The sequence below is a fragment of the Quercus lobata genome, chromosome 7 (assembly GCF_001633185.2).
Source record: "Quercus lobata isolate SW786 chromosome 7, ValleyOak3.0 Primary Assembly, whole genome shotgun sequence".
In the NCBI taxonomy this organism is placed as follows: domain Eukaryota; kingdom Viridiplantae; phylum Streptophyta; class Magnoliopsida; order Fagales; family Fagaceae; genus Quercus; species Quercus lobata.
Window position 1 is genome coordinate 12,953,478 of NC_044910.1, and position 72,089 is coordinate 13,025,566.

Sequence of the window (72,089 nt, forward strand, 5' to 3'; positions counted from 1 at the left end):
CAAACCTACCTTGAAGGTTGTGAGCTGTTCCTTATCATCTGCCTCGTCTACCTTCAGCATTCCACGGGTGGAACGCGTCACATAAGACCTTAACGATTCCTTCTCTCCTTGTTTGATGGTGAGCAGATGGTCGACAGTCCTTTTTGGTCATTTCCCACCGACAAAATGACGGATAAAGAAACTGCTCAGCTGCTTGAAGTTGTCAATGGACGATGTTGGCAACTTATTGAACCACTCCCTGATTGCTCCCTTGAGGGTAGTGGGAAAGGAGCGGCATAAAATCTCGTCAGGGGGTTGTTGAAGACCCAGGGTCGTCCGGAAGGTATTCAAGTGATCCAGTGGGTCTTTTAGCCTGTCGAAGGGCTCTAGTTGTGGTAGATGGAACTTGGAAGGCATAGGACATTCTTGGACGGCCATGGTGAAAGGTGAGTCCGTCTTTCTGATTATTCTTTCCAAGCTTTGGTCCGTTTTTCCCTTGATGGCCTTTCTCAACTCATCCATCTCCTTTCTCATCTCCCTGAGGAGATCTGAGCTCACCTCTTTTGGGGTGCTGGTTCGTTTCTTGGTACTGTCTTCGTCATCATCCCTATTGACATCTGTGCGGTTATCTTCCTGCTGCAGCCGTTGCCTCATTTCTTGGTTTTGCCGAGTAAGTTCCTCCACAGTGGCTGCGAGTGACTGAATCTGTAGAGCCAATGCGGCAGGATCTGGGTTAGTGTTGGTTTCCATCTGGACTGGTGAGTTGATTGGGACAAGTCACGTGCTGAATAGTACTCGTCCCCATAGACGGCGCCAAATTGATGATGCCTGGATCGTCAGTTAAGGGATTCATCCAAAGTGGAACCATCCACGAGTTAACCTGATTACAAAACAATCCAATGAAAGAAAAATAAGGACATCAGTGTGGCGTCTGCCTATATGCCTCCGATGGCTAAGTCAGAATAGATTTTTAGAGACTATCTTTGTGTACCTCTTTTTTGGGTTTCATCAATGGGTATATATAAGATCCCTTCTTCTAGCCATTGGCCTTGCTTTGATGGTCGAATCATTGCAGGATTCGTAATGCCTATGTAAGATATTAAATGGACAGAATGATCATCCATCAGCGCTAAAGACCGTTGTTCGTTTGTGTAACGCTTCACCATAACTGCGGGACAATGGTGGAGTCTTTGTTAGCCAGTTCTCAGTATCGTCCTTTGTTATCGTCTTTCCACGATGGACGAATATCTATTCAGGACCATCAAATACTATTTAAAAGAATAATGCTAGAAATACAAACTATTTTACAAAAAATTTTACAAACTGCTAATGTGATGAGTGATTATTGATAAATGAAAATGTGATATTAATGGTGGGCTTAGATGAAAACTAATAAGAGTTTGACCACATCAACATTTTGTAAAATAATTTGTGACTGTAGCATTACTCTATTAAAAAATATCGTAATTATTACTGAACCAACCATTTGAAACTCTAAATTAATTGTTTTAATAGATATATGCATTGAGCAACTTGACATAATGAAAATATAAAATGATTAAAATAAATATTAATTTATTTTTAAAAATTTTAGTAATAAAGTTTTAATTGTAGTAGAATTTTGAATTTTTTAAAACTTAGTTAATAGAGTTTTACCTAAATTAACTTTCCTAGTAATTATTAAAATACATTATAATTTTAGGTGAGATAGAATTTTTAATTTCTTGAAGCTTTGGACGTGAGACAATTTTAGCTATATTAAATTATCCTAATAATTAATAAGATAAACTAATTTGATAATTAATGAGTGTGTAGTTACTTGTTGTAGAGATGAGATAACCACTTAATACAACCGCAACTTTTAGTATCTAATTTTTTTTATATAGTAAATATGTAGCACATGATATGAAGTGAGTAACTTGAAGATTGAATTAATCTGTTCTGTAATAATAATATCTCAACATAAGATTAAACTAACATACTTTAATTTTGTGCCGCAAAGTGTTCCAAATTAGATTTTAAAATTTAGAATAATTATATTTTGATAGCTTATTATAATAAACATTAAACTAATTCTAACAAAAATTGCTTTAAAAAATAAAACCAAAATATATAAATACGTCAACAACCTACTTTCATAAAAACAAAATTAAAAAAAAAAAAAAAACCCAGTAAAAATATAAACAATTTACACAATCTAAAAAATAATATCTTAACAAAATGAACATTAATAATAATAAACCTAGGTACAAATTTTTTATTTACCTAATCTAATTTATGATACTTTTTTATTGATTTACGATATTCTCTTAATAAATAAATATTTTATAATAATAGATGAATGTAAGAAAGTCTGATACATAGCATAAAAAAAAAATGTTTAACTTCAAATCAATTTGGAGCTATCTTTTCTAACCTAGTATATGACAAATTATACGTGATTACAAATTTTAAAAATCTAATGGTTGAATTGCATATTTCTTATGTTTTTCTTAACACAAATGTCAAATTTAATGTTAATCGAATGCAATTTTCTTTTCGATTTTTATGCATAATTTTATATTACAAAAACTTCAAATTTAAACATTTGATTAATAATATAACTATTGATATTTGATTTGGACCAAATTTACCTATAAGATTAGTTGTAGCATAAGGCTACAACATTACTCAATAAAATAAACATTACTATATATTTTGAAAATCTAACCGTTGAATTGCATATTTTTAATACACTTATCAAATTTTGTGTCAATTGAATATTATATACTATGTGATCTATAAACTTAAATTTTATGCATAATTTTAAACTATAAAAACTTGCAATTTAAACAGTTTATTGATGACATAGTTATTGATGTTTAATTTTCTAAAAATTTTACAAGCATGGAGGATATAAGAAAAAGATGTAATCCAATAGTGGATTTATCAAAATTCACCTTCAATAAAAAATATATATATTGAGTAAGGTTGTAACTTAAAGTTACAACCAATTTTGTAACGAAACTTTATCCATTTGATTTTCTGGATATTTTACAAGTATGAAGGATAAAAAAATTTAATTCAATAATAGATTTGCCAAACTTTACCCTTATTTAAATTAAACAAGCCACATAACTTATTAAGAAAATTACGTGACTAAAACTATACTAAATAATCTCTTCAATTATCACATTGGAGCAACTTCCAAATGAGTTTAGAAATCAAACTTTTTCTTACAATATATTACTTTTATATAAATAAATATATATATATATATATATATATATACACTCAAATATGAACCCTGTACATTTTTAGCATAGAATGTTTAATGATGATTATCCTTAAATGCACATGTGCTTCATTAAATATGAGACCCACTAATAAATCTTCAGATTACCTGGGAGAATGACAACACAAAACAAGCTGATTTGTGTAGCACCCTTGGATTGGATGAAGCAAAACAAGGCGTGGCAATATCAAATACCCCACTTCGAAAAAAACCTTTGTGCCAACAAACAAACAAGCAAACAAACAAAGGTGGACACAAACACAAACAGAAATGGTAGCGAAACTAAAGTGACAGATTAGACAGACGGCAACAAAAACAAGAGTGAGAAAAAAAAAATATATATATATATAGGTTTCGAGAAGAACAAGAAGAAGAAGAAGAAGAGGGGAAACATATTTTTCTTCTGCGGAGTATTTCATTTTCATTTCCTAGTTTCAGGGTTTTTTGTGGAGGACTTTTCAACGGTATAGACAGCTTTTGTTTCTGTCAAGTGAGTCCCTTTCACTATCAAAAACTTTTCCTTTTTGACTAAATGTATATGGGTTTATTGTTTTGTTTTTTTGTTTCTTTGATTTGCTTGTTTAACCCGTTGGGTAGATTTGTGTATTGTTGTTGATTGTTGGTTTTAGCTATTGATATCTCTTTGTTATGATGCTTGTAATGATTGCCTATTATTGATTGATTTGTTGGGTATGATTATAAGTCCATTTGCTAATGCCATTCCAAGCAAAGTTTTCCCATTTTATTCAATTCCTTTCTCTTTTTGGTTTCTTTTTCCGATATTGGAGAATATTTCCCTTTTTTGTGTTGGATCCTCATGGGGTTTGATATATCAAATCTACGGATGGATAGAATTTTTCTGTTTTGTGAATTTAGAATCTTATGAAATCTTATAGTGGGTTGCCATTGTCTGCTTATTGATGTTCATGTGTTTTGAGAAAAAACTCAAAACGCCATTTAAATATTTGCTGGAAATGAACTTTCTAAACTCTTTTAATGGTATATGTGAATGGTTTAGAATACCCATTTGAGTAAATGGAAAAAGGTATTGGGATGGGAAAAATAAAATTTTGTGGGTATCTTTGGTTTTGTTTGTAATAGTATTTATTTGTATGTTTTGATCAGAAAAATGGATGCTAAACCTAAGAGGAGGACTGTCACAGAAAATGGGGATACAGGAGATGACTTGGTCCTTGCAACTTTGATTGGGAATGGGGATGATGTGGGACCTCTTGTCAGGCATGCATTTGAGATGGGGCGGCCTGAAGTGCTCCTGCACCAGCTAAAGTCAGTTGTGAAGAAGAAAGAAGTTGAAATCGAGGAGCTCTGCAAGACCCATTATGAGGAATTCATTCTTGCTGTTGATGAACTTCGTGGTGTGCTGGTTGATGCCGAAGAGCTGAAAGGTGAGCTCTCGAATGATAATTTCAAATTGCAAGAGGTTGGCAGTGCTCTTTTGATCAAACTTGAGGAGCTTCTTGAATCTTATTCAATCAAAAAGAATGTGACTGGAGCTATCAAAATGGCTAAGATCTGTGTACAGTTGTTGGACCTTTGTGTCAAAAGTAACAATCATATTTCTGACGGCCAGTTTTACCCTGCATTAAAAACTGTGGATTTGATTGAAAAGAATTATTTGCAGAGTATCCCTGTCAAGGCACTAAGAATGGTGATAGAGAAAAGAATTCCAGTGATAAAATTGCACATTGAAAAAAAAGTTACTAGTCAATTTAATGAATGGTTGGTTCATGTAAGGAGTTCGGCAAAGGATATTGGACAGACAGCAATAGGTCATGCTGCATCAGCTCGCCAGAGGGATGAAGAAATGCTGGAACGCCAGAGGAAGGCAGAGGAACAGAGTGTTTCTGGTTTAGGAGATTTTGCATATACATTAGAGGTTGAAGAAATTGATGAAGATTCTGTTTTGAAGTTTGATTTGACACCTCTGTACCGAGCATATCACATCCACTCTTGCCTGGGACTCCAAGGGCAGTTTCATGACTATTACTACAAGAATCGATTCTTGCAGCTCAGTTCAGACTTGCAAATATCTACAGCACAACCTTTTGTTGAATCTTATCAGACATTTTTGGCTCAAATTGCTGGTTACTTTATAGTGGAGGATCGGGTCCTGAGGACTGCTGGGGGGCTATTGTCAGCTGATCAGGTTGAGACAATGTGGGAAACTGCTTTAGCGAAAATGACATCAGTTTTAGAGGAACAGTTCTCTCATATGGATTCTGCAACCCACCTTCTGCTTGTGAAGGATTATGTCACTCTTCTTGGCTCTACTCTTAGACAATATGGTTATCAAGTGGGTCCACTTCTTGAGGTGCTTGACAAGAGCCGGGACAAATTCCATGGGCTTCTTTTGGATGAGTGTCGACAACAAATTGTTGACGTTATTGCAAATGACACTTACGAGCAGATGGTAATGAAAAGGGATACTGACTATGAGAATAATGTCTTGTCATTTGGTCTGCAGATCTCAGACATAATGCCAGCTTTTCCATATATTGCACCATTCTCCTCCATGGTACCTGATGCGTGTCGCATTGTCAGATCATTTGTTAAAGGGTCTGTTGATTACCTGTCTCATGGTGTGCATTCTAATTTTTATGATGTTGTGAGAAAGTATTTGGACAAACTTCTGATTGATGTATTAAATGAAGCAATACTTAATACAATTAGTGGTGGCAACATTGGCGTGTCTCAAGCCATGCAGATTGCTGCAAACATATCTGTTCTTGAAAGAGCATGTGATTTTTTTCTTAGACATGCAGCCCAACTATGTGGGATCCCGGTCCGATCAGTTGAGAGGCCTCAAGCTAGTTTAACTGCCAAGGTGGTTCTGAAAACCTCAAGGGATGAAGCCTATCTTTCTCTGCTGAATCTGATGAACACCAAGTTAGATGAGTTCATGATGCTAACTGAAAATATTACTTGGAATTCAGAGGAAATACCTCAGAATGGGAATGAGAATATTAATGAAGTAATCATTTATATTGATACTCTTATGTCCACAGCACAGCAAATTTTACCCATGGATGCTCTGCATAAGGTTGGTAGTGGAGCTCTTGAACATATTTCCAACTCAATAGTGTCAGCTTTTCTGAGTGATAGTGTCAGGAGGTTCAATGCTAATGCTGTTATGAGTATTAACAATTATCTAAAGATGCTGGAGTCTTTTGCAGATGAGAGGTTTCTTAGCACTGGCTTGAGTGAAATATATAAGGATGGTAGTTTTAGAGGCTGTTTAATAGAAGCACGGCAATTGATAAACCTTTTGATGAGCAGCCAGCCTGAGAACTTCATGAATCCAGTGATAAGGGAGAAACACTACAATGCTCTGGATTATAAGAAGGTGGCCACTATCTGTGAGAAATTCAAAGATCCTTCTGATGGGATCTTTGGAAGCCTTTCAAGCAGAAATACAAAGCAAAGTGCTCGAAAGAGGTCAATGGACACGCTGAAGAAAAGACTGAAGGACTTCAACTGATAATGCTTGCATTACATATTTGCCTCAGAATTGGGAGTGTATTTTTTTTTTTTTTTTTTCCATTATCTGTGCTGAATATATAATTTTTTATTATCCTTGCTGATCTTCAGAATGGGTAGGATTCTTTATATTGCTTTGTGATTTATATTCATAAATAAAAAACTTCACATTTCTTTGCATTATCAATTTTACTTCTATTGCGTTTGGCATCAGCTTATTTAGTTTTTTGCTTAAACTATGCTAAAGTATATTTGTACTTTGAAAAAGTAAGGTTTTAAAAAGATGTACATAAAAGCTAAAAGCTAAAACTGATGCCAAACACACACTTCATGCATTAATCTTTTATCTTTGCTCTTTCCTGGGAAATAAGTTAGTCCATTTTTGTTGAGAAAGAACTTGCAAGAGCTTTGCTTTCAGTCTCACTTCTTTATCTATGAGGAAATAGCCATGTATGCTTTATCAAGGCTTCTAAGATGGATTTATTACAGCTCCATGTAGATGCTTCCGGACTATGCATTTGGTACTTCATTTCTTGCTTTGTAATACTTCATATTACTTTTCACACTTTATAACTAGAGATTTTGTCAAAGAACTACTGAAATTCAGCCAATGAGCTCCAGCTTAAAAGGGATGGTAAAGATCAGGTAGTGATTTCAAGACTCATTGGATGTGCTTGTAATTCAATAATCATACACAAATAATTACTGAATTTGGTTTTAGGATCCTTATTAATTTAGGCTAATGGAATGGGGTTTTATGCTGGAGGCAGCTGCTCAACAATCTGCTGCAGAGATGTCTGACATGGGCATGAGACTACCTTAGGGAAGGAGATGTAGGTCATGCTCCATCTTTTACCTAGCATTATCTTTATATTTCTGCTGATGTTAACAATCACAGCCAAAGGTATTCTTTCTTCAGCATTGCTTTTCATTTACTTTGCAATCACTGTTTTATACCTCTTTCCTTTGTTTCTTTCCTTCTTGACTTGCTTCTTAGTATCGTTTAGATGCTAGGTAACAGGGATAAATCTATTCTGAGGGAGGTAATAGATGAAGTGATGTTATTAATGTACCTCTGGCTTTCTAATGGCGAGCTACTTGATTGGGTTGTCGAGTGGCAACAAAAAGTTTCTATGTTCCTGAGAGTCCGAGATCAAATTAGATGTGTGAGGCTAATTTTGCCAAATAGCATAATTTTAGGAAAAATTTAGGAGAAATGCATCCTACCAAACTTATTTATGTAGCACTTTTTTGGAACTCGAGTTTATCATAATGCTTGGTACTTGAGCTTGGAGAACTCGAGTTTCACTTGGAACTCATCAAACTCGAGTTCCAAAAAAGTGCTACATAACCAAATAAATTTGGCCGGTTGTGTTTTTCCTAAATTTTTCCTAAAATTATGCCATTTGGCAAAAAAGGCCAGATGTGTGACCATCCTATCTGTTCTGGAATTTGTCTCTGAAGACCTTCATCTTTTCATTTTTTTTCCTCATAAATCAAATCATGGACCTGATTAATCTCTCTTTTTGGGTCACTGTATTGCAGATAGGCACCCTTTGTAGGTACACTTTCTTTCAAATGGTACAAGGTGGGAATCTGACTGATATAGGAATGCACAAATGCTGAGGATGCTCATCTGCTGACTATTGTAATAGCAAATTTTAGGGATAAACAATAATTTAATTCTTCTCTAGGAATAAAGACAGAGATACTAGGGGCCCGTTTGGTACTTGTGTTTAAAAATTGAAAATTGTTGTTTAAAAACATGTGTGGAAATACGTGTGAGTGAAAAAGTGGGTGAAAAGGTATATGAAAATATGTGTAATGTTGTTTAAAAATTGAAAATTGTTGTTTGAAAACACAAACCAAACACCCCCTAGATGCCAGTTTCTAACTATACATTAGGAATATTGCCTTCTTGTTTTGGGGGAAAATGATTTTAATCTTTAGTTAGACTTAAATTTTTCTTCATGGACTCTCTAATTGTTTTGGTTTTCATGTTTCAAATCTACTGAATTAAGAATGAACTTGGCTTTTTATGTGGAATGTATTGGTTGGATTTCACTTGTTATATCTACTTCAATCAGTAGAGAATATTTTCCTTGAAATTCTTCATCTAATATTTTTCCTAGGGAGCTGGACTTTTTTTTGGGGGGGGGGGGGGGGTGTGGAGATCTTGACTTGCGAGTTAATAGCCTCTCTTTCTTCTTGTGCCATATAAAAAAAGCATCAGCATGGTCAAATTTGCGTTGTTGATCAAGTAAAAATGAGAGATAAGATGGTAACATTCTAGATACTTTTCCTGGTTGAGATCAAGTGAAAGAAGTTACTCCATTTGTCAACTACTAATTAGAGGAAGCAACCTCCATCTTCCTTCAATGGGAGTTTATAATCAAAATAGATAAATACTCAGTTTCTGACATTTCTATTTATTTGACCATGGTTTTAATAACTTCTTTGTCCATCTCACTGCTTATTTTTTGCATGTTGAGATAAACTCGGTGGCAGCAAAGGAATTCACAAGAACTTGTTATCGTGTTCACAAAACCTCACCAAAGGGGGGAAAAGTGGAAAAGCCTCAACATGACACAGCAATGCTTCCGTCTCATTTTTCAAGTGTCTCCAGAAGAGGATATTATATTGTACTGATTTGCAATATCATTTGTAATCTTTGTCATGTCTGATGATCTAATCATTCTGAAATTATTGGGTTGAACATGTGTTCCGCGCGCCGCCCCCCCCCCCCCCCCCCCCCAAAAAAAAAAAAAAAGAACATGTGTTTTGATGTTTTTGGTCTCATCCTTTTACCATCAATTTGTTGGAAAATTTTAAAGGGAAAAATACAGCAACAAGCTATATTCTAATCTACTTCTTGAGGCTACTCCAAAATTTGGCAACTATGACAGCTATGTCATTTCTGGGAATTATTATAGAGTTTAGGGGATGATTATAATGCCCAGAGGGTCTTTCTCTAGTAATGAATTTGTTGAAAAAACAAAATGAAATGGATACTTCATACTGCTACGTTCCATGGTCTGGGATTTATGGTTAGATGTAGTAACAGGGGAGCTTCGGAGTCTTGTGTTGATTATTATGTTTAAGGCTACCTCTGTGAAGCACTATTGAAAATTAAATGAATGAATCCTTGAGAAAAAAGAATAGCATATAAATGGAGCGCCTTTTTTATCCATTAATTGTCCAAAAGTTGACAACATCCATACCTTATGTTTCTAATTTAATGTATTTTCAAGCGGTTCAAAGTGTGTTATTTGAAATTTAAAGGGGAGGAATGTACAATGCTTGGAGCCCTGATGTCAAGTGCGCAGTTGAGCTTCTATGCAAAGCTGTCTTGCTGAAAAATGTGCCTTGAATTGTAGTCCTCTTTTTGCATGTAAGTTTTATCACTTTAGTAAATGTGGCAACTGCGGCTTACTACCAAACTTTCAGAGAAGTCTATTAAATAGCATATTAGAATGTATAAGCTACTTGTAATTTACCTTTCTTCTGTCGGAATTTTTTCAAGTGGACCATTTGACTTTGTATTAGTCATTAGTTCTTGTCCTCAAAGTAGGTTACTAGGGATTGCATGGGACCTGGGCAGGTTCTTTGTGAGGATTGTGTACTAAGGTCTGCAAAACAATCTGTGCTCGATAAAACTAGCTCAGTTTATTTCAGCAGACGGTCCCAAGTCCTTTTTTCTTGTTAAAAAATTACTCATTTTTGTTTGACATGAATTATTTTTAGTCCCTTTTATCTTATTTGATCTTCTGGTGTGATCTCAATTGTTGAACTAATCGATTTTTCAGAATTGCAGGGGAAATATGAAGGACAGATTGTTCATTGGCAGCATATAAGTTGATGGTCCTTGCTACTTTGGACATAGAAATGAAGTGAGCACAGGAGGGGAAAGGTGTACGTCAGGCTAGAAGTCTCGGACTTGTTTATTCTTAGAGCAGTGTTTGTAATCCTTTGTCTTCTTTGTCCTTTATAGCTTCATTCAGATTAGTGCCCATTCGATACGGCTTACTTTTTCAGCTGGCCCGACAATGCTGTGAAATCAAGTATGCCAGCAACTCAGAACTCAGTAATTCAGGATTTGCTAGTGTTTTGGTAATGGTGGTCCAGTCTTGACAAGGAGATGCTTTGGTTGATGACAGTTGGGTTTTGCTGGGTTAATAAAAGTTTTTGTGGGTCTTTGAGAACTGAGTTGGGTCTTGGCTGATTTTGGATGGCCAATTGGGTTTTCTTTTTGTTGCAAAACTTGATAATTTTGGCTTTGCTTGCAATGTGCTACTATAAGCCACACTACAGCTCACTGATAGCAGAATCTCTCCATTTAGCGTGGCATACTGGAAGCTACTTGCAGATTCTTTAAACCTCCACTGGACTCGGATCTTGGCCTTCAATAACAAAGCCCCCTCAACACAATCCTCATCTATAATTAAATTAAGTTTTGGGATTTAAGACATGGGTTGGAGTTCAATTAATCATCTTTGTTTGTTGTGTTTGTATATTTATTATTTTATTTTAATAAATATTGCTGTGTACTAGTTTTTGTAAAGAGTTTTAGTACTAGTATTAAAATGAAACATTTTAAAGGATAAGGACCATTTTAAAACATGGGTAAAGATTAAAAACTAAATGTCTAATTAAACCAAAATTTGGGTAAAAATTAAATGTGTAACTAAACCAAAAATATTCTTTTTGGTGAACTAAGCCAATTGACATTATTGTAGAGATTTACATGTTGCTTCTCTCATTTTCATAATTGGTTTTTGATTTAACAGTAGCACCTTATTTTGCATACAAATTTCACCAATCTAGCTCTCAATCTAAATGAAGAACATGGATAAATCATAAACCGGGGTAGGGTGACTGGGAAAATAAACCAAAATTATATATAAATTTTAAAAAATTTATGATTTGTCTACCCTTAAAAAAAAAATTGTGAGTACCCTAAATTTATTTTAGGCCCAACAAAATTAAACCTTGGTCCCCTTAACAATATATTAGGTCATTTCAAACAAAAAGAAAAAACCCAATAAAATTTTTATTGAACTAAAATTTAAAAGAGATATAGTTTAAGCATTGATAATGAGACTATCACATAACAAGCATTGATAATGAGACTATCACATAACGATTTCAAAATATGAAAGGAAATTGTAAAACTCCATGTATTTGTATGTTTTATTATTATTATTTTTTTTGGTCAATATATTAAGTTCTTTTTTTTAATGAAATTTTGTATAATTTAAATTTCTTAATAACTACCATGAAAATTTTTCTAAAACCGCCACTGTCATAAACAAAACAAGTAATAAGATATTTCAAGAAATATGTGCTAGAAAACATTATCCTTACTTCCAATCCCACAAAATTTTTATAAACAACTATAGTTTTGCACATCAGAATAGTCAAATCATTTTTTTTTTTTTTGGATTCCCCATTAGTTCAAATAGTAATTTCTTGTCAATGGATATTGAACTTGGGTTCAAATATCGATCATCTATATATATATATATATATATATAATTTTTTTTTTTTTTTGATTCAACGATAATGTACAACTGTTATGGAATCATAAATTCAAATACTATGATATCTGAAAAAAAAAAAAAAAAAAAAAAAAAAAAAAAAAAAAAAAAAAAGTAACGGAATATATAATAACAAATAATATTGAAGCTTATGAATTTATTTTTAATAGATAGATAGTTGGGGAAAGTAAAAAAATCTTATCAATCTTGTCTCTTTCTTCCATTTAGAAGTATTTTCAAATGTAAAATATTTTAGGCTAATTATTTCACTCTCTCAGTTTCACATCCAATAACATTTGCTGTCTTCACATCATATGTAAAGAAATTATTTGAAACATTTCACATTTGAGGTGTGAAACAATAATAGCCTTCTATTATGTTCTTACTTAAAAAAATGAAAATTAATCTGGCAAAATAAAAGTATAAAACTATAAATATAAACTTGCTAGAAACTATTTATTTATTTATTATTTTCCCTAAATAATATCAGTTCAAGCTTCAAAGTTCAACCCTGTCCCATCCCCCATCCAAAAATCAGAAACAAATACAAAATGATCTTTAAATGCTCTATTCATGTTTCTCACAATACAAAAAAGCTCTACTCATTGTTTGCACGTGTCAAGGGCCTGTGCTTCGGCAACAAATTCATTCCAAATCTGTGTTAGCATGGCAAGCTTTGCAGGAGACATATTATCTTCATCATTTTCTATCTATAGAAAGAACAAAAATAAATAAATAACTTTTGATTTTCAACTTTGAATTTACACCCTTGAAATGAAATTGAAATGCTTAAATTTAAGAATATCTTTCATATAAAAAAAATATAAAAAAAAGGAATATTACTATATTAGTGAGAATTTTAATTTCAGACTCATAATACCACTTCTGCTACTTGGCATAACAAATGCCATGTACTTATTGGATGAAGCTTTTGTCTAAACAGTCCCAGACTCACATTCTATACCCAGAGACCATCTCTCTCTCTCTCTCTCTCTCTGGTTTTGCAAATTGTGTTTGGTACTGATCAAAAGGGGCACTAGCAAGACAAAGCTAGTAGGAAAAATTCAATCTTTTATTATTTATACTGTTTTTGTTCATTCTCTTGCATATATGTGTGTGTGAGATTTGTCTGAACTTCTGATGGGTATAATAAGAGACAAGTTCACAAGGCTTAGCTTTATGCTTTTTTTTTGAGAATAAGGCTTAGCTTTATACTTGAGTGTAATTTTGTTATTGTTAAGGTTGGGAAAGAAAAGGAAAAGTAAGGAAATTTTTTATTTGGGAATGTTTAGATTGTTTAGTTACTTGGAACCCAAGAAAGAAAAATCCTTTCATATTGGGGTTCTCAATATTTCGATCTGTTAATATGGGAAGTTTTTTTTTTTTTTTTTTTTTGGCCCCTTACAAATCCCAAAAGACATTAGACAACTTTAGCTTTTTGTGTGTCTTATAAATTTCTTTGCTCTTATCAAGTTTTGTCAGTTACCAAACCAGGCTAAATGATTTGATGAGAATGATACTTGTACAATCACCCTTTTTTTTTGTTGGTAATTTATAGTTTAGTGGATTGAAGTAAATATCTTTCATATTTAGTTAGAGCACTTACATGGTGTCAATAATGCAATACGGACTGTGCTTAATATAGATGCTGCTTTTTGAGTCATTGTCTTAACTAATACTTTGTTATTATAGGTTCACTTGAAACCACACAAGTTTCCAACAAAACTCTTAATTTTCACATTGAAAATATATTTGTATTTGATGGAATTAACAAAGGTTTTGTGTAACAAATTATGCTTACATTTTTTAATAGTGGACCATTATTTAGGGACAATCATAAAAGAAAATGTAAATATTATCATTTAGAGACAGGGAGTAGCATGTAGTTTTGTTCTCATTCCATTTAGATGTTTCTTTGATTGACATCATAAACTGATCATGTGCAAGATATGGGAGTGTTTAAGATGGCAGTGGTAGCATCATAAATTGTTCTTTAGTTTACAATAACAAAGAAACTTGCCATATTTTGTATCAGCCCTTGATTCTCCATCCTTGGATTCCAATTGCTATTCAGGGTTCTCTTTCTTTCTTGCTCTAAGGTCTCTCTTTTTTCTTTTTTTTTTGGCAGAGGAGTTTTAATCTATTTGATTACTAATTAAAAGATGTAGTTTAGTATGGAGACAAAGTGCAATATGCTGTGCTTACTTATTGTTTATTGTTTTTGACGCCATAATTTGTCTAAATGTGGTGAGTCTAGTGACAACAATAGTTATCCCAAGTCTTTGATTCACTCAGGTATTAGGTTGCTACAACACAAATTCTGATGCCAGCTTTAGTAAAATGAGTTTATTACGTTTCCTCTTGCAATCTTAAAAGGAGATGGACTCATAGCTAATATAATAAGATTGGAATTACATTGTCTTCAAAATATTAAACTTGATATCATTGGAATTGAAAAAACTTATGTTGTTTGAACTTTGAAGTACTAATCAAAGCATACTCATTAAACATTCTACATAGAACAAAGACTTGTTAAATCCCTTTTAAACAACTGAAGCACTTGTTGAAGCTAAGCATCTTAAGAATATTCCATCTTGTTTTTGCAGCTGGATCCGCGTCTAGTACTTTGCCATTGTTTGGCTTGAAAAAAAACTATTTTTAATAGCTACTATCTAGAGAGAAAGGGGCCTTTTACAGAAGGCTATCAACGTATACGTATATTGATATGGTGAGTGTGTGTGTGTGTAGGGTGTAGAGTGCTATACCACTGTAGGTAGTTCGTTAGTCCTTCCTTTGGTACCTCCGGGTCATTCTTCTTCATTTCATCAATATAATTATGGAATTACCTTTTACTTATATACTAATTTTCTTTTGTTGTAATGTTACTAGTCATCACTTGGAACAAATGAAGAAAAGCTCTAATGAAAAGTTTTTGGTAAATCCAAAAGTATCTAGGCCTGGAAAATGGATTTCTATCCCGTCTCGAAAAAGTGCACGTATACAGTCAAGAAATTGAGAACGTGAAAAGTCAAGAAATGTATTGAAGGTATCTAAGCCTGATAGGTTAAAAGTTGATCCTTCTTCTTCCAATGTCCTCCCTTTTTTTTTTTCATTTGATTTTGCTTACTATACCATCGGTTATAGCATTAAAAACGTTATTAATAGTTTTTTTTGAAAAAATATTTTTGGGAAATGCTCACAAATTCTTTTGTTTTGCCAATACAATAAGTTTAATCCAAATAATTAATAACAATAATAAAAAATAAAATGAGTTTACAAACAATTTGATAGAGTTATAGAGTCATATGAATGCTTTTTAAGGTTAATTTATACCACTTGGTGCAAAGCTTGGCACAAAACAACACTACAAAAAATAAGCTTATTTGCGATGGTCAAAGTTCGTCGCAAAAGCACAAAAAGCTGTCGCAAATTCGTATTACTGACAGCAAAAAGCCGTCGACGTCCGTCGGCAAAAGCCTTGTCGGTAATACTATATTGCCGACAAGGCCGTCGCTAACACTTATTTTCAACAGCAAAACTCCGTCATAAGTACTTAATAATTGCCGTCGCAAATTCAACTTCATACGAGGAAGTTGGACGACCAAATAGAGTTTGCGACGAACTAAAACTGTCGTTAATGTATTTTTTTCGACAACTAAAAGTCATCACAAATACTTGTCTTGTCGTCAAAAATAGAACTTCAAACGAGGAAGTTGGTCGACCAAATACTTTTTGCGATGAACAATGACCGTCGTTAATGTATTTTTTCGATGACTAAAGCCATCGTAAATACCTAGTTTTTCATCAAAAATATAACATTAATGCAACCAATTACTCTTTTTTTTTTTTTTTGACGAACTTTAGCTGTTATTAAAAACCATTTATCTCGTCACTCATACATTATTTGCAAAAAAAAATAGCTCCGTTGAAAAAAAATTTATGATATTTTTATTTTATTTGATAATATCAAATATTTTTGTATACGGAATAATTAATATATAAATTACAAACACAAGTCCATAATTGTTCATAAAAGTTTCTCCATTCAAATAACAAACACAAATCCATAATTGTTCAAAACTAATAAGTGCATTAAAAATGAAAATATTAAAAGGTCTACAAAATAGCATGTTGTTCAATAAAACATGAAGGCTATATCATATCCTTTACTAAACTTGAAAGTATAAATATTGGAAGATCAATTATCATCTGAGTTAGTGTCATCCTCCATCTAAAAGTCATCTTCCTCCTCATAGTCATCTTGTGTCATTATTTACATTGTGATCTCCTCCTTTCGCATTGGTCTGCAATATTTTAAATTAAACTGAATAAATATATAAGAACATTATAGTACTCCAGTTAATGAGAACTTAAAAGAATACATCTGCCACCAATAACCATATTAATAGTACATCTCCATCACCCTTAACAATATATCCATCACCACAACAAGTCACATGAAATCACATATGTACCAACAATAGCAATTAATTGAAAATTATAATGAGCAAATTTATCACTTATTTCGACAACCTAAATAAAATAGCAAAAAAATTTAATGTTGATTATACTGAGAAAATATATGTGTAGTAGTTGCTTGCATATAATTAAAGCCCATCTATTTCAAAACATTTTTTTTAATAAAAGCTATCATCTCGTTCAATTGACTAATTGTTCCCTCCAATAACCACTTATCATATCATAAGTTTATAGAAAATTTAGAAAAAAAAGTTTAGAACTTTAGTATTTTTCATTTTTAATATAAATATAAATAAAATAATATAACTCTAGAGATTGTTAAAGTTAATAAGCCTTTTATATATATATTTATGTCTGAACTACATGTATTCGTTAGTCGAATATGATCTATCAATATATATTGCATATAAATAATAAAAGAATAATATAATCACCAATCCTATTATATAACTATAAGCTACTTTTGTCTTTACTTGGAACTTTACTAACAAAGAAGAGGCAAACTCAAACAAGGCAAACTCTAAAAGGCTAAAACACAAATTGAACAAAGAACTATTATCAAGTGAAAAACGCTTCTCATGAATCAACAGATTGGTTGAGGCCACCAATACACACAAACATTACACTATGGGCTAGTACTGAACTATCAAGAACTTTGCTTATAATACTAGATGATATATTATGAAAGAGGTATATCTAAACCAAACCCAAAATTTAGATAAATGAAATAAACAAGCAAATACATTTACAAAACCACAATACATTATCAAAAAAAAAAAATTGAAAAAAAAAATCAAAAGATAAGGATCTAAGAAGACCAACCTTTTGGGTTTGATTATGATTGGGAGAAAGAGAGAAAATGAACAATAGATGGAGATAAGGGTTTTTTTTTTTTTTTTTTTTTTTGTGAAATATGAGTGTTAATAGTGAGGGGACAAGGGAGGGCGGAGGATTAAAAAAAAAAAAAAAAGGTGGGGGCGCTTGTTTTTTAGTAAAAGGGAGAAGGAAAGTGGTGGGAGCTAGGGTTTTGTCTTTTCCTCCATTTTTTTTTTTTTTTTAACTAAAAAGTGGGGGCGTTTGTTTTTTAGTGAAAGGGAGAAGGAAAGTGTGGGAGCTATGGTTTTTGTCTTTTCCTCCTTTTTCCTTTTTTTTTTTTTTTTACTAAAAGATAATAATGATATTTGGGGTTTTCTTTTTTATAAAAAAAATAATAATGATAATAAGGCATGGCTGGGTTTGTTTGAAATCAATGTAACCTTATTTGTTTATTTATTTTTACAACAAAACCATGTATTTCATTTATGACAACCACGCCACTTTTTTTCTTCTTCTTCTTTTTTTTTTTTTTTTTTTTTTTTTCATCACTTTGAAATATCAGTTTTTATTAATTATTATTAATAAAAGATAGAAACACTATGAAATCTCACTTCTTGCAATTTTTTTTTTTTTTTTCACATCAAGTTTTCTTTTTTGATAAAAGAAGATAGATGATTTATTTATTTAGTATCTCAATTTAAAATAGGAAATAGAGATGAGAGACATTCTTCACATCGACCAAAGCTTGAATGTGAATGTGACTTGTGGATTATTTAAGAAATGAAAATTTGGATGTAGTGAAGGGGATTACTTACTATGTACTCACAATTTTTCAGTTTTCCCAGGGGTCATAGACCCAACTTCAATATTGACCATGTGTGACCAAATTTTGACCAAATTTTGTAAATTTTGACTACTCATTTTTTACAATCCGACCGTCTGATTTTTGTCATACTTTACAAACACCAATATATCACCACATTCTTCCAATCCAACGGTTGAATTTTGGATTTAAGTCTAGAACATTATGGACATGTGTCATTGTACCAACATATCAAGAAATTTTGATTGGTCACGTTCTCATAATCCAACCGTTTGATTGAGCTCAAAGTTCATCAAAACAAATATTTTATCACACTCTTTCAATCCAATGGTCAAATTTTAAATTTGATTATGCCATAAGATGGAAGCATGTTGTTGTATCCACCTATCATGAAACTTCAATCACTAAAAATATTCAATACTCTTTCAAGAGAGTTATATACTATATAAACATTACTAAGAATTGATAAAATGATCTAAAAAACACAACCCAAAATCTACAAAATGACCATAATGGATTTGTATGTGACTTTTGACTACCTTGTTTTGCTATTTTAAAACTTGAAATTGATAAAAACATGAAAATCAAGAAAACCTTAAAACACTTACTAATACCCAAAACACAAATATTTCACCACATTCTTCCAATCGAACGGTCAGATTTTGGATCTCTATCTGGTTGCATGATGGACACATATTGTTGTACCCACCTAATGAGAAACTTTGATTAACCCTGTTGACACAATCTGACCATCCAAAATGGCTGAAATACGCCATCAAAGCTAGGAGATGACCGAAATACCCATAAACTTCTAAAATAACCAAAACGCAACCCAAAACCTACAAAATGACCAAAGTGCCCCTCAAATTTTTAAGATGATCAAAATACCTTTTAACTCTAAAATGACCAAAATAGCCCTTAAGTACTTAGAGGGTCTTGAAAGATGTTTTTGTGCAGCTTTTAAAATTAAAAAAATAAAAATAAAATTCTAGATCTTTGAGACAAAATTGAGGAAAATTCACCATTCAAAGAAAATAACCATTTTTTATGGCCATGTATGTTGGAAATCACCTTTACTAGGATGGATTTACCTTACCGTCACTAATACTTTCTTTCTTAAGAAAACTTTAACTATTAATGACAACCAACATGTTCGTCATAAATAACAAATGCAATATATAGTGATGGAAAAAAAAAAAAAAAGGTTAAAAAATTACCATTGTTGACGGCTTAGGTCCATCGCAAATCATATTTATTGCGAGGGATCCAAATCAATCACTAATACATTCTTTCTTTTAAAACAAATTAACTATTTATGACGGTCAACATGTTCGTCGCAAATACAAACTCAATTAGAAAAATAAAAAATAATAATTGCGATGGATAAATGTCATCACAAATATGAAAACTAAGGAGGGAATTTTCCCTCCAAAATATTTTACCACTTTCGATGGCTTTATGTCTATCGCTAATACTCTCTTTTATATTTACGATGGAAGAATGTTTGTCACGAATACTAACACCATAAAAAAAATATTTTTGGTATTTTCGACGCATGAAAGCCGTCACAAGTGTTAATAGTTCCGACGGTTTTTCTTCAGTCGTTGTAAATAATACTTTATTAGCGATAAATATTTTTATTCCGTCGCAAAAAATAAGGTGGGAACAATTCCCTCCAAAAAAAATCATATTTTCGACAAAAATAATAGGCATTTTCGACAGACTTATTTTGCCGTCACAAATGTTTTAATATTTGACGAGTAATTGTCGACGAAAGAGACTTACCGTCGAAAAAGCTAGTTTTTCCGACAGCTTTTTGTAGTCGTCGAAAAAGTTTCGTCGCAAATAGCAATATTTTTTATAGTGCAATTTCTTGGTTGAACAACCTCTTAAGATTCGACCATATCTTCTACATCTATGTTGGACGCACTTCTACACAAGGTTCAAAAATAACCTTCTAAAAATGTCTTTCTCTATTCTCATTCTTTTTTCTCTATCTTCTTTCTCTCTTCTCCCTTATTCTCTATTTAAAGGAGTTGTAGAGAGGTAGTTATGGCATTAGGATAGATGGGATCGCGCCACTTGGAAATGTGTGAGCTATTGATCTTGCCTAACTCACACAAACAGGATAAATAGGATTTAGCCATTTCGCCACATGATAGCCATGATTCCTACCTACTCTAGTGATGCCAAGCTAGAGAAACGCCACTTGTCATGGCAAGATTGACCCGCTTGGCAGCATGAGAGCCATTGGCTCTGCTTACCATTTAATTTCATAAAATTTTAAGTAGTACAATTATGGGATTAAATAGCAAGTGTTTGGAACACGCAGACCAATAACTTTTGCTACTGTTAGAATACAGGGAAGGTGACTTCACTGTATTCTTGACTAGAAATAGGATCTATCACTAAAATATCTTTTTTAGTACGGTAATATTTTTGGAAACCTAGGGAAATGGGGGGGGGGGGGGGGGGGTTTCAAACCTTTCTAGTAAAATATGAACAACCCCTACACGCAACAGTAGGGCTGTCCATCCAGAATCGGAACCCGATCCACCCGTCCTAATCATCCGATCCGGCCCGATAACCGGCCGACCCGATGCCGGTGACGGGTCGACGGCGGGTCTCTACTCCCAGAACCCGAAAACGGCGAGTCGGTTGGCGGGTTTGAGGCTGAGAAACTGATATTTAACCGACCCGACCGTATCTGACCGGAAATCGCACCTTTTCTATCCGATTTGTTGAGATTCAGCCTGAACTCGAAGGAAAATCGCCCATTTTCTATCCAACTTCGAAGGCTTAGGCGAGATCTCGTCGAGATTCGACCTGATCTCTTAGAGATATGCCGAGATCTCATCGAGATCCGGCCATATCTCGCCGAGATCGGCTTGATCTCTTCGAGATCTGCCGAGATCTCGTCAAGGTCCGATCAGGCTCGCCATATCCGGCGACTTTTGGCAAAATCCGGCAGATATTCACAGAACCCGAAACCGACCGAGGACCGATCTGAACCCAGCGAAAATCCGACCACCCGAACCGACTCCGTTCACGGTCAGCGGCGGGTCTAAGAATGAAAAACCCGAAATGATCGGGTCGGTTCCGGATTGGGCACAAACCCGACCCGAACTGACCCGTGGACAGCCCTATGCAACAACTACAATGCCATATAAATTCAAGAGAAGATCACAGCGAACCGTTTAACATTACAATAGGTGTCAAGTGGAAGTGCAACATGCTTGGAGAGCTCGTTGACAGTTTAGGTCATGTAGATACTTTCACAACATCTACCTTTTTGTTTTTAAAAAAAATCAGATTATATATAATTGGGACAAAATTATATTTATTAACTTTTTCACCTAATTTTTATAGAAGCATGTAGCTTTGGACAAATTGCATTTTGGTAATACATTTGATTGGAAAAGCCAAAATCCTAGTATTGGACAAATTAATTGGCCCTTAACTTGAAAGTCTATGATGTCTCTTTGCTGCTGGACCATTCTGCTCTTGGGTCAGAAACTCCAATAAAGACAAATTTGTATTTTGTGGATGAAACTATCACTAATTATGAAGCCTTCTGCTTGCTAAATGGTAGGTTTTAACTGTTAGCATATCATGGTAGAAGTTGCAAACTTTGGATGTGAGCATGATTTTTCAAAAATGAGTTGTTTATATTTAGGAATAGTTTAGAATTGCTCCTTCTCTCTCTCCAAAAAAAACCTTCTGTCCAAGGCCTGATTGTCTATTGCAGTATATGAATCATGAAAGACAAAAATTTGTCAATGGGATTGGGTTTTAGAAAAAATAAAAAAATTCCTATTTCCCCTCACTTTCCAATCTTTTCTTCTTGGGTTTTAACTCAGAACTGGAATGTCTTTCATCTGCAACCTTATAAGGCCCCAAGTTTAATTTAGAGCATCATTTAATTTGAAGGTTACTTCAACTTATTTTTACTCGACTCCTAAAAAGTCTCTTTACTTGTATACACATCTCTTTCTTCCCAAGAATTCTACTTGGGATGTATCTCACCCTATGCTAGACTATGTAGCTTGATTTGATTGTGTTTTGCCTTTTATTGGCATGCATCTCAAATAATAGCTTTTATTTCAAGTGAGATTGAGGGTTTGTTGGGATAGAACATATTTTGCTGAAATTGAAAACTGAAAACTAAAAACACTGTAGCAAAATAATTTTTAAATATGTAAATAGTACCGTGGGACACATTTTTAATGAAAAAGTTGATAAAAAGTGGAGTTTTTGGGACTCGTGAACAGTACATTTATGCACTGTTCACAAAAGACCGGTCAACAGTTGCGGCTGAAAAAAAAAAAAAAGAAAAAAAAAAAAGAGAAAACGCAGACGCAGCACTTAAATGTGCTATCCAAACATACATTGACTATATCATGAATTCATGATGATATGCCGAATTGCTATACTAACACCTTTTTCTGTTATTCTTTGCTTAAAATGTTTGGGTTTCTTTTTTTCTTTTGGATATTCTTGTGTGAAAAATTTATGGTAACATTTTTGTTATTACCTACATTGAACAAGATGCGAAATACAGGTTTTGTTACAAAGCACGGTTTAATACATCAAGTTTCTAATCAAAATTGCATTTTAGGGAACTTTGTGAGAGTGGATTCTATGATAGGTTACTTTTCCTATATTAGTATATTGTCTTAAAAGAAATCGAGTACATACCTCTAGGATCTTGTATATGGCTTTTTTTTTTCACATTGTAAACCATGCCTCTATAACCCAAACTGTAGTTGCTTATTGTGAAGCTTACTACTAGAGCAAGTTACACAACATCCATAGCAGTGGCAGAGCCACTGACAGGTACCTGTAATTGTAGCAATGCTAGGCAATGGGGTTTAGGCAGTTAGGCAGTTACGGTAGTTAGGAAATTGGGCTGGAGACAGCTAGACAATTGGGTTGGAGGCAATTAGGCAATTGGGCTAGGGATTGTATAAAAAGGGGTAAAGTTGTACTTGGACGGGTATGCCTAATAAGACTGAATTCATTACTCTCTCTCTCTCTCTTTCTCAATCTCTATCTCTGTCTTCTTCTTATGGAGGTTTGATCCCCTCAAAGTGATCGATAACATCCAATATCCTTACCCGTGACCTAGGTTCTTAACATCCACTTGAGAATAGAGGGGCCCCCAAAAATTTTGAAAAAAATTAAAAAGTTTTTTTTTTTTTAAGAAATATCTTAAATAATTTGAAAATTTTTAAATAACTTTATCATTGTGGCCCCATGCCTGATAATATACATATATATTTAAGAAAATCTAAAAATAAACATAATTTTCATTTAAATAAAATACAATCTATAAATACATATGTTAACAAATTACAATAATTAAACATTCAGCATCTTTAAAATGAATACATAGGTATTTTAACAATTACCTCAACAAATAAAAAGGAAAAAAAAAATCTAATTTTTATCCCTACACATCTAGGGCTTACTTGTACATAGCAGTAGAAAAATTGAAGAATCAATAACTTTGTTGATATGTCGCACCACCAAGTCCACCACACAGTTGCAGAAACATTTTGCCTCACACAGGTGATTCTCTCTCTCTCTCTGCCTCTGTTGGTGACTTGGCATTTGCCTTCTTCTTCTTCTTCTCTTTTTAGTTTTTTCCTTTTCCTCCCTCTCACTGTTGCTGTAGTTTGTTTAAAAGTAAAAGTTCTATACTGTGTGACTAAATTAGACAAGAAAGAGTGAAAGATTAAAATTTCCATGTCGTGGGCCCCTCATCCCTTGATTGTACAATGCTCTATGCCCCTAGTTGACTGGCTAATCCCTTGTTTTTAACCCTTTCCCATGTATTTTGCATTTGCTTTATTTTGATTATTTTTACTTTACTTTTCATTGCTTTCTTTTTTTTATATTCCTTTTAATTTTAATTAAATACACTTTTGTTTATAACACATATTGAGTTATGAAGTATTACATTACTATTTTACATTTCATACACAAAATATATATATATATGACCATCTAAAGATAAATTTCTAACTCCGCCACTGATCCATTGCCTAAGAACCTTGCTAGAAAAAAACCCAAAGAGTACAGGAGAAAGATGGAGAGAGAGATTTCTTCATATTCCATTAGTTACGCATACAAGGGAGGTTAGGATGGCATTTCCAAAAGTGAATGCACTTACACCCCTTTGTTACCCACGTCCTATAACCACTGTATACATTGGTATATACAATAAAGGTTGTAAGAGTAAATGTACTTGACATTAAAGAACATGGAGAAAATCGGAAAAAATGAAAAATCAAGAATGCCTACACAGCCGCCAATCGGCCTTCTAATGGTAAGGAATTTGATTGGGTGGTTGATGGCGAAATGAATTTTTAGATGTTTTGCCATCCGATCTGTTCTGGATTTTGTCTCTGAAAGACCATCTTTTTCCTATCTTCTTCTTCTTCCTTTTTTTTGTTTTTGTTTATGTATTTGTTTTTGTTTTTGTTTTTTTGTGTTTTTTCCTTTTAAACTCATAAATCAAATCATGGGCTTGAATAGCTGAGGCAATCTTTCTTTTTTGGTCACTAGATTGCTGATATGCAGCTTTTGTAGGTTCACTGTCTTTCAAATTGTACAAGATGGGGTCTGTCTTATTGATATAGGAATGCACAAATGCTGAGGTTGCTCATCTACTGATTGTTGTAATAGCAAATTTCGTGGATTTAGTTCTACTTTAGAAATAAAACCGTAGATGCTAAATGCCAGTTTCTAACTAGACGTTAGGAATATTGCCTTTTTGTTTTGGGGGAAAATGATTTTAATCTTTAGTTTGAATTAGTTTTTTCTTCATGGACTCTCTAATTGCTTTGGTTTACATGTTTCAAATTTATCTACTAGTTTTAAGCTACTGAATTAAGAATGAACTCGCTTCTTTTATGACGAATATATTGGTTTGATTTTACTTGTTATTTCTACTCAATAGAAGAATATTTTCTTTAAAATACTGATTAAATATTTTTCCATAATTTGGAGCCGGATCTTTTTTTTTTTCCTTTTTTGGGGTGTGATATTGGCTTGAGAGTTGATAAATTTTTTTTGTGTGTGTGTGTTGTTGAGCTAGTAAAATGAGATATAAGATGGTGACATTCTAGATACTTTTCCTCCATACAGGTTGCTTGAGATGAAGGGGAAGAAGTTACTCCATTTTTCAAATACTAAGAGCATTCACTTCAGCTCTTGTATAAATGTGTAAAATACATATTTTGGCCATTTTTACACATTTTGAACCAAAAAACACACTACATCAGTCCATTTAAAATCGTGTATAATCATCTAAAATTTTCAACGAGCTACAGTACCCGTGTAAATTTACACGGGCACTGTAGCATGTGTATTTAGTTTTTTATTAATTTCCGTTCGCACCAATTTTTCTCTCTCTTCTTCGTGCACAACGACCTCAACTCCTTATCTTATTTTCCTCAGATGCACACAAACACATCCTCACAGAAAAATCAACACAGAGATATACTTGCTAAAAAAAAAAAAAAAGATACACAAACACACCCACACACAAACATACCCAAACAGAAAAACAAAAAAGAGACAGATCGGTGCTTATCGGAACGATCGGAGCTCGTGGGTCTCGCTTGATCGGAGCTCGTGGATATGGGTCTTGCCTGATCGGAGCCTGATCGGAGCTAGGGAGATTGGTGCTTGTGGATCGAAGCTAGGGAGAACTGAGCTGTGGATCGGTGCTTGTGATCAGAGCTATGGATCGGAGCTGTGGATCGGTGTAGTTGTGGATTGATGCTTGTGATCGGAGTTGTGATCAGAGCTGTGGATCGATTTTGTGGATCGGAGTTGTGGATCGGTGCTGCTGTGGATCGATGCTTGTGATCGGAGCTGTGGATCGGTGCTGTGAATCGGAGCTGTGGATCGGTGCTGCTGTGGATCGATGCTTGTGATCGGAGCTGTGGATCGGTGATCGGAGCTGTGGATTGATGCTTGTGATCGGAGCTGTGATGATGTGGATTGGTTTGTGACCGAGAAGGAGAGAGATGAGTATAGAGAGATAAACCGAGAGGGAGAGACTAGGTATGGAGAGATAGAAGAGAGAGAGAAAGAAATCAGAAAATATGATAGAGAGAGAGAGAGAGAGAGCGTATAAAAACGAAAAAAATGGGTTAGGTGAGAGATATAATAAAATAATTAAAAAAATTGATTATTTAAATAAGAGAGGTGATAGAATAGATGAAGGGTGTTTTGTAAAAATGATGGTATAAAATAGAAAAAATAGGGTTTTAGTGTAAAACAGACGGAATCTTTTAGATGAGATTATGTGAATGCTTTTAGTGGAAGAAAACTCATCTTACTTCAATGCAAGTCTATGGTGAGAAAAATACTCAGTATCTAACCCTTTTTTTGTTTGACCATGGTTTTTAAAAGCGTCTTTCTGCTATTTTTTGTCCATCTCACTGCTTATGTTTTGGACGTTGGAGATAAATTTGGTGGCGCCATGGAAATCCACGTTTGAGTGAGTATACATTGGGTGTGGGTGTGGCCGTGGCCCGTGTGGTTGGGTTATTGGGTTAGTAGTGTGTAGGCAGTGTAGCCGTGTGGGTGGGGGCTAGCTAATAGCTATGTGCAGGGATCTCTTGCACTTCACTGTAGCTATGAAATTGTTTTCCACTTTTTTAGATTATAAAATATTATATACTCAAGAACAGTTGAGTCGAATCAGCCTATCATTCTATCAAGGATCAAGTTTTGTGCAGCGTGCACTGTCACCGTGGAGGGTGACAGTGAGCAGACTGCGCATTGTTTTTATCCTTCATAAATAATCTTCGGCAATTTCAATGGACATTTTTAATGCATTTTATTAATCTAACTAAATTGTTTTTACTTTTGTAATTAATATATATATATAAATAAATATATTATGGATCTGTTTATAATTAGTTTATTTTATTAAAATTGAAAATTTTTTGTTAAAAATATTATAGATAAAAATAATAGTTAGCTAAAAGAGTATAGTGAAACTTATGAATAGTATCAAAAAGTGTAGTGAATAAATTGAATAGTAAAATAAGCTAGTTTTTTAATTAGAGCCAAATGCACACTAATGTGTATGTTTGGCAAAAATTATTTTTGTCAACTTATTTTATTATTCAACTTATTTTTTGCTACGATTTATGAGCTCCACTGCATTTTTTGGTATTATTCATGAGTCTCACTGTACTTTTTCAGCTAACTTTTAACTTTATCTACAACACTTTCAACAAAAAATTTTTAATTTCAGCAAAATAAATGGATCTCAAACAGACATATATATATATATATATATAAATTTTTTATAAGTGAGGGTCTTCTTTTATCTGGAGCCTTAGACAATTACATCAATTGTATCCATGTTTAGCGGCCCTATCCACAACCACAAAGTCTCACAAAAAAATAAAAACAGCAATGCTTCAGTCTCATTTTTTAAGCTTCTCCAAAGACGATATTAATTTCTATTGATCTGCAATATTATTTGTAAGTTTTTGCATGTCTGATGATCTTGCCGTTAATAAAATATTGGGTTGAACATGTACTTTGATGTTTTTGGTCTCATCCTTTTACCATCATCAATTTGTTGGAAATTTGAAATGGGAAAGCTAAAGACTTTCAGAGAAGTCTGTTGAAAAGCATATTAGATTGTATAAGCTACTTGTAACCCTTCTGTTGGAATATTTTCAAGAGGGCCATTTGACTCTGTAAGAGTCATTGGTTCTTGTACTCAAAGTAGGTTACTTGGCATTGCATGGGACATGGGCAGTTTATTTGTGAGGATATATTGTGTACTAATTATAAGGTCTGCAAAACAATCTGGGCTCGCGATTAAACTAGTTCTGTCCATTTCGGCAAACAGCCCCACTTTCTTTTCTTCTTGGTAAGTGTTTCTATTTGCCACTTTAGCGTTTCCTTTCCACCTGTTGACAGTTGGCCAGGGGCCTTTTTTCTAAGTTTAGGTTGCTTTTGGCATTAGCTTAAGATTTTGAATGAGATCCGTTTATTTTGCTGAAACTAAAAATTTTTTATTAAAAGTACTATCAATAAAGGTAAAAATTAATTGAAATAGTATAGTGGGATCCTACCAAAAAATGCAGTGGAGTTCATAAATAGTAGTAAAAATAAGCTGAATAGTAAAATAAGCTGACTTTTTAATTTTTGCCAAACACACTAAAAAACCAGCTTTTATTACTATTTAGTTTATTTTTGCTACTATTCATGAGTCCCATTGAATTTTTTGGTACTATTCATGAGTCCTTCTATACTATTTTAACTACTTTTTAGCTTTATCTACAATACTTTTAACAAAAAGTTTTCAGTTTCAGCTAAATAAGCTGTTCCTAAATGGGCTCTAAGTATGAAAATGAAACATTTTGATTAGGTTTCCCTATACTATTTCAGCTACTTTTTTACTTTATCTACAATATTTTTAGTAAAAAATTTTCAGTTTTAGCTAAATAAGTTTTTTCCAAATGGACTCTTAAGTATGAAAATGAAACACTTTGATGGTTTTGAAACATAATCACTCTTTTTAATCTTGCAATTTTTTTTTAACTAATATAGATTTGCATGTCAGAATAGTAAAATCTTTTTTCAATGGGTTTCCATTAGTTCAAATAAATCTAGTAAATAAAGAACTAGGGTTTAAATTTAAGGTTCGTTTGAGATCTACTTATTTTGCTGAAGTTGAAAACCTTTTGCTGAAAGTACTATAGTTAAAGGTAAAAGTTAGCTGAAATAGTAAAGTAGGACTTATAAATAATACTACAAAGTGCAGTGAGACTCATGAATAGTAGCAAAAATAAACTGAATAGTAAAATAAGTTTGCAAAAGTAATCCATCCCAAATGGAGCTTTAATCTAAATAATATATGTGGGGGGACGAGGATCCAAGAATATAGACAGATAGATTAAGGAAATTGCTAGGAGTATGAACCTCGGAAAGCACCAATAGAATTTCCTCGGAAAAATACAAGTGACCTTATGCAAGTGCAAAAAAACTACAATGCCCGAGGACTTCGAGGATGCCAACATGCCCTCGGGAAACTGAGAACCAAGGCTAAAGGCCGTCGGATGCAAACCGAGGGCGACGAGGAAGATTTGTCCCCAAGTTAGGAAGAAAGGAAAGATGACAGATAAAGCATCCGTCACCTCCGTATTCGATACTTTGCACCCACTTAGTTGGTCGCAATAATGAGGAAATGACTTATGAACAGCATCAACCCAGCTCATATCTCAGTGTGGAAGCCTTCTAGTAAAGACTTGATGGGACAAGTATCAGAGAAATCTAACCTTGACCTTCCAAATGTAGGGCTTAGATACATCTTGACTGATTATATAAAGCCAAGAAGCCCCTGGAGGAAAGGAGGGGACTTCTAGAGACTTGAAAACCATTTGAAATCACTATTTCGAACTAAACCCGAGGAACTCAATATAAGCCTTTCAAGGCTACTTCTTATCTTTGACCATTAACTTACACTTAGAATTAATTCAAACACATCCATTTAAATCGTTTCATCTTGTTAAGGGTATTTAAGGTTGATTGAGCATCCCATCTCTTAAAAAATTAATTGAGTAAAAATAGCAAGTTTGTACTTGACATAAACCTGACTTAACTTTTTGCCCGCCACAATTAGCGTGTCTGTGGGGATTTCTCCTCAGTACCCTTGGAATTCTTCTTAGTATGACTAGTCCCAGGTGAAGTGGATCATTGGAATCCGTGGGGTCCCAGCGTAGGGACCAATTTGTAAACCTAATGAGGGACCGTCATATGGCCCATACCCACAACAAAAGGGCACTATCTGTGCATTCTGAGCAAACTAGTCAGCATCAAGCTAGTCATAACTCACATGATGAGGAGGTGTATAACCTCAAGAAGAAAGTTGACCGGTTACGCCAACGACTTCATCGTAAGAATCGAATAAGGAAGGAGAGGACTCCCACCCCAGGCCAAAGTTCTAGCTCTGAGAGTGGTGGAAGTTACTGACCTTGGAGCAGAACTCCGCCCAGTGAATCTTTTACGTCGTCATCTCATCATACTTTAGGAGGAAAACATTATCGTAAGAGGTCTAGGACCCCAACAAGGAGAAGCCAGGGAAATGACGCCATGGAAAAGGCTTTCCTCCAAATATCTCGCTCACCCTTTTCTAGGCATATTGAGCAAGCCGAGCTCCCTTGTCGCTTCAATCAAACCACCTTTACCATATATAATGGCAAGATAGATCCTATTGAACACGTGAGCCATTTTAATTAAAGGATAACCATCCATTCTAAGAATAAGGCTTTGATGTGTAAAGTTTTCCCCTCGAGCCTCGGCCCTATCACTATGAGATGGTTTGATGGTCTTGAGGAGGGATCCATAAACTCTTTTAAGGAACTAACAAGGGCATTTGGAGCAAGATTTGTGACATGCAGCCGAGTTCCAAGGCCGCTAGATTCTTTACTCTCGATGTCTATGAAGGAAGTAGAGATCCTAAAAAGCTATTTGGACAGATATTGGGAGCTTTATAATGAGATTAATGGGGACTTTGAGGATGTCGTTGTTAGAACCTTCAAGGTGGGCTTCCCTACACATTTCGACCTCTGGAAGTCGCTTACCATGAAACCTCCTCGACGCATGCATCAGTTAATGGATCAAATTGAGGAGCACAAAAGGGTCAAAGATAATCAGAATCAGGGCAAGGGAAAGGTAAAGGCTTTTACCCCTGACCGAAAAGATAACTCAGTTGGCCGATTTACGCTGTCCTGACTGAGGATAGAGTTTTTCAATTAGGTGCCTCCTAACACCGTTGGACCCCAACGGGTAAGCTCAGTATTTAAAGAACCGATCTACTGAGTGCTAGAAAAAAATCAAGGACGAGCCTTATTTTAAATGGCCAAACAGAATGGGAGGAGATCCTACCAAAAGAAATCAAAATTTATATTGTTAATACCACCAGGACCGAGGTCATACCACAAAGGATTGTAGGACCTTACAAGTCTTTCTTGATTTGCTAGATTTTCCGAGGCTGACGAGGAGGGAACCATTCAGCCACACGATGATGCATTGGTGGTAACCTTGCAAATTGCGGTGTTTGATGTCAAGAGGGTAATGATCGATCAAGGAAGCGGGGCTAAGATCATGTACCCAGATTTGTTTAAAGGCCTGAGGCTTAAGTTGGATGACCTAAGCAAGTATGATGTCCCTTTGGTTGGATTTGATGGGAATACTATTATCCCTAAGGGGATGATCAGGCTACCTGTGCAGACAGGAAGAAAGGTAACATGGATTTCATTATTGTGGAGGCTTATTTACCCCATATGGCCATCCTAGCTAGGTTGTGGCTACACATGAGGGCTATATCTTCAACTCTACATGTAAAATTGAAGTATCCCACCAAATAAGGAGTTGGAGAATTATTAGGATGCCAAGTAGTGGTCAAGCAGTGCATGGTAGCAGCGATCAGACACCAAGTATTTGAAGTAGGCTCTTCAGAGTCGAGCCCAGCCTTATAGCAATCACAGACTGAGCCAGTAACCTCCTCAGATTCCTCAGTATAATGTGAAGGGCTAGATAAGATCATTATTGGAGAGGATGAGGAGAGATACTTTCACAATGGAATTAGAAATAATAATTAGCTTTATACTTTGCTCTTACCTATAAAATTAAAAATTAGTCTAGAAAAATAAAAGTATATATATATAAACTTGCTGGAAATTAATGCATTATTTATTTATTATTTTCCTCAAATAACAGCAGTTCAAACTTCAATGATCACAAAAAAAAAAAAAAAAAAAAAAGCTAAACCCTCCACCATGCAAAAACTAGAGACAAATACAAAAGACCCTTAAAATCTCTGCTTTTTCTTTCCACGTGTCAAGGGCGTCCTTTCAGCAGAAAATTCATTCCAAACTGTGCTGGCATGGCAAGCTTTGTAGGAGATGACTGTCTTCATGAACTTCTATCTATAGAAAGAACAAAAAAAAAAAAAAAAAAAAAAAAAAAAAAAAAAAAAAAAAAAAATGGTTTTCATTTTCAAAATTTTTTTTTTGGGGAGAATTCAGTAATTTCATATAACAAATAGGCAATGAGTCTACACACTCTGATAAAAACAGTGAGATAAAATTGAAATGCTTAACGTTAAGAATAGCTTCATTAAAAAAAAATCAGTTAAGAATCAAAATCTCAGACTCAAAGAGAGAGAGAGAGTACCCCTTGTGCTACTTGGCATAACAAATGCCCTGTACTCATTGGCTGTTATTTCCTCATTCAAACCACATGAGGAGCTTTTTTCTGAGACCCAAATAAAAAAGAAGTCCCACACACAGAATTCACACATTCTAAACCAAAGAGACAAACTTTCTTCTCTTGTAAAACTACTCCGTCACACTCACTCTCTCTGGATTAGCAAACCGTGTATGGTATTGGTCAAAGGGGACACTAGGAAGACAAAGCCAGTAAGAGAAAAAAATTCAATCTTTTCTTGTTTCACTTCTGTTTCCACTGTTTCTGTTCATTCTCTTGCATATACATGTGTGTGTGTGTGTGTGTGTGTGATGTGTGATGTGTATGAACTTCTGATGGTTTGGGTTGCTTTAAAATTTTGGAAAAGGAAAGGAAAAGGAAGGAAATCTTTTAGTTGGGTATATCTAGATTGTTTTGTTACTTGAAACCCAAGAAAGGAAAAACCCTTTCATACTGGGGTTCTAAATATTTCGGATCTGTTGATATGGGAAATTTTTTTTGCCCCTTATAAATCCCAGAAGACATAAGACAACTTTAAATTTTATGTCTTGTAACTTTCTTTGTTCTTACTGAGGTTTCTCAGTCACCAAACATAGCTAAATGAATTGATGTGAATGTGGCATGTGTACGATTACCTTTCTTCTTCTTCTTTTTTTTTTTTTTTTTTTGGGTTGGTAATTTACAGTTTTGAGGACTAACGTAATTATCTCTCATACTTGCATTATTGAGGCCATGTAAACTATTCATTATTTTGAGCATTTACATGGTGTCGATGATGCAATATGTACTGTGCTTAATATAGGTTCACTTGAAAATACACAAGTTTCAAAGAAAATAAAATAAAAGCTTCCACCTTTCTCAAGTTTTTAATTTTCCAACAAAACACTATTTATTTTCACTTTGAAATATTTTTGTAATAGATAGGATTAACAAAGGTTATGTGTAAAAAATTATGCTAACCTTGTTTACTAATGGACCATTATTAAGAGGCAATCAAAAAAGAAAATGTAAAATATTATTTAGAGATAGAGGAGTGGCATTTAGCTAGGTTCATCAAAATGTTCTCTAGACTCAAGGCTAGACCTGCAGTAAAGTAGTAAACACAAACCATTTACTGAAAGTCCCCATTGCAGCATCCTAGCTTTGGTTGGAAGATTATTAAGAATAGCCATCCATCCAGCAAAGGAGTGTCTAGGAATGGCTTAAGTTAAACCACACTAACTGCCACCACTATGCTTTATTTGCCAGCAAAATCAAATTTGTTGGAATTGGCCCATAGTGCTCTATCATCTTCCTTCAAAACAACCAGGTGGTGCAGCTTCCTTTGAATGCTCCCCAAGTGATCTGATCTGATAGGATTCCAGGACCATAGTTTATTTTTAAGGACTGTGCTAACTCTAGCTTCATAATTGCTGGCAGCATCGTATATGACCCTGTACAGCTTACCCATATTTCTGTAAGTAGTACTCCATCAGGATGTCATGAATCATGCCAAAGAATAAATTTGCTGCCATCACCAATTTCTTAGCTCAAAGGCTTCCTTGCCTCCTCTTGAAGTTTAAGAATAGCTCTCCAAGACTCCAACCCCAAGAACTATCTTGAGGAATGAAAGAGTGTTTAAGATGGAAGTGGTGAAATCATAAACTGTTCTTTAATTTACAATAACAGAAAAACTTTCTATTATTCTATTGCATCTTTTTATTTTCCATCCCTTAATTTCGGTTGCTATTCAGGGATTTTTTTTTTTTTTTTTTCCTTTCTTGCTCCAGATCTTTTTTTTGGCTGAGTATTTTTAAGCTATTTGGTTAATGATTAATAGATATTGTCATTATAGGGAAGGGATATGGGGAGGGTGAGGAGTAACCCCCATTGTGTGGCTTAGTATGATGACAGAGTATAATATACTGTGCTTACTTGTTTTTTGTTGTTTTTAGGCCATAGTTTGTCTAAATGTAGTTACAGCAACAGATACTCCAAATCTCGGATTTACTCAGATATCAGGTTGCTGCAATGCGCTATTAAGCTGCATAATGCCCAATCAATATCATTTCACAGAAATGCATTGCTCTGTTGGTTGTGTTTCCTCCTGCAATTTTAAAGGAGATGGGACTTTTAGCTAATGTAATAATATTGGAAGGACATTTTCTTCAAAATATTAAACGATATCATTGGAATTAAAAAAATTTATCTTGTTTGAAGCACAATTCAAAGCATACTCATTAAGCATTCTATTTATATCAAACACTTGCCAAATCCCTTTGAAAGAACTGATGCACTTATTGAAGGTAAGCATCTTAGAGTATTCCATCTTGTTATACCTTGCCATTGCTTGGCTTGAAAAACATTGTATTTAGTAGATAGAGAGAGAGGGGATTTTTGCGATAGGCTATCAACACATATGTATTTTAATATAGTAAGTGTCCGTGCAGGGTGTAGGTATACCACTGTAATTAGTTCATTAGTCCTTCCTCTAACACCTCCTATTCATTCTTATTATGGAATTTCCTTTTACTTATATTCTTTCTTTTTTGTTGTTGTTGTTGTTGTTGTTGTTTTATTGTTCCCAGTCATCACCTGCAACAAATGCTGGAAAGCTCTGATGAAGAGTATATGATAAGTCCAAAAGTATCTAAGTGTGCAAACTGGAGTTCTATCCCATCCCGGAGAAGTGCACGTATACAATCAATAAATCGTAAACAAGAAAAATCAAACAATATATGGAAGGACAGTGAGGCAGATTCAGGTTATCCTTCTTCCTCCAATTTTCTCCTTTTTCTTTTCAAATGGTTTTGCTTTTATACCATCTGTTGTAGCATTATAAATGTTATTGTTACTTTTGTCACGTTCCCTTTTGGAAGCCAACATCTTTCTTAGTAACGGGATCTTTGGAAAGAACAGGAAAGGTGACTTTACTATATTCCTGACTAGGAATAGTACCTATCAATAGAATATCTTTTTCAGTAGAGCAATATTTCTGGAAGCCTATCTTTTCTTTAATCTTGGTCAAAATTTGTTTCCCGGGGGCGGTAGTGTTATTTCCAAACTTTTTGGTAAAAATATTAACAGCCCCTACACTCAAAGCTCTCTTTTTACCATTAGCAAGAACTTGTTTTAATTGCATATTAGACAGAAGTCAAACAAATGCTTCAAATGCTTTTATCCGGAACTACCATTTAGTTTATTTGTTTGCAACAACTACAGATCCATAAATTTTCCTTAAAAAAAAATCAGACAATCCATAATTGGGACAAAATTATATATCGTAACTCTGTCATCACTTTTTAATGAAGTATGTAGCTCTACGCAAATTGCATTTTAGGAATATCATTTTATTGGAAAAGAAAAATCTGATAAAATTAACTGGCCCTCAAATCTTTGTTACTGAACCATTCTGCACTTGGGTCTGAAACTCCAATAAAGACAAAATTTGTATTTTGTTGGATGAAACTATCATTAATTATGGAGTCTTCTGCTTGTTTGAATGATAGTTTTTACCGTTAAGCATATCAGGTTAGAAGTTTCAACTTTGGATGTGAGCATAATAATAATAATAATAATAATATTTCAAAATGAGTTATTTGTAATTCAGTATATTTAACAATCGCTCCCTCTGTCACTCAAAAATAAAAAATAAAAAATTACCCACTGTCCAAGGCCTGATTAGTCTCTTGCTGTATATGGATAGCTAAGACACAAAATTGTTAACGGGATTGTGTTGTAGAATAAATAATAAATTTCCAGGAAAATTTTAACTATTTCCCCTCACTTTCCCATCTTTTCGTCTTGGGTTTTAACTTATAACTGGAACGTTTTTCATCTGCAATCTTAGAATTTGGTAATAACTATAAACCTTAAATGATTAGGCCCCAAGTTCAATTTTGTGCATCCTTTGAAGGTTACTTCAACTTACATATACTTGTCTCTTAAACAAATCTTTTTACTCGTGTACATATCTCTTTCTTTCCTAGAATTCTACTTGGAAAGTATCTCACCCTAAGCTAGACGCTTTGCCTTAGACCATGTAACTTGACTTGTTTGTGTTTTTCTTTCCAAGGATCCTACTTGTTTGACTATTTAAATTTGGAAAAATATAGACAACCAGGCAGAAGTGAAGGGGCTGAAGATCAAATTGCCAATGCGTAAAGGAAGTGAAACCAGTTTGACCCCAAAGGTGTTGGGTAAGCGGAAGAGAAGAAATATGCATGGCAACAATTCCCTAACATTCCTTGGGGAGAGAGCTGTTTCACCAAGGGGTTCAAATGCTGCCACATTGAATCAAGGTAATGTGTCTTGCTTTTTTCTTTCTTGTTTCTTTTCTTTTCTTTTCCTTTTCTTTTTTCTCCCTTTTTGGAGTGTGTTTTTGCTCTACTTAAACATGAGCTATCTTTGCTTCTTTATTTGAATTATTTCTTCGAACGGAATTTCTGTGATGCAGAAACTGTTTCTCCTGACAATGAAATTCGAGGAAATAAAGAAGCAGAAGGTGCAATAGACGATGAACAAGCAGGTGTCACCAGAAAAGATATTGAAGTGCAAACTTCTAGGAACACTGCTACAGAAGCTTGTGAGAATTCTCCTGCCATGTTTACATCAATGGCTTCTGAGCAAAATGTCCATGGTGCAGAAATTGTATCCCCCGATAATGATCCTCAAGGATATAATGATGGACAGGGTGATTATTTTAGCTGCAATGGCATTAATGCATCACTTTTTGAAAATTCAAGTACCTCTTTTGAATCCTCGAGCTCAGATGACATCTGTGTAGATGTTGCAGGAGAAAAAAGTATAATATTGGCAAATCAAGAGCTTAAAGGTACCCCGGAAAAATCGTTTGAGACACACATTCCTGAGGGAACTGCTGATGGTGCCGGTGCTGGTGCCAATGCTGCTGCCATTTTAACCATCATGCCTTCAGAACAAGATGTCCGAGATGCAGCTGTTGTTTCCCTGGACACTGCTCTTGAAGGAGATAATGAAGGAATGGGTACATACAGCCCAGATCGTGTGAGCTGTAAGAGTTTGGCTCCATCACTTTTTCACATGACAAGCACCTTCTATGACATTAGCTCTGATGCAACAAGCTTGGCAAATAACACACTTGAACAAGTGGGTTCGTATTGTGTGAGTGCTGAGTGTGCTCCGACTCTTCTTGCCATAATTCAGAAGTATGGTGATATTGCTAGAAATTGTAGGCTCGAGTCTCCTAAGATGATTAATTACTTACTGGAGAGAGTTTGCACAGCTGTTCACGATCTGCAGGAAATACCATTTATTAATCTCAAGAAGCATCATCTAGCTTCTGTTAATGATGTTATAGTTTTGGCTGATGCCGCAAAGCTGGATGTAGAATGGCTTCGTGACCATAATGATGAAATTAGGGAGATTATTGTGGATAACATTCCTTACTACAAAAATCTGAAAACTGATTTAGCAAATTCCACTGAATTGCTCAAATCAAAGAAGTCATCTCTTGATAATAAGAATCTTGAAAGGTTGAAGTTGCAAGCTGAATTAAAAATGCTGGAGTGTGAGATTGAAAATGAGGAGTGTCAGTTGCAACGCATTACAAAAACAGTGGAGGAACTAAAGAAGGAGAAACGTGAAGTTCAATCCAAATTGCAACAATACCATTGCAGGTCTGCTGGACACGGGTTGCTGAAGAAGTAGCAAGGAACTTCGATTTCTAATTGAAGTTGGAGCTCTAAGGTTGATCATGGAAAACTTAAGTTTATTTTTATTTTTTAAAGAAAAGATGAAGTTGATACTTGAAAGAATGCTCATATGGCCTTGTTCTGAACTTTTGAATACTTGGCTAGTTTCTATTATTTCAAACTAGCTGCAAACTTTATGCAATCTATGTATTAAATCTGTCACCTTTTTTGTATTACTAGTCGCTAACCTGTGCGATATACGGGGAAACTACTGAGTATATAATATGTACCACAATATATGATATTATATGATACATTAGGAAGAAATACAATTCATTGAACAAACCTCCAAAAAAAAAATCTATAATTAATACAAAACTATTCACTCACAATTCATTGTCAAAACCCAAGCCGCCTTCTGATAGAAAACACCATACAAACATAAAAAGAAAATTTGAACAATGGTTTTAATGAATTTAATTAAAAAAATTTTATTTGTTGAAAGTTGACAGAAGTACAGTTGTAAGTGAAAGTTTTAAAAATTGTTCAAAGTTGTACATAAGCAAATAACCAAATAAGCTAACGGTCATTAACTGCTAATTATTAAATGTTTGTCAGTGACAAATTTTTTGGGAATCAAATAATTTGTAAACACCACATTTATGAATGTAAAAAGAATTAAGAATAAAATACTAATGATGGAATGAGTAGCCATAGGTTTTTTATAAATTCAAATCATAGATATTATAATCTTTTTTTTTTTTTTTTTTTTTTTTGTGCTAAATAACATAGATATCGCAATCTTTTTCTTCAAAAAATATCAATTGCTATATAAGTTCCATCATCGATGACATGGGAATTTCTCTCTGTTTATATCTTTTCAAAAAGTTATTTCCCCACAACAAGCATATCTAGGGACCACACGGAGAACACGCCCAAATGGAAGAGACTAGTGCACCAAATGGACTCTCCCATGAAGGTTACCAATACTGCTCCTAATAACTTGGGGGCAAAGAGAGGGCAACCAAAAAGGGACCAAGATGATGAAGTAGAGGAGAGGAAAAAAAGGAAGAATGGAGAGGAAGGCCATGAACAACTTTGTCCAATGGTGGAGGCTGTGGTGTAGCCCCGCCGAGAACAATGAAAATCCTAAACTGGAACTGTCGGGCGCTTGGGAACCAACAAGCAATGGATGTCCTTTCTCACCTTGTGAGGGAAAAAGCCCCCAAAATTTTGTTTCTTATGGAAACAAAACAATCAATTAACGAGATGAGAAATTCAAGCGGACTTACCATACTGATGTATGCTTGCGGTTCCAAGTATTTGAAGAAATGGTGGGTTGGCCCTGTTTTGGATGGAGGAGATAGACTTGCATATCTAAACTTTCACTCTGCACCACATTGATGCTCTCATATTCAATGGCTCAAATACTTCATGGAGATTGACAGGTTTTTATGGTTGGCCGGATGGACAAAGTAAACACAAGTCACGGCAATTGCTGAAGCATCTTCACACTAGAATTTCGGCTCCTTGGATTTGTGTTGGGGATTACAATGAGATCCTGGCATCAAAAGAAAAGCAAGGTAGTTTACCAAAACCATTGAACCGAATGTAGGAATTTCGAGCTACACTCCTACATTGCGGACTAGTGGACTTAGGCTTTCAAGGTAATATTTTTACTTGGAATAACGGTAGACCTGGAGATGCATTTGTGCAAGAAAGGCTTGATAGAGCATGTGCCACAGTAGAGTGGAAGGAAATCTTTCCAACAGCTCGAGTGACTCACCTCCAATCAACATATTGTGACCATGTGCTGATCCTTATCACCACACATGATCCAAACCAGCCGAATAGGAGAAGAAGGATACCAAAAAGATTTGAAGAAAAGTGGGCCACCAAACCTGACTCTGAGAGAGTAATTCAAGAAGCATGGATGACTGAAGTGGGGTAGGGCAGCCCTATTTCAATTCTTTTTGAAAAGATCAAAAAAACAAGATTTGCTTTGGTGACTTGGAGCCGTGTAGCCTTTGACAATTCAAAAATAATAATTCAGGGAAAAAAAAACAACTGGAGGCCTTATGCTCCCTCAATAGTGCTGATCAACTACAAGCTATTAAGGGACTAAAATTCGAGATAAATGATCTATTGCATCAGGAGGAATTGGCATGGCGTCAAAGATCTTGATCCATTTGGCTACCAGCAGGTGACAAAAATACAAAGTTTTTTCATCAACGGGCCAGCCATTGAAGATGCAAAAACCAAATCTTAGGGATTTTTGACAAGGAAGGTAACTGGAATAATATAGAGGGAAGTATAGCCCAAACCACGGAACACTACTTTCAGCACCTCTTCACATCTTCCAACCCAAACGAAAATTGAAGGAGTACTGAATTCAGTGGACAAGCGGGTCACCCCAAGTATGAATGCCTCTCCTTCAACAGTATATTCCTAAGGAGGTTAAAAAGGCCATATTCCAAATGCACTCATCCAAATCACCAGGTCTCGATGGTATGTCCCCATCCTTTTTTCAGAAGTTTTGGCATATTGTAGGGCATGATGTCACAACAACTGTACTATCAGTTTTAAACTCTGGCCATGTGTTGAGAAAAATGAACCATACACATATAGTGTTAATTCTAAAGAAAAATGACCCTACACACATGGGGGACTATAGACCCATTAGCTTAGCCAATGTAATATCCCGAATCGTGTCAAAGGTTATTGCTAATTGCTTGAAATTTATTTTGCCTAATGTGATTTTTGATGCCCAAAGTGCTTTTGTCCCAAACTGCTTAATCACTGACAATACTACTATAGCATATAAGTTGCTTCATAGGCTGTGAAATAGGAGGAAGGGAAAGAAAGGGCAGATGGTGGTGAAACTAGACATTAGCAAAGCCTACGATAAGATGGAGTGGATCTTCCTACAACAAATGATGGTGAAATTGGGCTTTGATCCTACTTGGATCCAATTGGCAATGGAGACGGTGACCACAACCTCGTACTCAATTCTAATAAATGGAAAGCCAAAGGGATTTATCACTCCTATTAGGGGGATACGGCAAGGTGATCCTCTCTCACCATATCTGTTCCTCATGTGTGTGGAAGGCCTTTTAGCCCTAGTGAGAAAAGCAGGGGAGACAGGAGTGTTAAAAGGAATCAAATCTAGCCAAAATGGAATATGGGTATCTCACCTCATTTTCGCCAATGATAGCCTTTTATTTTGTCAAGCAACAATGGAGGAAAGCCAAAAACTATTACAAGTATTGGCACAATATGAGGCTGCATCCGGTCAAGCAATCAATAGACGAAAGACTTCCCTATTTTTTTAGCAAGAACACTGTAAGCGACTAAATTTCTTGTTTCGAAATAAGTCAAACAAGTAAAATAGTTTCACAAATGCGAATTTGTATTGATGATTGTGTGGTACAATTCTCTGAAATTACAAAAGAGTGATCCTCTAATTCGATCTCCTTGAAAGATTTGTTGATTGGATTTGTAGTAATATGATTTTGACTTGAACACAAAATATTCTTCAATTTGGTTGAGGGATGGATCGAAGATTGTTGAAACGGAATTACAATGAATCTCTGGCGATGAGATTGTTAGAAATCCTTTGTTCTTCATGTTCTTCGTGTTCTTCGTGTGTTCTTCGTCTTCGAAGGTTTGTGGTGGAAGTTCTTCCGGGCTTTAGAGGCTTGAATCCATTGAGCTTCACTGATTTGTGATTTCTTGAGGTTTCTGGAGGCTTTTGAGCTTGATTCCAGTGAACTTTGAGATCTAAGAAGATGATTTGGATGATTCCTCTTTGAATGTTCTTTGTATTTAAAGGTTTGTGGCGGAAGTTCTTTGGGGCTTTGGAAGCTTGAATCCGTAGAGCTTCATTGATTTGTGATTTGTTGATATTTTCGGACCTTTGAGCTTGATTCTCACAAACGTTTGGATCTAGGCAGATGTTTTGGATGATTCTGCTTCGAATATTCTCCGATTTCGGGATTGAAGTTCTTGATGCTCTTGAAGGCTTTGAGGCTTGATTCTTGCAAAGCTTTTTCACTTCTGAATCCTGGTCCCCCTAAATGTCTTAGGAAGACTTCTATTTATAGGAGTTTGGGGGTGGGTGAATGACACGTGGCGAGTCTGATTGGTGACACATGTCACAGCCTGATTGGTCCGCTTATATCATCGTTTACACGTGCTGGACTGCTTGTGTCATCGCTTACACGTGTGAGGCTGCTTGTGTCATCATTTACACGTGCGAGGCTGCTTGTGTCATTGCTTACATGTGCGCTGATGCGTGATTGGTTTTTGCATGACACTTGGCAAATTTCTGTTGGCTTCTGAATAGTGATAACAAAACCTAGTAGCAGTACGTGGTGCTTTATAATTGGCTGTATTTTGTGGACTTGGTAATGTGACGTGTCAGCTTGTGATAGGTCAGAAATTTTTCCTCTCTACAAACACAACGCCGGAGGTAAAAGAGCAAATCAAACAACTATTTGGGGCAAGAGTTATGACGGAATGTGAAAGATATCTTGGGCTGCCTATTGCCACGGGTAAATCAAAGGTTAACACCTTTAAAGATTTACAAGAAAAAATCACCAAGAGAGTCATGGGATGGAAGGAAAAAACTATTTCAAAGGCAGGAAGAGAGGTTCTTATCAAAACGGTGGCCCAAGCGATACCTATGTATTCCATGAGTCTATTCAAGCTACCAACTTCCATTTGCGACAACATAAATTCCATGATGGCCAAATACTGGTGGGGTCAAAACAAAGAAGAGCGTAGGATACATTGGATTAATTGGACAAAATTGTGCACTGCAAAGAAGGAAGTAGGGCTGGGTTTTTGTGATCTTCATGCTTTTAACCTAGCTATGCTGGCTAAGCAAGCTTGGAGATTAATTGATGATAATCATTCTCTGTTCTACAGAGTATACAAGGCACGGTATTTTCCAAATTCATCTTTCATGATGGCTGAGCTAGGGAATAACCCCTCCTATGTGTGGCGTAGTCTATTATCAGCAAGGGATGTCATTAAGGCAGGCACTCGGTGGAAAGTGGGAGATGGCCGTAGCATTGGAGTATTCACACACTCATGGCTGTCACACACCCTGTAACACGGATTGAAGTACCACCAGATATGAAGGTTTGTGAGCTAATAGACCAAGACTCAAGACAATGGGACTGGGGAAAAGTATTTGCCACATTCACTGCCCAAACCAGGGATGAAATCCTCTCCTTGTCACTCAATAACATAAATGGCCATGACTCTTATTTGGATGGAAAACAGGGCAAAAAAAATTACAGTGTAATCAACATACAAACTGGCCTATAGAATGTGACATCAGCACAAAGCAGAGCACTCAGCGGCCAAAATGCACAGGTCCACTTGGAATATGGTCTGGTCACTAAATGTGCCGCCGAAAGTGTGCACCTTTATATGGGGAGCTTGCACAAATTGCCTGCCTACACGGGACAATTTACACCGCCGTAGGGTGAGGGTAGACCCGACTTGCGAGATGTGTAAACAAGAACCCGAGACCGCCTCCCATGTGCTATGGACTTGCCCCTTTGCAAGGAACGTATGGGCTCTGGTCTGAGGAAGAATTCAGAAGAGCAGCAATGGTGTAGACGAATTTTTCCTCCTATTGAGACAGATGCAATCAAAAGTAACCAAGCAAGAGCTGGAGTTATGGGCGACCACTGCCTGGGCAATATGGAATGCACAAAACAAGATGATCTTTGAACAATTTCAGACCTACCCGAAGATAATACTGGAAGGAGCGACGGGCTTGCTAGAGGAATACCAATGTCTGATGGAAACACAAAGAATAGCATGAGTTTTTAATTGTTTTCCCATATAGTGTATATTGCTTCACTGCATGGACTCAGCATAACTACGTAGCTGGGGCCCCTCATGCCTGTGGCTTTGTCCCCGGGTTTGTGTACTTTTTATATATCAATACAATTTCAGCCATTAATCTCCCAAAAAAAAAAAAAAAAAAGTAGATTAAAATAAAATGCAATATAGAAATAAAAAGTTATATCCAGGCTCCATAACCTAAAACAAATTCTAGGATAAAGCAATAAAGATTCCGGAAGTCATGTATATATTGATGCATTTAGAAAAGGCAAAAGTAAACTAAGTTTTGACCAAAAAACATACAAAAAACTCAATAGATTAAATAATCAATGTATAAGCTCTATTGTTTGTGTGATTCCACATAATTAAAAAGAACAGGTTGAGAGAATTTCAATGTGAGTCCAATAGCAATCAAAGCTAGACTTTATTACTTGGAAGTTATTAGCTTTGCCAAGATGGACTATTTATGGTAAACAATTGTAAGCTTCATTGGCAAAATTAATTCTTAGTTTCCATAACACTTGAAAAGGAAAATAAATAGATGTTACAATCAACAACCATAATATCTTCATTTCATCGTTGCTCACCTGAGTTAATCACAATAATACACAACAAAGGCTTTAAATTGGAAAGGATATGATATCATCTTTTATCTCCACTGATCTGTATCTATAAGATATATTCAAAACATAGATATCAGATGTTCAACTTATATAATCAAATGGGATAGCAGTCAAAAAAGAAGCAGCATGTTCTAGGTATTAAACAATCACAGCAAAACAGCAAAATAAAAGTATGGTTCAATATCAATAATTTGAATTATATTTAAGCTTCATGGTGGGCTAACGAACAAAAAGAAAAATAAAAAAAAACCAAAGAGAATCCGCATATTAAATGGCACATACCCATGCTTTGTGAAATCTAAAGGTGTAGTCCCCTCTGTAACGGCTCTAATTTTGGTTTCGCAGACTCGCTTGCCATTCTACCAACCTATAAAAATAACTACCATTCAAAAATTTAAAATGCAAATCCAACATTCAGTCAAGAAATCAAACTTTTTTCCAAAAACTTAGATTTAATTCACAAGAACTGCAATAGAAGTTTCAATTTTTAGGAACCTTGAGATGTGCTTTATCGGCTACAAAATCATAGTAAGGAATTACATTAAAAAATTAATGAGTAAATGAACTAACAAACCTAGTCAATTTAAAAAATTCTTAGGTTTATAATAGACTTTTATCATCCAAATTTGCTTTTGAAACCAACAATACTCAAACTAAAAGCAATTCACACATTCACGAATTAGTAAAACTAAATAAAAGTTAAAACGGTTTACAGATATCTGATGCCATTCATACTAAAATGGATTTAGTTGAAGAGAGAGAGAGAGAGAGAGAGAGTGACCATCTTGAAGGAGTTGGTGTTTTGAGCAATATCGTTGTCGAGGAAGAGATTGGAGTGGAGATTGAGGACTTCGAAGTTCAGAAAGAATGGAAACTTCGACTTTGACTGTTTGTTTTCCTCGTCAACTGCTTACTCTCCCATATCCTTCACATGCGAGTAAGATGAATTAGGAAAACCTATTGCGTCATTCAAAGAATCAAAAGGGTAAGAAGGCTAAAAGCAGTTCTATCCATTCATTGTATCTATTGGTTTGGGTTTAAGATAGGTAAAATTAGATTACTAAATTATAGAATGAGAGAAGGGATCCGACCTTTGGTTTTGGGGCTTACTTTGACAATTTGCTTTATTCTGAGGATTTTTGCAAAATGAGCAAAACTTTTATGAAGTTAAAGTCTCAAAATTATTATTGTAGGAAATAAAGTACAGTGGGAGGCGGAGAAAAGGAGAAGTACATACAAAGATAGGGAGGAGAGAAGTGTTTGTGATTTTTTTTTTTTTTTTGGAAAGAAGAACTGCTATGAAACTTGTAAAAATTAAAACTATCTAGAGCCAAGCAAAATGTTGCGTTAGTTTGCATTTTGTTTTTTTAGTAGTGTGATATTATTTGTAGAATTTAGAAATCAAAACGTTTCACATCAACAACCAAACGAAAAGGCACCTGTTTATAGTTAATTCTTAAAAGGTGTATTTAAAAGGTATTGAATTAAATGGTTAGTTAAAAACGTAAAATCCTGAAAAGTCACAATGTTTGGTGTTTTTAAATGTTATCGTGGCTGAAATTTATGTAGCCACTTGGCTGAAATTTGTGTATGCGTGTGTGTGTGTATATATATATATATAGAATTGTCATATCATACCCAGTAAATGGAAAGAAGTTACAACAAATAAAGGATGTGAGGAGGTTCTAACCTATTGGTAATTGTCAAAATTTCATATAATAGCGACATTTGAAGAGTCTTGGTTAATGGAGGGACACATGATAAAGTTGAAGAAAAGAGTAACATTCAAATTTAAAGAGATGCTCAATAAATGTCAACCAGCAAATCTAAAAATAAAAAATAAAATTAGAAAATAAATGATGACATGGCGTTAATGTGACTTAACTAGAGCGTAGCAATAATAAATGCTACACTTCAACTTTTAGTAATATATAAATTAGTCCCAGACCCATGCGATGCATGGGAATAGATAATTTTATTTTAGTTATGATATAATATATAATTTGTTTTATAAATTCTGTGGAAAATAATTTCTAAAATAATTTTTCATTTATCTATCTCAAAAAATATATCATCATTTTATTATTTGGATTTATTATATTGAAATTATTCATTTTTTAGGCAATCCATATTTTGATAAATTATGTTATCGTGTTTTATATTTTCCTAATTTGTTTTTCTTGTACAACTTTCAAATATATTATTCAAAATTTTCATTCTCTTAAAAAGAAATTATTATATTTATAATTTTCCTTATCATAAGAGTAGTTTCGAACTATTGATTGAGTTTTATTTACTAATATAGATACATGAGATAGGGATTGCATATTTCTTAGACTTTCCTAAGAGACTATACCATATTATAAATTTAATATTTAAAATAATATGTAGGAAAAAAGTTGACTTTATGTCTAAAATTGAGCACTTCACCTATTGAAATGAAAGAAAATAATATGTATAAAAACAGGAAGAGAACATGATTAAAATTATTTTTTTGACTACATACACTTTTATTTATTATTGTTACTACAATGCTGTTGAACCTTCTCATCCGTCACATCATTTGCCACATCATTATTCTTTTATTATTTATTATTTATTTTTAAAATTTTGACAATATTAAATATATAAATATATTGGTTTTACAAATTCATCTTAGGCATTTTTAACTTTACATATTCATTTACTTTAATTTTGATGTTATAACTAAATAATAAATCAATGAAAAATTAAAATTAAAATATGGGAAAATTACAGTAAACCCACCTGTGGTTCGGCTTATTTTCACTTTGCCTACCCGTGGTTTTAAAAACTTAACACTTTGCCCACTTAAACTTCAATCCGTTTGCTCTCCGTTACCCACCTCACCCTTAGACGTTAGAAAAACACCCTTTTATTAAAAATCAGAACATAACATGGATCAAAAACATGAACCATTAAATCTTTTCCTCACGAGTCTTAGAAACACGGAAAACCCCATTTTGCATCTAATATTGAAATCATGCTGCAAGTATAAATCTAGACGAGCAACGGGTTGTTTGAGGGACTAAAATCCTGGTAAGAAATTAGTCACTATTTGGGTTTTTAATTTGGGCTTGTGGTTGTTTTATATTTTTTTGAGTAATCAGTCAATGGTTAATGGTACATGTAACATAATGAAAATATTGGTTGTATTTGTTGATGTTTATGAAATATGTGACCACCTGTTGTTTGGATTTGTGTTTGTTTATGGCCATTTTGTCTGTCGTGGTCATTGTATCTCACAGTGGACCCAAGCTTCTGTTGGGTTTAAATTTTAGTGTTTGCATGTGCTTATTAGTAAAACAGAAACAAAAGCAAAGCAGAAAATGTGATCCTCTAATGTGTGTGTTGTATCCCAAAAGTAAAACAAAAACATACAAGTGTTTACTCTTTATGTGTTTATTGTTTACAATTCTTTAATTGTTAATTGTGTACGTGTCAAATGGTAATTTGTTAATGCAGATGGATGATAAGGAAGTGAAATTTGAGGTTCATTATGGGGGTAATTTTCCATGGAACCCAAGTTTAGAATACTTTGGTGGGAAAGTTGAAATAGTGTATAGGGATCTTGATAGGCTTAGTTATTTTGAAATAGAAGGTATATGTGAGAATTGGGGATTGATGAACCGTCTAGGGCTCTTGGGGGAAACTTGGAGCAAGACTTGAGGCTCATAGAAGATGATAAAGATGTGGTATCTATGTGTAAGTTTAATAAGGGAGGGCCAAGAGACACCATCATACTATACATGGAGAGTGGTCATGCTCCACTTGCAGTTGAAGTTCCTGATGGTGTTGGTCAAAGGGTTGATGCGGGGGGTGGTGCAGGTGCTGCTACAGGGGGTGTTGGGGTTGGTGCAGGGGTTAGTGCAGGAGGTGGTGCAAGAGCTGCTCCAAGGGGTGCAAGGGTTGGTGCAGGGGGTGGTGCAGGAGCTGCTACAAGGGCTGCTATAGGGGGTGATGCTAGTGTGGGGGTAGAGGAGGAGTTTAATTGGTTGTATGAAGGTCTGGAAGGAGAAGACTTTGCTGATGATATTTTTGGCGAGTCTTCTCCACCTCACAGAGTTCCATCTGAGCCTAACACTGTTCCACCTCAAGCAACCACTGATACACCTCAGCCAAGCACAGATACACCTCAGCCAAGAATGTTCCACCTCCAAACATAGATTTAGATGAAGAGTAGGCTAAACCAGCTTTAGAGGATGATATTGCAAGTATGGATGGTTCCAATGATGAGCAGAGGCTTGACAACCCAGAATTGAATGAGAGGACTGATATGACAAATGTTCAGTTGGTAAAAGGGATGAAGTTTCCACACTCCAAGGTTTTTAGGAAGGCTTTGAGGGAGTATGTGATTCAGCATCACATTGCTATCAAGTGGAAGTTGAGTGAGAAGAAGAAGATTTTTGTACTTTATAAGAACAACTGTGGATGGAGGTGTTATGCCTCAATGGTGACTAGAGAGTGCATATTTGAGATGAAGACACTTAATCCTAAGTGTACCTGCCCCTTCAAAATGGGCAAACTACATTAGTCTATGTGGTAAACAGGTATTTGGAGGATTTTATTAAGAATCCTAACTGGGAGGTCTCAAGTGTTAAGCACCATGTGATGCAGCAGATTTCAGTTAATTTAAGCTTTAGTCGATGTATAGATCAAGGAAGGTAGCTGGGGGTTTAATCACTGGGAATGAAGAGGCTCAATATGGCTTACTTAGAGATTATGCAGAAATGATAAGGAGGATAGATGTAGGAAGCAAGGTGATACTGCAAACAAAGATAGAAAATGAGAATGCAAAACCCAAGTTTAAAAGGATGTACAATAGGTACAATGCTCAGAAAGTTGACTTTCTAGGTGGTTGCATACCCTTTATTGGGCTAGATGGATGCCACTTGAAGGGTAGGTTTGGTGGGCAATTATTGTCTGCTACTACTAAGGATGAAAATGACAATATATTCCCAGTGGCAATGACTGTGGTTAAGCAAGAGAACAAGGACAGCTGGATCTGGTTCTTAGATCAATTTGCAGATGACATTGGCAGGCCAGAGGATCTCAATTGGGTATTCATCAGTGACAGGCAGAAGGTATTATCATCTAACTCATGATTATGACTTCATTACTTACTTACTTGAATGCTTACTTGCATAGTTGCTTACTTGAATGCTTACTTGCGTAGTTGCTTACTTGAATGCTTACATATTTACTTGCTGATATTGAATGCTTACTTGCTTACTTGCTTGCAATACTTAGGGTCTTCTACTTGCAATGGAGACTCTATTCCCAACTGTAGAGCACATGTATTGTGTGAAGTACATATACAACAACTTCAAGGTTAACCACAAGGGCATGGAGTTGAAGAGTGTACTGTGGAGGTGTGTTAGCACAACATCAATCAGAGAATTTGATAGGGGGATGAAGCATCTTAAGAGTTTGGATGAAGGAGCTTGGAAGTACCTTGCAGATATAAAGCCTGCATAGTGGACCAGATCCCACTTTTCTCCAAGGGCTTTGACAGATTGTCTAGTAAACAATCTGAGTGAGAGTTTTAACTCTATGATTGTGAAGGCTAGAGACAAGCCAATATTATCAATGTTGGAGTGGATTGGAGTTAGGCTTATGAGCAAGATGTATATAAAGAAGATTGACATAGAAAAGTATGGTGGCAAGTTGTGTCCAAGCATACAGGACAAGTTGAAGAAGTTGAAATTAGAGTTTAAGAACTTCTGCCCAATGCCATTTGGGAGGTTTGTGTATGAAGTTGACAATGAGAGGGAAAGGCATGTGATGGACTTGGTAAGGAAGACATGCAGTTGTAGAGTATGGGAATTGATAGGAATCCTTTACAAGCATGGAGTTGAAACCATTTTTGTGAATCATGAGAAACCAGAGGATTACACCCATCAATGCTACTACAAGGATGCTTTTGTGGAGACATATAAGACACCCATACCTCCTATGCTTGGCCAGTCTGAGTGGATCTCAAGTGGCCAACCCAAGCCTGTTGCACCTACTATCTATAAGCCACTAGGCAGGCCACCTATAAAGAGGAAGAGAGATATTGATGAGCCAAGGAACCCTTATAGGGTGTCTAGAGCAAACAAGTCAATGAGGTGTGGAAGGTGTCAAAAGGAAGGGAATAATGCAAGGGGATGCAAGACCAATGTCATTGGTGAGACACCATGGGAGAGGAGGAAGAGATTACAGAAAGAGAAATCTGTAAGTTTGTACAAAAATTTTTGTGTGACATTATGCATGACATCATGTATGACTTAATGTTGTAATTAATAAAGTTGCTTTATTATTATCTAAAATAATGGTAACATGAATATTTGGACATTATCATATAGTCCATGAAATGCATAGTATGTGACTTATATGATTTAGTCACAAAAGATATAAGTCACAAGTTCTTTGTAAACTTAGAATTTTAATTCATAGTCAGTGATGAAATTGAACATTTTATCTACGAAGACTATAACATATTGTATGATGCTATGTATAGCATTATGTGTGACATTATGTATGACATCATGTATGACTTAATGTTATAATTAATAATTTTTTTTTTATTATTATTTAAAATAATGGTAACATAAATATTTGGACATTATCATATAGTCCATTAAATGCATAGTATGTGACTTATGTGATTCAGCCACAGAAGATATTAGTTACAAGTTCTTTGTAAACTCAGAATTTTAGTTCGTAGTCAGTGATGAAATTTGGCATTTTATTTGCGAAGACTATAACATATCAACTAAGATAATTTGTTTTGATTATGAAAGTGGAGACTTCTAGTTGATATGTTGATATGTTTTAAGAGTTAAGACATATTAAACTAGACCGCTGTGAGATTTATTATTCTCCTAACGACTGTCAAATGAATAATAAATCTCACGACTTCTATTTACATGAACTCTTAATTCTGAGAGAATAAGGGACCTGATCATGAAATGTAAATTGTTTTGATATATCATGAGTGAGATCTAAAGTAACGATCAAAATCTCAGTATGTTGGATAGTCACATTTAGTGTTGATAGAACGTATATTCTCCAAATGGAATTTATAATCTCTTAACGGAAATATAAAATATTCCCTTGAGATAAGTTTAATGGGTTCGGTTATTTAGAGTGTTAGGCCTAACCACTTTAGTAAGGAGTTACTAAAGTATATATTTATGAAATTGGATTTCATAAATATATGATGAATAACTTAAAAGGATTAAATCGGGTACTCAAGAATTAAGATGTAGTAATTTTCAAAGTGGCAGTCAACCTACATGACTTTGTATTACTGCGAATATTTTATAAAGGGGTTGTATGTATGATAAGTCTAGGGATATAATTTATTAATAAGGCCTAGAGTGCAATTATATTTATATGGTGGTATTAAATATAATTAATGGTAACTTTAGAATGGCCCAAGGCCCATTAGAGCTAGAGTCTTATTTGTTTCCTTTTGATCCCACTACAAGCCACATACCAAAGCCCGATTGGAATGGCCCAAAAGTTTAGTCCAATTAGATAATCAGTTATAAGGAAAGAAACATACAGAATTTTGTAAGAGAATGAATTGGTTTGTATGTGAGTATTGGACACTCTCTAATTCTCCCTTGAACATACATGTATAAACTAATTGAGAGACCACACTTCTTGGGCACAAGTAGAATTGGAATGAAGATTAAAAGTGTTCTCAAGAACTTCTGATCTTTGGTTTTGAATTTCAACGCACCAAGGTACACTCTCTTGTTCTTGTATTCTGAAACTAACATAGTATATGTTATCAATTGCGAATGAAGTAAATCTGTTAATTTTCCACTGTGTATGTTTTGTATGCGATACAAACATGTCTTTTTCCAACAATTGGTATCAGAGCAGTCTTCAATTTCAAATCTATATAACATGTTTTGTGAGTTTTGGAAGTAGAGATAATAGTTTCATGTTGTTAGAAGATTATATATTTAATTTTCTGCATGGTTATTGAAATTATTGTTTGGTAAAAACTAATATTAATGTTATGATGTTGTTTAAGTTTAATATTAAGTATGTTAAATTGAACTTTAAGGCTATAGCATCAATGGAATTCAATTTTGATATCAATCTCTGTTTATTATGTTCATATGATGGTTGTTTGTTCATGAAAACTGTCGAAAACTGCTTAAGAAAAATTCCAAAAAATTCAAGTTTCACGAGATTCAATCAATCAAAAATTGCTTTCGATTGATTAAGTGAAATAGTGACCAATCTGTTTGATTCAATTGATATTCGATTGCTAGTCGATCGATCGAGTGTTCTTTTTTGATCAATAGAGAAGCGATTGAGTACCAATCGAGCCAAGCAGATTGTCAAGTTTGATTTGATTGATATTCGATTACTAGTCGATCAATCGAATGTTCTTTTTCGATTGATCGAGCAGCGATCGAGTACCAATCAAGCCAGGTAGATTGTTTTGTGACAATTTTCTAATTTTTTTTTCGATCGATCGAAAATTGAGAATTTTGAATTTTTCTAAGTGTTTTCACATGGATAAAGTGCAAGACTGTGTATAATTAGATTACACATGTTTTATAATTAAAAACCTTTATTTTGAAACATCTATTAGGAGAGAGATACAAGGGTTGGACTGTGTATAATTAGATTACACATGTTTTATAATTAAAAACCTTTATTTTGAAACATCTATTAGGAGAGAGATACAAGGGTTGGATCTCATGGCCTCCATTGTTGGTTTAAATTAGTGTGATCAAGCACCTTGCCTTGGCGTATATGCCTTGCTCCCTTCAAAGGGTGTTTAATTCATGGTACTATAGATTAAACTTCTTAATGACGGATGATATGTGTTTTTACATTAAGAACGACCATGCTACCGTGGAGTTACTTAATGACTAACATAGATTTCAGGCAATGGTATATGTTAGACTATGTTTAATGTTAACCTCCCTTTAGAGTTATGTCATTATTACTTAGAGGCTAAAGGAAATACGGCATGTTATTGGTGTTTGATAAGAGTTATTATGATAGCACTAATAATGAGAATAGTTCTCAATCAGTTATAGTGTTTATAATTTACTTGCTACCAAGGAATTTTAAACATGGGATTGAGTTGTCGTTGCATATTTTATATTATGGTTTTATTAAGGTTCCAGACTATATGTTTATATGCTAAATTGATAATGTCTAGTTTACTTATTATATTCATGTTTATTGTTTTCAAATTTGATCATGGCATCATTTAGCCCACTTGTTACTATTCTTAATCAAAACAAACTGATTGGATCCAATTATGTTAATTGGAAAAGAAATTTGGACATTGTTCTTACTGCTGAAGAGCACAAATATGTGCTTACTCAACATTGTCCTAGCTTTCCATCATTAGATGCTCCTCTTGAGGAAAAATAGCGATATGAACGTTGGCAGAAATCTAATGAGATGGCCAAGTGCTATATCCTAGCATCTATCTCAAATATTCTATAGCATCAAATGCAGGATGTAGAACTAGCTTCGGACATTATGCTAAGTCTGAAGAAGATATTTGGTGAGCAAGGCCGTTTTGCAAGGCAAAAACTATGAGGCAAACCTTCTCATCCGTCACATCATTTGCCACATCATTATTCTTTTATTATTTATTATTTATTTTTAAAATTTTGACAATATTAAATATATAAATATATTGGTTTTACAAATTCATCTTAGACAGTTTTAACTTTACATATTCATTTACTTTAATTTTGATGTTATAACTAAATAATAAATCAATGAAAAATTAAAATTAAAATATGGGAAAATTACAGTAAACCTACCTGTGGTTCGGCCTATTTTCACTTTGCCTACCCGTGGTTTAAAACTTAACACTTTGCCCACTTGAACTTCAATCCTTTTGCTCTCCGTTACCCACCTCACCCTTAGACGTTAGAAAAACACCCTTTTATTAAAAATCAGAACATAACATGCATCAAAACACGAACCATTAAATCTTTTCCTCACGAGCCTTAGAAACACGAAAAACCCCATTTTGCATCTAATATTGAAATCATGCTGCAAGTATAAACCTACACGAGCAACGGGTTGTTTGAGGGAATTAAATCCTGGTAAGAAATCAGTTACTATTTGGGTTTTTAATTTGGGCTTGTGGTTGTTATATATTTTTTTGAGTAATCAGTCAATGGTCAATGTTACATGTAACAGAATGAAAATATTGGTTGTGTTTGTTGATGTTTATGAAAAATGTGACCACCTGTTGTTTGGATTTGTGTTTGTTTATAGCCATTTTGTCTGTCATGGTCATTGTGTCTCACAGTGGACCCAAGCTTTTGTTGGGTTTAAATTTTAGTGTTTGCATGTGCTTATTAGTAAAACAGAAACAAAAGCAAAGCAGAAAATGTGGTCCTCTGATGTGTGTGTTGCATCCCAAAAGCAAAACAAAAACATAAAAGTGTTTACTCTTTATGTGTTTGTTGTTTACAATTCTTTAATTGTTAATTGTGTACGTGTCAAATGGTAATTTGTTATTGCAGATGGATGATAAGGAAGTGAAATTCGAGGTTCATTATGGGGGTAATTTTCCATGGAACCCAAGTTTAGAATACTTTGGAGGGAAAGTTGAAATAGTGTATAGGGATCTTGATAGGCTTAGTTATTTTGAAATAGAAGGTATATGTGAGAATTGGGGATTGATGAACCGTCTAGGGTTCATTATTTAGCTCTTGAGGGCAACTTGGAGCAAGACTTGAGGCTCATAGAAGATGATAAAGATGTGGTATCTATGTGTAAGTTTAATAAGGGAGGGCCAAGAGACACCATCATACTGTACGTGGAGAGTGGTCATGCTCCACTTGCAGTTGAAGTTCCTAATGGTGTTGGTCAAAGGGTTGATGCAGGGGGTGGTGCAGGGGCTGCTACAGGGGGTGTTGGGGTTGGTGCAGGAGTGGTGCAAGAGCTGCTACAGGGGGTGCAAGGGTTGGTGCAGGAGCTGGTCCAGGAGCTGCTATAGGGGCTGCTATAGGGGGTGATGCTAGTGTGGGGGTAGAGGAGGAGTTTGATTGGTTGTATGAAGGTCTGGAAGGAAAAGACTTTGATGATGATATTTTTGGTGAGTCTTCTCCACCTCATAGAGTTTCATCTGAGCCTAACACTGTTCCACCTCAAGCAACCACTGATACACCTCAACCAAACAGTAATACACCTCAACCAAGCACAGATACACCTCAGCCAAGAATGTTCCACCTCCAAACATAGATTTAGATGAAGAGTAGGCTAAACCAGCTTTAGAGGATGATATTGCAAGTATGGATGGTTCTAATGATGAGCAGAGGCTTGACAACCCAGAATTGAATGAGAGGACTGATATGACAAATGTTCAGTTGGTAAAAGGGATGAAGTTTCCACACTCCAAGGTTTTTAGGAAGGCTTTGAGGGAGTATGTGATTTAGCATCACATTGCTATCAAGTGGAAGTTGAATGAGAAGAAGAAGATTTTTGTACATTATAAGAACAACTGTGGATGGAGGTGTCATGCCTCAATGGTGACTAGAGAGTATATATTTGAGATGAAGACACATAATCCTAAGTGTACCTGCCCCTAACATTTCAAAATGGGCAAGTTACATTAGTCTATGTGGTAAACAAGTATTTGGAGGATTTTATTAAGAATCCTAACTGGGAGGTCTCAAGTGTTAAGCACCATGTGATGCAGCAGATTTCAGTTGATTTAAGTTTTAGTCGGTGTATAGATCAAGGAAGGTAGCTGGGGGTTTAATCACTGGGAATGAAGAGGCTCAATATGGCTTACTTAGAGATTATGCAGAAATGATAAGGAGGACAGATGTAGGAAGCAAGGTGATACTGCAAACAGAGATAGAAAATGAGAATGCAAAACCCAAGTTTAAAAGGATGTACAATAGGTACAATACTCAGAAAGTTGACTTTCTAGGTGGTTGTATACCCTTTATTGGGCTGGATGGATGCCACTTGAAGGGTAGGTTTGGTGGGCAATTATTGTCTGCTACTACTAAGGATGGAAATGACAATATATTCCCAGTGGCAATGACTGTGGTTAAGCAAGAGAACAAGGACAGCTGGATCTGGTTCTTGGATCAGTTTGCAGATGACATTGGCAGGCCAGAGGATCTCAATCTGGTATTCATTAGTGACAGGCAGAAGGCATTATCATCTAACTCATGATTATGACTTCATTACTTACTTACTTGAATGCTTACTTGCATAGTTGCTTACTTGAATGCTTACATATTTACCTGTTGATATTGGATGCTTACTTGCTTACTTGCTTGCAATACTTAGGGTCTTCTACTTGCAATGGAGACTCTATTCCCAACTGTAGAGCACATGTATTGTGTGAAGCACATATACAACAACTTCAAGGTTAACCGCAAGGACACGGAGTTGAAGAGTGTACTGTGGAGGTGTGTTAGCACAACTTCAATCAGAGAATTTGATAGGGGGATGGAGCATCTTAAGAGTTTGGATGAAGGAGCTTGGAAGTACCTTGCAGATATAGAGCCTGCACAGTGAACTAGATCCCACTTTTCTCCAAGGGCTTTGACAGATTGTCTGGTAAACAATCTGAGTGAGAGTTTTAACTCAATGATTGTGAAAGCTAGAGACAAGCCAATATTATCAATGCTGGAATGGATCAGAGTTAGGCTTATGAGCAGGATGTATATAAAGAAGATTAGCATAGAAAAGTATGGTGGCAAGTTGTGTCCAAGCATACAGGACAAGTTGAAGAAGTTGAAATTAGAGTTTAAGAACTTCTACGCAATGCCATTTGGGAGGTTTGTGTATGAAGTTGACAATGAGAGGGAAAGGCATGTGATGGACTTGGTAGGGAGGACATGCAGTTGTAAAGTATGGGAATTGACAGGAATCCTTTACATGCATGGAGTTGAAGCCATTTTTGTGAATCGTGAGAAATCAGAGGATTACACCCATCCATGCTACTACAAGGATGCTTTTGTGGAGACATATAAGACACCCATACCTCCCATGCTTGGCCAGTCTGAGTGGATCTCAAGTGGCCAACCCAAGCCTGTTGCACCTACTATCTATAAGCCACTAGGCAGGCCACCTATAAAGAGGAAGAGAGATATTGATGAGCCAAGGAACCCTTATAGGGTGTCTAGAGCAAACAAGTCAATGAGGTGTGGAAGGTGTCAAAAGGAAGGGAATAATGCAAGGGGATGCAAGACCAATGTCATTGGTGAGACACCATGGGAGAGGAGGAAGAGATTACAGAAAGAGAAATCTGTAAGTTTGTACAAAAATTTTTGTGTGACATTATGCATGACATCATGTATGACTTAATGTTGTAATTAATAAAGTTGCTTTATTATTATCTAAAATAATGGTAACATGAATATTTGGACATTATCATATAGTCCATGAAATGCATAGTATGTGACTTATATGATTTAGTCACAAAAGATATAAGTCACAAGTTCTTTGTAAACTTAGAATTTTAATTCATAGTCAGTGATGAAATTGAACATTTTATCTACGAAGACTATAACATATTGTATGATGCTATGTATAGCATTATGTGTGACATTATGTATGACATCATGTATGACTTAATGTTATAATTAATAATTTTTTTTTTATTATTATTTAAAATAATGGTAACATAAATATTTGGACATTATCATATAGTCCATTAAATGCATAGTATGTGACTTATGTGATTCAGCCACAGAAGATATTAGTTACAAGTTCTTTGTAAACTCAGAATTTTAGTTCGTAGTCAGTGATGAAATTTGGCATTTTATTTGCGAAGACTATAACATATCAACTAAGATAATTTGTTTTGATTATGAAAGTGGAGACTTCTAGTTGATATGTTGATATGTTTTAAGAGTTAAGACATATTAAACTAGACCGCTGTGAGATTTATTATTCTCCTAACGACTGTCAAATGAATAATAAATCTCACGACTTCTATTTACATGAACTCTTAATTCTGAGAGAATAAGGGACCTGATCATGAAATGTAAATTGTTTTGATATATCATGAGTGAGATCTAAAGTAACGATCAAAATCTCAGTATGTTGGATAGTCACATTTAGTGTTGATAGAACGTATATTCTCCAAATGGAATTTATAATCTCTTAACGGAAATATAAAATATTCCCTTGAGATAAGTTTAATGGGTTCGGTTATTTAGAGTGTTAGGCCTAACCACTTTAGTAAGGAGTTACTAAAGTATATATTTATGAAATTGGATTTCATAAATATATGATGAATAACTTAAAAGGATTAAATCGGGTACTCAAGAATTAAGATGTAGTAATTTTCAAAGTGGCAGTCAACCTACATGACTTTGTATTACTGCGAATATTTTATAAAGGGGTTGTATGTATGATAAGTCTAGGGATATAATTTATTAATAAGGCCTAGAGTGCAATTATATTTATATGGTGGTATTAAATATAATTAATGGTAACTTTAGAATGGCCCAAGGCCCATTAGAGCTAGAGTCTTATTTGTTTCCTTTTGATCCCACTACAAGCCACATACCAAAGCCCGATTGGAATGGCCCAAAAGTTTAGTCCAATTAGATAATCAGTTATAAGGAAAGAAACATACAGAATTTTGTAAGAGAATGAATTGGTTTGTATGTGAGTATTGGACACTCTCTAATTCTCCCTTGAACATACATGTATAAACTAATTGAGAGACCACACTTCTTGGGCACAAGTAGAATTGGAATGAAGATTAAAAGTGTTCTCAAGAACTTCTGATCTTTGGTTTTGAATTTCAACGCACCAAGGTACACTCTCTTGTTCTTGTATTCTGAAACTAACATAGTATATGTTATCAATTGCGAATGAAGTAAATCTGTTAATTTTCCACTGTGTATGTTTTGTATGCGATACAAACATGTCTTTTTCCAACAATTGGTATCAGAGCAGTCTTCAATTTCAAATCTATATAACATGTTTTGTGAGTTTTGGAAGTAGAGATAATAGTTTCATGTTGTTAGAAGATTATATATTTAATTTTCTGCATGGTTATTGAAATTATTGTTTGGTAAAAACTAATATTAATGTTATGATGTTGTTTAAGTTTAATATTAAGTATGTTAAATTGAACTTTAAGGCTATAGCATCAATGGAATTCAATTTTGATATCAATCTCTGTTTATTATGTTCATATGATGGTTGTTTGTTCATGAAAACTGTCGAAAACTGCTTAAGAAAAATTCCAAAAAATTCAAGTTTCACGAGATTCAATCAATCAAAAATTGCTTTCGATTGATTAAGTGAAATAGTGACCAATCTGTTTGATTCAATTGATATTCGATTGCTAGTCGATCGATCAAATGTTCTTTTTCGATCAATAGAGAAGCGATTGAGTACCAATCGAGCCAAGCAGATTGTCAAGTTTGATTTGATTGATATTTGATTACTAGTCGATCGATCAAATGTTCTTTTTCGATCGATCGAGCAGCGATCGAGTACCAATCGAGCCAGGTAGATTGTTTTGTGACAATTTTCTAATTTTTTTTCGATTGATCGAAAACTGAGAATTTTAAATTTTTCTAAGTGTTTTCACATGGATAAAGTGCAAGACTGTGTATAATTAGATTACACATGTTTTATAATTAAAAACCTTTATTTTGAAACATCTATTAGGAGAGAGATACAAGGGTTGGATCTCATGGCCTCCATTGTTGGTTTAAATTAGTGTGATCAAGCACCTTGCCTTGGCGTATATGCCTTGCTCCCTTCAAAGGGTGTTTAATTCATGGTACTATAGATTAAACTTCTTAATGACGGATGATATGTGTTTTTACATTAAGAACGACCATGCTACCGTGGAGTTACTTAATGACTAACATAGATTTCAGGCAATGGTATATGTTAGACTATGTTTAATGTTAACCTCCCTTTAGAGTTATGTCATTATTACTTAGAGGCTAAAGGAAATACGGCATGTTATTGGTGTTTGATAAGAGTTATTATGATAGCACTAATAATGAGAATAGTTCTCAATCAGTTATAGTGTTTATAATTTACTTGCTACCAAGGAATTTTAAACATGGGATTGAGTTGTCGTTGCATATTTTATATTATGGTTTTATTAAGGTTCCAGACTATATGTTTATATGCTAAATTGATAATGTCTAGTTTACTTATTATATTCATGTTTATTGTTTTCAAATTTGATCATGGCATCATTTAGCCCACTTGTTACTATTCTTAATCAAAACAAACTGATTGGATCCAATTATGTTAATTGGAAAAGAAATTTGGACATTGTTCTTACTGCTGAAGAGCACAAATATGTGCTTACTCAACATTGTCCTAGCTTTCCATCATTAGATGCTCCTCTTGAGGAAAAATAGCGATATGAACGTTGGCAGAAATCTAATGAGATGGCCAAGTGCTATATCCTAGCATCTATCTCAAATATTCTATAGCATCAAATGCAGGATGTAGAACTAGCTTCGGACATTATGCTAAGTCTGAAGAAGATATTTGGTGAGCAAGGCCGTTTTGCAAGGCAAAAACTATGAGGCAAATCAAAAATACCAAAATGACTGATGTCACTTCAGTGAGGGAACATTGTCTTAAAATGATCTCTAATCTGAATACATTGGAAATTTTAGGTGCAGGTATTGATGGAGAATCCCAAGTGGATATGATACTCCAGTCACTACCAGAATCATTCAAGTAATTCAAACTTAATTATAATATGAATAAAAATATTTATTCATTGTCTAAATTAATGAATGAATTGGTAATGACGGAAGGCATTCTTGGTACATCCAGTGTTGATGCTAATATGGCTGAAGCTTCTACTTCTCAACCTAAGTCGAAAGGCAAGGGTAAAAAGAAGAAGAAGGACTTCACTAAGCAAGATGGTAAACAAATTGCCTTAGGAGTTGCCAACAAAGGAAAGAAAATCAAAGGAAAGTGTTTCCATTGTGGTAAGAAAGGACATTGGAAGAGGAATTGTCCAAAATTTAGAGTTGCCAATAACAAGAGTATGAAAAGTACATTCCTTCTTGAAATATATTTAGTACAAAATCCCACGGATTCCTGGTGTGAGAATTCAAGTTGTACTAATCATATCTGCAATTCTTTACAGGGGTTCCAGGAGACTAAAAAGCTGAATGAAGGGGAATTGTTTCTTCCTTTGGTTGATGGGAGCAGAATACCAATTGTAGCTGTTGGAGTGTTTAATTTATCTTTGAATCTAAGGTTTTAATATTGGAAGACTGTTTGTATGTACCTAATGTTTGTAAGAATTTAATTTCTACAACTTATTTAGGTAAACATAGATATTGTGTTATCCTAAAAGACAATGTTGTAATAAAGAAGGATAAAATGTTTATCTGTTCTGGCAATATTATGGATAGTCTTTATATTTTAACTCTTGATAAACATGAATTATATAATTCTGAATTAGATAATGATTCTCATATAAAATCATTAAAGAGAAAGTTTCCTTCTACTAATGATGCATATCACTTGCGTTTGGGTCCTATTAATCCAAACAGAATTCAAAGATTGATCAAAGATGGACTCTTAAAGCCACTGGACTTTCATGAATTTCCAGTTTGTGAATCTTGTTTGGAGGACAAAATGACCAAACGACCTTTTAATGCAAAAGGTAAAAGAGCTCAAGAGTTGCTTGAATTAGTTCATACGAATGTATGTGGTCTTATGTCAACCCAAGCAAAAGGAGGTTATGAGTACTTCATCACTTTTACTGATGATCACTCAAGATATGGTTATGTGTACCTAATGAAATGGAAGTCCAAAACTTTTGAAAAATTCAAAGAGTTTAGGGCTGAAGTTGAGAATCAATTGGGTAAACACATAAAGGCCATTCGATATGATCATGGTGGCGAATACCTTCTTGGAGATTTCAAGGATTACTTAACTCAAAATGGGATCGTATCCCAATTGACTACACTTGGAACTCCCTAACAAAATGGTGTAGCAGAAAGAAGTGATATGACTCTTTTAGAAATGGTTTGGTCCATGATGAGTTACTCAACTTTATCTATTTCTTTTTAGGGGTATGCATTAAATACAACAATACATCTTTTGAATTTAATTCCATCAAAATCTATTCACAAAACACCCATGCAATAGTGGAATGGGCATAAGCCTAGTATGAGATACCTCCACATTTGGGGTTGTTCAACACATGTATTAAAAGGGAAGCCTGATAAATTGGAACCAAAATCAGAAGTGTGTTTACTTATGGGTTATCCAAAAGAAACTAGGGGTTATTTATTCTATTGTCGTAAAGATAACAAAGTTTTTGTTAGTACAAATGCTAAATTCTTGGAAAATGACTATATGAATAATTTTACTCCTAGAAGTAGAGTTGTTTTGGCTGAAATGAATGAACCTGTAATTGAACAACTAATGGATGAAACTATGAATGATGTGGTTGTATCGGATACACCACAAGATATTACTCATGAGATGACTAGTACACAAGAACCTCGTCGTAGTGAGGGGATTGTAAGGCCACCTATAAGATTTATAGGTTTGAGAGAAACTTATGAAGCTATCTCAAAAGAAGCCGAAACTGATCCTTACACTTATGAAGAGGCAATAAATGATATAGATGCACATCATTGGGTCAAAGTTATGAAATCTAAATTAGATTCAATGTATTCCAATCAAGTTTGGGATCTTGTAAAGGCGTCTTACGGCATTAAACCTGTTGGTTGCAAATGGGTTTACAAGAGGAAGACAGGGACAGATGGAAAGGTTGAAACCTTTAAAGTAAGGCTAGTGGCGAAAGGGTATACACAATAAGAAGGTATTGATTATGAAGAAACATTTTCACCAATAGCAATGCTTAAATCTATCAGAATTCTCTTATCCATTACTGCTCATTATGATTATGAGATTTGGCAAATGGATGTCAAGACTGCATTTCTTAATGGCAATCTTGAAGAAGAAATCTATATGATACAACCAAAAGGTTTCATAACAAAGAACCAAGAGCATATGGTATGCAAGTTGAAAAGATCCATTTATGGACTTAAGCAAGCATTTAGGTCATGGAACATTAGATTTAATCAAGCAATCAAGTCATTTGGTTTTGAACGAAATCTTGATGAACCATGTGTGTACAAAAGACATCAAGATAAAATAATAATGTTCTTAGTGCTTTATGTTGATGATATTCTACTCATTGGAAATGATGTAGGGGTAATGTCATCAGTAAAGGTTTGGTTGTCAAACCAATTTGATATGAAGGACTTGGGTAAGGCTAACTTTATTCTAGGAATCAAGCTTTGGCAAGATCGCAAGAATAAGATATTAGGCTTGTCACAAGCTGGATATATAGATAAGGTTCTAGAACGGTTTAGCATGCAAAACTCCAAGAAAGGGTAACTTCCTTTTAGACATGGAGTTCCTCTATCTGATGACCAAAGGCCTAAGACTTTCGAGGAAGAAAATATGATAAGGCAAGTTCGTTATGCTTCTGTGGTGGGAAGTTTCATGTATGCCATGCTTTGTACTAGACCAAATATCTGTTATTCAATTGGCATGGTTAGCCAATATCAATCAAGTCCAGGACCAAGACATTGGCAAGCTGTAAAACATATTCTCAAGTATCTACAGAGAATGAGAGATTATATGTTTGTTTATCGATGTGAGGATTTGATACCTATTGGCTATACAAATTCAGATTTTCAATCATATCTTGCTTTCAGAAAGTCCACTTTAGGTTGTGTGTTCACCTTGGGAGGTGGAGTCATAAGTTGGAGGAGTGTTAAGCAATCTTGTATTGCTGACTCTACCATGGAAGCTGAATATGTTGCTGGTTGTGAAGCAGCAAAGGAAGCTGTTTGGCTCAAGAAATTCCTTTCTAATCTTGGTGTTATGAGAATAGAGCAAGTTCCTATCACATTATTTTGCGACAATAGTAGAGTGGTTGCACAATCCAAAGATCCAAGAAATCACAAGAAAGGAAAGCACATTGAAAGAAAGTATCACATCATTTGAGACATTGTTGCTTGTGGAGATGTAGTAGTAGCAAAGATAAATAGTGCAAATAATCTAGCAGATCTCTTTACCAAAGCCTTGCCCTAAAGGACTTTTGAGTCACATTTGGAAGGAATGAGAGTAGGTTAGTGCATATTAGTCTTTAGGGCAAGTGGGAGATTGTTAGGGTTAGTGCCCTTAAATCCTATTGTAGGATGTTATGTATGACATTATATGGGACATTATGTATGACATCATGCATGACTTAATGTTGTAATAAATAAAGTTGTTTTTGTTATGATCTAAAATAATGGTAACATGAATATTTGAACATTATCATATAGTCCATGAGATGCATAGTATGTGATTTAGTTATAGAAAATGTAAGTCACAAGTTCTTTGTAAACTTAGAATTTTAGTTCGTAGTTGGTAATAAAATTGGGCATTTCATCTGCAAAGACTATAATATATCAACTAAGATGATTTGTCTTGATCATGAAAGTGGAGACTTCTAGTTGATATGTTAATATGTTTTAAGAGTTAAGACATATTGAACTGGACCACTGTGAGATTTATTATTCTCTTAACGACTGTCAAATGAATAATAAATCTCACGACTTTGATTTATATGAACTCTTAATCTTGAGAAAATAATGGACTTGATCATGAAGTATAGGTTGCTTTGATACATCAGGAGTGAGATCTAAAGTAACAATAAAAACCTTATTATGTTGGACAGCCACATTTAGTGTTGATGGAACATATATTCTCAAGATGGAATTCATAATCTCTTAATGGAGATATAAAATATTCATTTGAAATAAGTTTAATGAGTTCGGTTATTCAGAGTGTTGGCCTAACCACTTTAGTAAGGAGTTACTAAAGTATATATTTATAAAATTGGATTTCATAAATATATGATAAATAACTTAAAAGGATTAAATTAGGTACTTAAGGATTAAGATGTAGTAATCTTTAAAGTGGCAGTCAACTTATATGACTTTGTATTACTACGAATATTTTATGAAGAGGTTGTATGTATGATAAAGTCTTGGGATATAATTTATTAATAAGGCTTAGAATGCAATTATATTTATATAGTGGTATTAAATATAATTAATGGTAACTTTGGACTTGTCAAGAGTTGACAAAAAAGCCCAAGGCCCATTAGAGCAAAGTCTTATTTGTTCCCTTTTGGTCCCACTCCAAGCCACATACCAAAACCCAATTGGAATGACCCAAAAGGCTAGTCCAATTAGATAATCAGTTATAAGGAAAGAAACATACAGAATTTTGTAAGAGAATGAAATGGTTTGTATGTGAGTGTTGGACATTCTCTAATTCTCCCTTGAACATACACATATAAACTGATTGAGAAACCACACTTGTTGGGCACAAATGGAATTGGAATGAAGATTAAAAGTGTTCTCAAGAACTTCTGATCTTTAGTTTTGAATTTCAACGCACCAAGGTACACTCTCTTGTTCTTGTATTCTGAAACTTACATAGTACATGTTATCAATTGCAAATGAAGTAGATCTGTTAATTTTCTGCTCATATGTTTTGTATGCGATACAAACATGTCTTTTTCCAATAGCAAGTTGACATATGGTTGTCATGCACTTTCAACATAAACACTTTACACAATGCACTTTAAACTTGAAACAATTCACTTTCAATACAATTATTTTCATGCAATGCACTTTATGCACAAACCAACACAGCTCACAGCATCCAATAAAACAACAAGTCACAAGTTGCCAATTCACTTTAAACAAAAGCACCAACAACATCTAACATAAATAACACTTTATCTTAAAAAAACTTATATTATTAAGTGGCTTCAAGCCAACAGCATCTACCATCTTACATAGTTCTATTACAATACAATTGAGAACTTGCTTATACATTACAACCCACCAGGCAAACTCAATCTCATCATTTCAACATTCTCACTTAAGCCAAAACATGAAAACAACGTAACCAAAACACAAAAAAAAAAAAAAAAAAAAACGATGATAGAATTAGTGCAATTCTACACTTTCTCTCTTGCTCTAAAGCTCTCACTGTTATCTCTTTGGCTTTAACAGAAGAGGTTCAAAACTTTCTCTCCCTCTCAGTGGCTTTTACTGCCCTTTCTTAAGCAATTTCTACCATTTAGGTAGCTTCTGCTGCTGTCTGGGTTGCTGCTTTTTCCCTTTCATTTGCAAGTTGCAGCTCACTCTGCAGTAAGTCCAACTTTCGTTGCATCAAATGGGCAGTTTCATTCCCATGCATACAAGTGGGATTATTAATCCATTAAAAAAAAGAGCACTTGGGACCAACCTGTTCATAAATTGAATTGAACACATCACATTCCAAACTCACTTGAGTCAATTAGATTAAGTAAAAACTATACTTACTTTATATTGGCTACAACCCACAAACCTTCTCCCAAAATTATCCACTGTCAGACTTGTTCTCAGCACACAAGTCTTATATGTACACATATGCCCACTTGAACCTAAGTAATTTCCACTCGAAGAAGACATCGCTTATCAACTTCGCGTGAATAAAATTTCCTGTAAATCAAAGCTACCATCAAAAGTTGAAAGCCCAACCCACATAAAACATAAATTTCGTACCTGATGATGATGTATCTTCGAATATTCAATGCCTTAAGACAACTCAAAGTCAAAACCTCACCCTCACATGAAAGTGTTATGCACCACGATCAGAAAAATCAAAACCCTAGCTCAATACAAGGGTTTTTCGTGTTTCTAGGGCTTGCGAGGAAAAGATTCAATAGTTCGTGTTTTTGATCCATGTTATGTTCTGATTTTTAATAAAAGGGTGTTTTTCTAACGTCTGAGGGTGAGGTGGGTAATGGAGAGCAAACAGATTGAAGTTCAGGTGGGCAAAATGTTAAGTTTTAAATTACGGGTAGGCAAAGTAAAAATAGGCCAAATTACAGGTGGGTTTATTGTAATTTCCCCTTAAAATATTGTCTATCCATATTCATCTTGGGCGGTTTAATTTTAATAGTAGATAAATTCATTCAAATACATATCCAACATTTTATTTTGATGTAAATTCAAAATCTCACTTCCAAAATAACTAAGTATTATGTCAAAAAAAAAAAAAAAAAATCAAACAAAAGCTAAAAGAAGGAGAGAGAAGACTTGTGACAGAAAATTTAAAAAATCAAACACACTACCAAATCGTATTAACCCAAAATAGTATTATATATAAAAATACAATGATTCATCAAAAAAGAATAAATAATATATCTATATATATATAGAGAGAGAGAGAAAGAGAGAGAGAGAGAGTAATCACCTTTTTTGAGAGAGAAATAGAATATAATGAGAAAAGGAAGTATCAAAATAAAAAATATAGTCATAAGTCAAACACCAAATTAGAAACCCTATATTTAGGTGGGAATAATGTAAGGGTTATGTGTGAGAGTGTGAAGAATTGATCAAGTATGTGCATTCAAGAGCATTCTCTTGACTGGAACTCGCAACTGACTCGCGAGTGGTGACTCGCCAGAAGTGTCACACGTGTGAAGCATGTAGAAAGTTGAAGGGTCAGTACAGCTGGATCATTACCGAAAAAAAGTACAGTTTGGCCATTCTGTTACTTGGCGACTGGAACTCGCGACTCATCCCAGTTGCAAGTCACTCGCCAAAGCCTTCTGTTTTGCAGAAAGTGACTTTTCACATTCCTTCTCATACCCTACTATAAATACTCTTATACCCACAAAATGTAGAGAGCTTCTAGAGAGAATTTTGAGAGATAAACCTTAGAGAACAACAAGATTGATTCATCCACAATCTTATACTTTTGATTCTCTAAGTTCCTCTACTCTCACTCTTTCCATTGACATACCCTTGAGAGGAGCTTTAGCCAAATCCTTACATCACCATATTTATATTAGTGAGAAGGTTATTTGGTGCTTGAGAAGCAGTTCAGAGAGGACCAATTCTTTTGGTTGATGCAATGGGCTTATTGCGAGATTCGGTAAGCTATAAAAGACAAGGTTAGGCTTAACCTTTTTAGAGCAAGAAGCTTGGAGGGCTTAGGCTCATCGGATAGATTAAGCTTGGAGGGTCTAATGCTATTTATGTATCCCAACTGATTTTCTAGTAGATCATTTCACCACTTGGAGGGCGGCAGAGAGGTTTTTCATCGAGTTCTTTGGTTTCCTCTTCGATAACACATGCCAGTGTAATCTTGTGTTTACTTCTCTCTATCTTTTACTCTTTGCATTTAATTACTGTTGTGTTATGATTAAATTATGGCTTAGAGTAGTTTGATTATTTGGGTATAGCTTATATTTATCATTCCACACATACATTGTTTGAATATAAGCTTGTGTTAGTATTTTTGAAATTGAGGGCCTAAACATTCACTAGTATTTTTCACACCAAGTGAACATTCAGTAGGGTATGAGATGGAATGTGAAAAGTCATTTTTCAGCAAAACAAGGTGCACTGGCGAGTCACTTTGCTATTGGGATGAGTCACGAGTTCCAGTCGCCAGTTAACAGAAAGGTCAGACTGTACTTTATGTCCTGTAGTAATCCAGTTGTCCTGACCCTTCAACTTCCTACATGCTCCACACGTGTGCTAGATTCTGGCAAGTCACCACTCACGAGCCAGTCGCGAGATCCAATCACGAGTTGCCTCTTGATGCATACACTTGATCAATTCTTCACACTTTCTCACACATAACTCTTACATTATTCTCACCTAAATACATGGTTTCTAAATGTTTAATTACAAGCAAATTTGGCACGGAATAAAGCCAACACATAGTTGAATAAATTCAACTTTACAATCTCCCCCTTTGGCTATTCCGTAAAAAAACCCTAAAACATACTCTAGACTTAAAAATGTGAGTTGGGAACAGTTACCAAAACTCACTCGCACCTAATTCTAAATCTGTGAAGCTCTTGAACCATACGAACAAGTCTCCTGAAAACAATATCACAAAATGCACTCATTAAGTTCATTGTAAGCGGAAAACTTAGAATGCATATGGAGCAAGCACAATACGATGAAGCAAGTATGAATATAACAATGAAGCAGAACTTGACCATACAGGGACAATCACTATAAATAGTGACTACAATGAACATTCACACGATGAATGAACATCTGGACATTCAAGCAAATAAGCTCAATGCAAAGTACCATTTGCATATCCAACACTCAACTGATGTAAGAACACTAAAGCAATTGCATCAAGGATACAAGATCCAATAGGGCACAACAGTACTAAAGAAAATGCAAAACATTAACTAAAAGTACTAAGCTACATAAGCAAAGGTACATAATAAGCATAGTCAAAATAGCTAAAACATCCAAGTATCCATAACACAAAAATATCCTTTAAAACCAAAGTACTAAAACAAATAAAGTACTAAATTAAGGTGCTATAAAAACCATAAAAACTGTAAAAACCATTAGTGCTATGAAAACCAATGCTATGTTCTCCCCCTCAAGAGCTACCGAATACTACTCCCCCTTTTTGACTAAAATGGCCAAAGGGCTAAATCTAGTGAGTAAAGCTGCCAAACTTGGCTACCAACAAGTTGATTTAGTCTTGGATAGCTGCAAAGATGTTAGAGTGCTCAGTTGCTACATCCCGAAGGCCATCAATCCTTTCAAGTATGATCTGAAGAGTATCGGGAGGAGCTGATGAAGGTGATGATGCTCCGCTCCTACCTCAACCACCACCACGTCTTGGAGGAGGTTGTTGTCCTTCCGCTTCAGTCTTTGTATCAGTAGGAGGGGCCTCTTCAAGTTCTTTAGCTTGTTCATCTCTAGGAATTCGAATCATACTTCTTAGGATTGTTTGTGTGTTGATGGAAGGAGATGGAGTCATTAGGCTTATGTTTTGTGGAGTCTCCACACCATTTTCATGAAGAATCCTCATTATAAGACTTCGGACAACAAGCTTTGACCTTGCGGTTGTCTTTGTGGCTTCAGTAATGATGTTGTACAAGTGTGCACCAATGTTAATGTAGATTTTCTCATGAAACTCCATGAGGAATATGGCTCTAGCATTGTTGATGGTTGACAACTTCCTTACCAGATACAAGTTGAACATCATGATATAGGCAAGGCATCTCAAATCCGGAGGAAAGGAGGTTGCGTTGAGGCATATTCTTTTCCTATAGCCACCAATGCGGAGTTGCACAGATTCTAGAGAGACCATTTTGTCCTTGAACTGAATGAACCCTTCATGATCTTATTCTTCAAGTCCAAGTATAGCATCAATGTCCTTCATGTCAAGATTGAATGCAAGTCCTCTAACCCAGCTTTCTATGTGATCCTCTTCGAGTGATGCATTTGCATAGAACTCTTTGATCAAAGGTTCACAGACTCCAGGGGGTTCCCATCCTTCAAAACAGCTAGGAATGGAGGAACCCTTAAGATCAGCAAGATTCAAGTGTCTTTCCTGAATGATTGGAGCTATTTCAAATTGATGGGAATATCACCTTGTCTTTCCATCAAGAGAAATTGGTTCCATCAAAGCAATCCAATTTCACCAACTCACGATTCAACATCTTCAGTGCTGAAATATCACTTGTTTCTTCCATCGTAGGGAATATTGTCTAAGATTGTTGGGAATAATACACAAAGTATTAAAGGAAGAACAAGGATAACACAAAAGACAAACAGAAAAGATAACTTGGAGATACAAAATTGTTATCCTTAGACAATATTTGCCCCCACACTATTGTTGTTAAAAGGTTATCACAAATTTGTCCTCAGGATACAACTAAGTTGTTAAATTCTATAGATAGCAATTCTGGTAAATAACCACAAGATTTCTTGTGTAACCCTTCTATTGGAATATTTTCAAGAGGGCCATTTGACTTTGTATGAGTCATTGGTTCTTGTACTCAAAGTAGATTACTTGGCATTGCATGGGACCTGGGCAGGTTATTTGTGAGGATATATTGTGTACTAATTGTAAGGTCTGCAAAAAAATTTGGGCTCGCGATAAAACTAGTTTTGTCCATTTTGGCAAATAGTCCCACTTTTCTTTCTTCTTGATAAGTGTTTCTATTTGCCACTTTAGCGTTTACCTTCCACCTGTTGTTAGTAGGCGAGGGGCCTTTTAATCTAAGTTTAGGTTGCGTTTGGCATTAGCTTGAAAAGCCAATTTTTTTTACTATTTATTTTATTTTTGCTATTATTCATGGGTCTCATTGCACTTTGGTACTATTACTCACAATACTTTCAGCAAAAAGTTTTCAGTTTCAGCTAAATAAGTTGTTCCCAAACGGACTCTAAGGGTCCGTTT

At 34.8% G+C, this 72,089-nt stretch overlaps 5 protein-coding genes across 6 annotated transcripts in view; 4 read left to right on the forward strand and 1 right to left on the reverse strand.

Moving 5' to 3' along the window:
• The window catches only part of LOC115951612, a 516-nt gene extending 456 nt beyond the window's left edge, over positions 1-60 (reverse strand). The window contains exon 1 of the mRNA XM_031068782.1: positions 1-60. This exon is cut by the window's left edge and continues 456 nt beyond it. Coding sequence (XP_030924642.1) covers positions 1-60 — 60 coding nt within the window.
• A 3,505-nt stretch (positions 61-3,565) lies between these two features.
• LOC115953915 (exocyst complex component SEC15A) lies at positions 3,566-6,924 on the forward strand. Its single transcript, XM_031071742.1, has 2 exons — positions 3,566-3,743; positions 4,379-6,924. The coding sequence occupies exon 2, from the start codon at positions 4,383-4,385 to the stop codon at positions 6,750-6,752; it is 2,370 nt and encodes a 789-aa protein (XP_030927602.1). The 5' UTR covers positions 3,566-3,743; positions 4,379-4,382; the 3' UTR covers positions 6,753-6,924.
• A 25,830-nt stretch (positions 6,925-32,754) lies between these two features.
• Positions 32,755-38,513, forward strand: LOC115953889. 2 transcript variants are annotated; one of them, XM_031071710.1, is made up of 4 exons: positions 32,755-32,871; positions 35,227-35,402; positions 36,754-36,939; positions 37,095-38,513. In XM_031071710.1, exons 2-4 carry the CDS (start codon positions 35,243-35,245, stop codon positions 38,324-38,326), a joined length of 1,578 nt encoding a protein of 525 aa, XP_030927570.1. In that variant the 5' UTR covers positions 32,755-32,871; positions 35,227-35,242; the 3' UTR covers positions 38,327-38,513. The 2 variants fall into 2 exon arrangements, with proteins under 2 accessions (XP_030927570.1, XP_030927572.1); XM_031071712.1 differs by lacking the exon at positions 32,755-32,871 and having other exon boundaries at positions 35,319-35,402; positions 36,714-36,939.
• Positions 38,514-48,562: 10,049 nt separating this feature from the next.
• On the forward strand, positions 48,563-48,979 carry LOC115951613 (merozoite surface antigen 2-like). Its single transcript, XM_031068783.1, has one exon. The coding sequence runs from the start codon at positions 48,563-48,565 to the stop codon at positions 48,977-48,979; it is 417 nt and encodes a 138-aa protein (XP_030924643.1).
• Positions 48,980-56,098: 7,119 nt separating this feature from the next.
• Positions 56,099-57,341, forward strand: LOC115951614. Its single transcript, XM_031068784.1, has 3 exons — positions 56,099-56,229; positions 56,543-56,948; positions 57,111-57,341. The coding sequence occupies exons 1-3, from the start codon at positions 56,099-56,101 to the stop codon at positions 57,339-57,341; spliced, it is 768 nt and encodes a 255-aa protein (XP_030924644.1).
• Positions 57,342-72,089: the final 14,748 nt, after the last annotated feature.

Excerpts from the sequence above, each read along its gene's own strand:
- LOC115953915 (XM_031071742.1), top strand. The coding sequence starts at position 4,383 with ATGGATGCTAAACCTAAGAGGAGGACTGTCACAGAAAATGGGGATACA.
- LOC115953889 (XM_031071710.1), top strand. The coding sequence starts at position 35,243 with ATGCTGGAAAGCTCTGATGAAGAGTATATGATAAGTCCAAAAGTATCT. Across the intron at positions 35,403-36,753 it reads GGACAGTGAGGCAGATTCAG|ACAACCAGGCAGAAGTGAAG; the intron begins GTTATCCTTCTT and ends GGAAAAATATAG. Across the intron at positions 36,940-37,094 it reads TGCTGCCACATTGAATCAAG|AAACTGTTTCTCCTGACAAT; the intron begins GTAATGTGTCTT and ends TCTGTGATGCAG.
- LOC115951613 (XM_031068783.1), top strand. The coding sequence starts at position 48,563 with ATGGAGAGTGGTCATGCTCCACTTGCAGTTGAAGTTCCTGATGGTGTT.
- LOC115951614 (XM_031068784.1), top strand. The coding sequence starts at position 56,099 with ATGGATGGTTCTAATGATGAGCAGAGGCTTGACAACCCAGAATTGAAT. Across the intron at positions 56,230-56,542 it reads TTTAGGAAGGCTTTGAGGGA|ATCAAGGAAGGTAGCTGGGG; the intron begins GTATGTGATTTA and ends GTCGGTGTATAG. Across the intron at positions 56,949-57,110 it reads GGCCAGAGGATCTCAATCTG|GGTCTTCTACTTGCAATGGA; the intron begins GTATTCATTAGT and ends TGCAATACTTAG.